Source organism: Theropithecus gelada, chromosome 13, assembly GCF_003255815.1.
Source record: "Theropithecus gelada isolate Dixy chromosome 13, Tgel_1.0, whole genome shotgun sequence".
NCBI lineage: Eukaryota > Metazoa > Chordata > Mammalia > Primates > Cercopithecidae > Theropithecus > Theropithecus gelada.
Window position 1 is genome coordinate 1,561,195 of NC_037681.1, and position 72,089 is coordinate 1,633,283.

General features: G+C 42.2%; 2 protein-coding genes and 1 non-coding gene across 4 annotated transcripts in view; 1 reads left to right on the forward strand and 2 right to left on the reverse strand.

Annotated features, from left to right (window-relative positions):
- Positions 1 to 7,369: 7,369 nt before the first annotated feature.
- LOC112605500 lies at positions 7,370 to 7,470 on the reverse strand. Its single transcript, XR_003115485.1, has one exon. It is a non-coding gene; the product is annotated as a small nucleolar RNA U13 (small nucleolar RNA).
- A 17,113-nt stretch (positions 7,471 to 24,583) lies between these two features.
- KRCC1 (lysine rich coiled-coil 1) lies at positions 24,584 to 52,118 on the reverse strand. The gene is made up of 4 exons (XM_025354947.1): positions 51,943 to 52,118; positions 34,465 to 34,570; positions 31,569 to 31,727; positions 24,584 to 25,962 (listed from the first exon to the last, which is right to left on the reverse strand). Exon 4 carries the CDS (start codon positions 25,938 to 25,940, stop codon positions 25,161 to 25,163), a length of 780 nt encoding a protein of 259 aa, XP_025210732.1. The 5' UTR covers positions 25,941 to 25,962; positions 31,569 to 31,727; positions 34,465 to 34,570; positions 51,943 to 52,118; the 3' UTR covers positions 24,584 to 25,160.
- A 12,149-nt stretch (positions 52,119 to 64,267) lies between these two features.
- Positions 64,268 to 72,089, forward strand: part of SMYD1 (SET and MYND domain containing 1) — a 44,923-nt gene continuing 37,101 nt past the window's right edge. For both annotated transcript variants that reach the window (XM_025354265.1, XM_025354266.1), the window contains exon 1: positions 64,268 to 64,489. In XM_025354265.1, the coding sequence (XP_025210050.1) occupies positions 64,353 to 64,489 (137 nt within the window). In that variant the 5' untranslated portion in view covers positions 64,268 to 64,352. The remainder of the gene's footprint in view (positions 64,490 to 72,089) is intronic.

The window sequence follows — 72,089 nt, forward strand, 5'->3', positions numbered from 1 at the left end:
TGCTATGATTTTTTTGTGTGTCCTAAAGATGAGACTCCAAATTCTAGGGGAGATTATATTATGTAATATGCTGTAAGTACTACATAGTCACTGATGTTGAAAATATTTTTGACATAGACTGAAAATGATGAAATATAATGGACTAAGAAAATGAGCCTTAAAACACTGTGCAAATTTGAGGATCTATAACTATATAATAAATATAACACATATAGATAGGCATAAGACATATCAGTGGTTACCCCAGGTTTAGGGGGAATTTAGATAATTTTAGTCTTAATTGTTCTGAATTTTTGCCAAAAATACTATCACTTGTGTGATAAAAAAAAACAGAAAATTAAGTTGTTTCAAGGAAATAGACAATCAACTAATCTAAAATCATTCATAAATTCTACAAAAACAGAACAAGCTAGTCCTGTGCTTATTATATGCCAAGAAAGAAATAATAGAGAGATAATTAAATTAAACATATTCCCAGGTCACTCACATTCTATCTATTTTAAATCTAATAGCTGGTGAAAAAACAGAGGAAGATGCTATTCTTTTTTTTTTTTTAAACAAATGAAGAAACTGAGTCACAGAGAGTTTGGGTTGCTTACTTAAGGTCACACACAGCTGAAAAGTACAGGCAGGATTTAAAACCAGGGAGCGAGGGTTCAGAGCCTGCTGGCTCAGTCATACTCTGTAGCCCAGAATGCTTTTCATCTCTGAGATTTGTACCAACCTTATAGGTGTTTTGGGGACTAAGACAGTGATTACAACTGAAGGACTGGGGATAGCGCTGGGGATGCAGCAAGTGGCCAGTGACTGGTAGCTATTAATATTCTCATTAAGATGCAGGAATGAGGACCAGCAGTATTAAATGTTTTACTAGCAGTCTATTCTGAGAACTTGCCTCCATTTTATTTTACTAATTTTTTTTTTTTTTTGAGTCAGGGTCACTCAGGCTGGAGTGCAATGGCACGATCATGGCTCACTGAAGCCTCGAACTCCTGGGAGACACCCGCTGCTCCACACCTCACAGCCAGCACGATCAACAGGTCCTGCCAACTGCTGTTTACAAAACTTGTCCAGAATCTGACCAATTCTACCTAAACTGCTCTTGCCTGGGCCAGGGTGCCACATGTCCCCTGGATCAGGGGCAGTCACCCTTCTCTGGTCTTCCAGCATCTATTCAATGAGCCTATTTCCAAACCAGCTGCCAGGATAACCATTTTAATGTGATGTCATCCTGGCTATCTCAAAACCATTAGAGAGCTCAAAATCCTCTGCTCAAAACCATCAGTGGGCCGGGCGCAGTGGCTCATGCCTGTTATCTTAGCATTTTGGGAGGCCAAGGTGGGTGGATCACCTGAGGTCAGGAGTTCAAGACCAGCCTGGCCAACATGGTGAAACCCCATCTCTACTAAAAATACAAAAATTAGCCAGGCATGATGGCAGGCGCCTGTAATCCCAGCTACTCAGGAGGCTGAGGCAGAAGAATCGCTTGAACCCAGGAGGTAGAGGCGACAGAACGAGACTCCGTCCCAAAACAAACAACAACAACAACAACAAATCCATTAGAGAGCTCCTCCATCTCTCCCTCAGAAGGAAGCTGATTCCCACGGTGCCTACAAGGCCTGACACTGTGGGTCACTCCCCGTCCTGAGGCCTCCAGTTTCTCTGTGACTACCTACCGTCCTCCTGCTCCTCCTCTTCAGTCACACTCCTCTCCCAGCTGGAAGGCAGCAGAGAGGCACACCCTGGCCTCAGGTCCTCCCTGTCCCTAACTCTGCAAAGCTCTTTACCTCTGCACGCACACCGGAAGCCCCCTTGCCTCCCTGGTCTTAGCTGGAAATGTCAACTTCTCAGAGTTTTGACGACCCTCCCCATGGGACACCCTCTGCCCCTTCCCTGCTTGATTTTCCTCCATGACATCACCATTCCCTAATAGAGTGCTTTAAGATACTGAGATACCTTGGGGAATTTGAGACAGGGTCTTGCGCTGTTGCTCAGGCCGGAGTGCAGTGGCACAATCACAGCTCACTGCAGCCTCCTGGGCTGAAGTAATTGATTACTCAATTACTCCCACCTCAGCCACCTGACTATTTGGGACTACAGGCACACGTGACTACGCCCAGTTCATTTTTTGTATTTTTAGTAGAGATGGGGTTTTGCTGTGTTGCCCAGGCTGGTCTGGATCTGCTGGACTCAAGCAATCCATACATCTTGGCTTCCCAAAGTGCTGGGATTACAGGCGTGAGCCACTGCTCCCAGCTGAGATGTCAAGATGCTGGTTCTCTTGGCTGGGTGGAGTGGCTCACGCCTGAAATACTGGCACTTTGGGAGGCCGAGGTGGGAGGATCACTGGAGGTCGGAGTTCAAGACCAGCTTGGCCAACATGGTGAAACCTCATCTCTACTAAAATACAAAAATTAGCTGGGCATGGTGGTGTGCCTGTAGTCCCAGCCACTTGGGAGGCTCAGGCAGGAGAATCGCTTGAACCTGGGAGGCGGAGGTTGCAGTGAGCCAAAATGGCGACACTACACTCCAACCTGGGCAACAGGAGACTCCGTCTCAAAGGAAAAAAAGACCCTGATTCTCATTCTGCATTTCTACCGAGCTCCCTAGCAATGCTGATACTGCTCATACCCAGACTACACTTTGAGTAGCAAGAACCTCACAATTTAACGTTTACATTTGGTCTTTTTTTTTTTTTTTTTTTTGAGACAGAGTCTCACTCTGTCACCAAGCTGGAGTGCAGTGGCGCCATCTTGGCTCACTGCAAGCTCCGCCTCCCGGGCTCAAGCGATTCTCCTGCCTCAGCCTCCCAAGTAGCTGGCACTACAGGCGCCCGCCACCACGCCTGGCTAATTTTTTGTGTTTTTAGTAGAGACGGGGTTTCACCGTGTTAGCCAGGATGGTCTCGATCTCCTGACCTCACGATCCACACACCTCGGCCTCCCAAAGTGCTGGGATTTACAGGCGTGAGTCACCGCGCCCGGCCATTTTACATTTGGTCTGTTTTCTATCTTACTACACTTGGATGTAAGCTCCTCATGGGTAGAGATTCCTTGACTGCTGTTTCCTCAACATGTCAAATTGTGCTTAACGTAGATGCTTAATAAATACTCGCTGAGTGAATACATGAGTGAAGAAACGCCGTGACCTCTCCCAACATGTTCGGGTCCACTAAGAACCCCAGAGTCCTACCCACTTCAGCTGTGCTTCCCACACAGCCTCCTCTCATTTGCCCCTCAGCCGTCTTCCTTAACAACTAGCCATCCAAACGTCGCCAAACGTCTGGTTCACCTCTTACCTGGAATCACTGCCATGCATTAGTTTACTGAGAGAAATTTCCACAAAACAGATGGAACCCTCACCTCCTTTAGACTACAGTCGTTGGGGTCTTGTAAGTAGAGGTCCTGGGGGCCTCACAGAGTGCAGAGGCCCACCTGCTTAGAACTCAGAAGCAAGTTAGGAGCCCTAGCACGGCGAGGGTAGCTTTACTCTGAGCTCCAGGAGAATTCCAGCTTGCTGCTGCTCGCCCGTCCAAGAAAGCAGGAAGCCACACCCCCTCCTTCGCCCCCGCCTCTTTGGTTTCAGGCCTCCTCATCCCATAGCTCCACTCCCAGGAGAAACAAATTCAATTACAGACACTAAAGTGATTTAGGAACGCCCAAGTTTATCGCCTTGGAACCAATCAGCCTATAATCTAATCAGTATTATTAAATCCTGTCTGAAGAGTTTATCTTGAAAAAAATTTAATGAAACACTATTACTTTGTGAAATATAGCATACATGCAGAAATGTGCACGAAACAAAAATCTACAGCCCAATGGTTTATCACTAAGACAAAGTCCATCCAAACACCATTCAGGTCAGCAAACAGAACCGAGCCACGTGCCAGATGCGTCTCCTTTCCCTCCTAACCTTAACTGTCCCTTTGTCCCGCACTAGCCTGTGTTTTTTGGGGGGAATCTCATCGTTGCTTTTCTGGATAGTTTATTACTTACACGCAAGTCTCGAAATGCTATAGTTTTGCCTGTTTTTTGGAATGTACTTTATGTAAATACGCTTGTACACTGCACTTCTTCGTACAGTGTATTTCTGAATTTTACCACATGTTCATTTTCATAGCTGTATGGTATTCCATTATTGAAAAAAGTATATATATTTCATAGAATATATATGTGTGCATTATATATGTATGGGTGTGTATATAGATAGAGGGATATTAACAGATTATTGATCTGTTCTAGGCCATTGTGATTGTCCCCAGTCCAGGCCATTTTAAACAACACTGTCATGAATATTCTTGTATATACTTCCTGATATACATAAACTTGCATTACTACAGAGTGTTTACCTAGAAGTGGGATTTCTGGTATATTCAGCTTTACCAGACATAGTAATACCAAAGGTTTTTCTAAAGGGGTTAATACCAATTTTTTTTTTTGAGACGGAATTTCACTCTTGTTGCCCAGGCTGGAGTGCAGTGGTGTGATCTTGGTTCCCTGTGGCCTCCGCCTCCCGGGTTCAAGCAATTCTCCTGACTCAGCCTCCTGAGTAGCTGGGATTACAGGTGCCCACCGCCATGCCTGGCTTATTTTTTGTAATTTTTTTTTTTTTGAGATGGAGTCTTGCTGTGTTGCCCAGGCTGGAGTACAGTGGCGTGATCTCGGCTCACTGCAACCTCTGCCTCCCAGGTTAAACCGATTCTTCTGCCTCAGCCTCCTGAGTAGCTGGGACTACAGGCGACTGCCACCACACCCGGCTAATTTTTGTATTTTTAGTAGAGATAGGGTTTCACCATGTTGGCCAGGCTGGTCTCGATCTCCTGACCTCGTGATCCGCCTGCCTCGGCCTCCCAAAGTGCTGGGATTACAGGCATGAGCCACGGCACCCAGCCAGTTATTACCAATTCACATCCTTCCCCCAGGAGTGTTTGGGGGCTTCACATTCTTTCCAACACTTGGAATTGTCAAACCTTGAATTCTGTATCTAACTGTGATTTTAATCAACATTTCCTGTTTACAATGGTACTGAGTATCTTCTTTATGTCTATCGGCCAGTGTTTTTCTCTTTTGGGCCATGGGGGTCCAGGTCTCTAGAACATTCTTCTGTTGGGTCGTTTGCATTTTACTTATCTATCTTCTAAGAATGAGCCCTCTGCTGGCTCTGTGTGTTGTGGAGTCTCCCACTGTTTGTCTTGTATTTTCATTCCCTGGGTGGTGGTATCTTTTGGTGGACACTCTTAATTTTAATGTTGTCCAGCATAGGAATCAAACTTAACAGGGATAATGGTTTTTGTTGTTGTTGTTGTTGTTGTTGTTGTTTTAGAGACAGAGTCTCCCTCTGTCGCCCAGGCTGGAGTGTGCGGTGGTGCTATCTCGCCTCACTGCAAGCTCTGCCTCCCGAGTGGGACAGTGCTTTTTAATGTCATGTTTAAGATATAATAATCCTAGACCAGGATTTCTCTACCTGGCACTGATGACATTTTGGGTCAGATAATTCTTTGTTGAGAGGGGCTGTCCTGTGCATTATAGGATGTTTAGCAGCATCCCTGGCCTCCACCCACTACATAACAGTAGCAACTCCCTTCCAACCTAGTTGTAACGACCAAAAATGTCTTCAGACATTGCCAGAAGTCCCCATGTTTCAGAAACATTGCCATAGATCATAAACATATTCTCGTATGATGCCTTATGAAAGCTTCATAGTGGGCCAGTGTGGTGGCTCACGCCTCTAATCCCAGCACTTTGGGAGGCCGAGGTGGGTGGATCACTTGAGGTCAGGAGTTCAAGACCAGCCTGGCCAGCATGGCTAAGCCCTGTCTCTACTAAAAATACAAAAAGTTAGCTGGGCATGGTGGCGCATGCCTGTAGTCCCAGCTACTCAGAAGGCCGAGGCAGGAGAATCGCTTGAGCCCAGGAGACGGAGGTTGCATTGAGACGAGATCATGCCACTGCAGGCCAGCCTGGATGACAGAGCGAGACTCCAACTCAAAAAAAAAAAAAAAAAGCTTCATGGTGGCTGGGTGAGGTGGCTCCCACCTGTAATCCTAACACTTTGGCAGGCTGAGGAGGGTGGATTGCTTGAGGCCAGGAGTTCCAGACCAGCCTTGCCAACATGGCAAAACCCTGTTGTTTCTACTAAAAATATAAAAATTAGCTGAGCATGATAGTGCGCACCGGTGATTCCAGCTACATGGGAGGCTGAGGCAGGAGAATCGCTTGAACCCAGGAGGCAGAGGTTGCAGTGAGCTGAGATTGTACCACTGAACTCCAGCCTGGGTGACAGAGCAAGACTCTGTCTCAAAATAAATAAATAATAAATAAATAAATAATAAAAGCTTCATAGATATATAATTCAACTGGAATTGACTTTTGTGCAAGCCGTGAGGCAGGCATCCTACTTCATTTGTTTGAAGATATGGTGGGGGGAACGCAAAGGGTTTGTGTTTTTTTCTGTTCTCTCACTCAACAATCAACACAGAAGACTTCTGTGACCAAATGTATGGGGTTCCCCCCACACACCAAGCGAACAGTCAATTCTGCAGCTGACACCAGCAGGTGTGCTCTCATCTAATTCAGTTCTCACACGCTCAACCTGGAGATGGCATCAGGTCCCACAGGTTGAGGACTCAGTCCCCAAGACTGCCCCTGCCCCCAACTTTGGAGGCCAGTTGCAAGTCCCAGCCTGTTTCACTTGTGCTTCTGATCAACCAGCTATGAATTAGAGTTCCCGGGACCTCCTCCTTAGGTTCAGTTAATTTGCTTGAGTGGCTCACAGAACTCGGGGAAACACTTACTTATGGTTGCTAGTTTATTATAGAGCATATTAGAAAGGATACCAAAGAACACTAGATGAAAAGATGCAGAGGGTGAGATATGGGGGAAGGGGGCGGAGCTTTCTGGTCCTCCCCAAGCTCCTCCCAGGTGTTCCACCCTCCAGGAACCGCCATGTGTTCAGCTGTCCACAAGCTCATCTGAACCCTGTCCTTTTGGGTTTTTATGGAGGCTTCACTACATAGGCATGATTGATTAAACCACTGGCCATTGATCAACTTAGCCTTCAGCCCCTCTCCCCTCCCTGGAGGTTGGGGGGCAGAGCCAAAAATCCCACCCTTCTAATCCTTCCTTTGTCTTTCTAGTAACCAGCCCCCTTCTGAAGCTACCTAGTGGCTGCCAGCCATCAGTCAACTCATTAGCACACAAAAATATATCACTTTGGAGAGTCTAAGGATTTTAGGAGTTGTATGCCAGGAAATGGGAAGAAGACCAAATGTGTATCTCACAATATCACAAACCATACTTTTCCAACGCCATTTATTGAAGTTTATCTTCCACACTGCTCTGAAGTTCTTTGTTATTTTATTTTTTTCTCACGTCAGACTGGTAACAGGCAGACCTTACCAGGTTTGAGAAAGGCACATCCCACACATGAGTGTGAAAACCCAGTCATCATGCTTATGAACTGCAAACAGATCTGCCTTTGTTATTCAACAAAATGTCCATTTGTTCATGGTTCTGCTTCTGGTTTCCGTACTCTGTCACATCTTTGCACCAGTACTCCTCTGTCTTCATTACTTAGTTTCATGAGAAGTCTTTATATTTGCTAGAGTAAGTCATCTCCCTATTCCTGTCTTTCCATATTCAAGTATGTGTTGATTTATCTTGGCATTTTGTTTATATATAAACTTTAAATCTGGCTCATCAATTTCTGTAAACACTTGCAGTTTTGCTTGGGGCTACACTGAATCTGTAGGTTAATTTGAGGAGAACTGACATCTTTCCAGCATTAGAACTTTCAGTATATGAACATGGCTTATGCCTCCATTTATATGAGCATTCTTTATTCTTTCATGTTCCCAGATGATGGACTTTGTTCACCAAACTCCTCCTAGAATCCTGAAAGGCCACACGTTTTAAGCCCTAGGCCCAATGTCACATATAATGCCTGTGCAATTCATGGGTTTATTTATGTCAGATGTAATTTCATTTTTTACATTTTTATTTATTTATTTTTTTGGGGGGACAGGGTCTCACTCTTACCCAGGCTGTAGAGCAGTAGCGTGATCATGACTTCCCAGGCTCCATTGATCCTCCCACCTCAGCCTCCTCAGTAGCTGGGACCACAGGAGTGTGCCACAGGCATTCACACATGCACAGGTGTATGCAGTAGAGACAGGCTTTCACCATGTTGCCCAGGCTGGTCTCGAAACTCCTGAGCTCAAGTGATCCTCCTGCCTTGGCTTCCCAATGTACTAGGATTACAGGTATGAGCCATGGCACCCAGGCAGGCGTAATTTCAAGTACTGAAGAAGCTTACAAAGATAAGGACTTTATTAAAAGAATATTTGCAGGCTGGGTGCAGTGGCTCACTCCTGTAATTCCAGCACTTTGGGAAGCCCAAGGTGGGCGGATCACCTGAGATCAGGAGTTTGAGACCAGCCTGGAAACATGGCGAAATCCCGTCTCAACTAAAAATACAAAAATTAGCCAGGCGTGGTGGCGCGCGCCTGTAATCCCAGCTACTTGAGAGACTAAGGCAAGTGATTCGTTTGCATCTGGGAGGTGGAGGTTGCAGTGAGCCGAGATCATGCCACTGCACTCCAGCCTGGGCGACAGAGTGAGACTCTGTCTCAAAAAAAAAAAAAATAAAAAAAAAGAAAAAAAAAAAAAAAGGCCGGGCGCGGTGGCTCACATCTGTAATTCCAGCACTTTGGGAGGCCGAGGTGGGCAGATCACGAGGTCAGGAGATCCAGACCATGCTGACTGACACGGTGAAATTCCGTCTCTACTAAAAATGCAAAAAAATTAGCTGGGCGTGGTGGCGGGCGCCTGTAGTCTCAGCTACTCGGGAGGCTGAGGCAGGAGAATGGCGTGAACCTGGGAGGTGGAGCTTGCAATGAGCCGAGATCCTGTCACTGGACTCCAGCCTGGGCGACAGAGCAAGACTCCGTCTCAAAATAAATAAATAAATAAATAAATAAATAAATAAATAAATATTGCAATGTGAAGAAATTTGTGAGAAAGGAAGATAAAGTGGGAGAAGAAACAAAATGGAGGCCCCTGCAAGTCCAGGCTGTGTAGCTGCCCCGTCTGGGTGAGAGATTATTGTCACCATTTAGCAGGCAGGCACAGATTTCACCTTTGGGCAGCCCTGAACGTCAGGCTCAGCACCATGAAATTTCACACTTTATTGTGGGCTCCCATTGTTGCGCTCTGATTATTTGATTCAGCTAACATGGTACTGGCACATTTCATCTTCAAATAACCCTTGCTGAGGCAAATTTTTTTTTTAAATTCCATTTTAAGATGAAAAGTAAGGTTAAAGAGGTTAGGTGATCTGCCCTTAGCCACGTATAGAAGTTAGCATGTTCAAGTCCATCTTCTGATTCCAAGGCCAATGCCTGCCCTCCTTCCATTCTACCTCCCCACAGTGTGTGGGATTTCTGCTCTTGCTGTTTTATAAGCTCTGGACACTTGAAAGATATCTAATATACAGAAAGCAGATGCTAGTTATTATCAGACAAGCTGAAGTGAAAGCACGAAAGGGCTCAGGAATCACTTCTTTTCTTTCTTTTTGTTTTTTTTCCCTTTTTTGAGATGAAGTCTCACTCTGTAGCCCAGGCTGGGCTACAGTGGTGCAATCTCGGCTCATTGCAACCTCTGCCTCCAGGGTTCAAGCGATTCTCCTGCCTCAGCCTCTCGAGTAGCTAGGACTACAGGCATGCATCACCATGCCCCGCTAATTTTTGTATTTTCAGTAGAGACATGATTTCACCATGTTGGCCAGGCTAGTCTTGAACTCCTGATCTCAGGTGATGCAGCCGCCTCTGTCTCCCAAAGTGCTGGCATTACAGGCCTGAGCCACTGAGCTGGGCCAGGAATCACTTCATGATGGCATTACCAAGGGCTGTAGATGCTGAAATTTATCAGAAAGGGATATTCTTGTTTCTGTGATGGACAAGCGCTGCCCCACCCAGACTCCTTAAGGCTCTTCCAGCCCTGAAATAAACCGTGGTGTGGAGCATTTATATGCTAAAGAGATCACATTCTTGCTTACTTTATCCATTATTTCCATGGCTCTCTCTTGTCCCTAAGCTGCTCCTGTGTCTACGGTTTCACCCTGGAGGGCCAAAAGTTCCAACAGGCAAGTAAAGCTCATGCTTGCTTAGCCCACAAAGGGGGAACAAGTACTGCATACTTCGCATTTCAACATCTCTTTTGGGGGTACCAGGGTATACAACTCCCTTGTCCTGGTTTTATTATTTATTTATTTTTGAGACAAGGTCTGCCTCTATCACCCAGGCTGGAGTTCAGTGGAGCTATAATGGCTCACTGCAGCCTTGACCTCCCTAGGCTCAAGTGATCCTCCTACCTCAGCCTCCCAAATAGCTGGGACGACAGGCATACATCATACCTGGCTAAGTTTTTGTATTTCTTTCTAGAGACAGGGTTTTGCCACTGTCCAGGCTGGTTTCGAACTCCTGGGCTCAAGTGATCTATCCACCTCAGCCTCCCAAAATGCTAGGATTACAGGCTTGAGCCACCATGCCTGTCCTGTCCTGGTTTATAACAGATGAGGTGAGGCTGCTATGCAGCTTTTATTTTGAAAAAGAACTATGCAGTTAGATTTCCCTGACTGTTCTTTCCTCAAAGAGCAACTCATTTCTCCATCTTCCTTTAATCTTGTCATAATGTATCCAAGCATGATATAAGCCCACCTGCACCAACAGTAGAAGAAAGACGCAAAAACACCACACCTTTACCAATCAATGGCTGTGTCCTCATCCTCAAGCCCTCAGGAGTAAATAAGTTTTGCAAATGAAATTTTATTTTACCTATAGAAAGACTAAAGATTTTTCATCAAAAATGCAATTTATTGCTTCTACCCAAGATCAAGGGTAATATCTGTGCTTATTATGTAATACCTGACACATCCACTAGCTGAGAACAAAATAATAAGTGGGTTTTAGGAGCAGAAGATAGTGTAATCTTGCTTCATCCACTAGGTGTGCGGGTTCAACAATGCAGTCACAACCAGAACAACGGTGCTCCAGATAACTGATGACTCCAGTACGGCTCTGGCCCTCATGCTCTCAGTTTTAATACGAAACTTGCCTTTTTACCTTTTATTTTTTATTTTTTTTACTTTTATTTTTTGAGGCGGAGTCTCCCTTTGTCGCCCTGGCTGGAGTGCAGTGGTGGATCTCTGCTCAGTGCAACCTCTGCTTCCAGGGTTCAAGTGATTCTCCTGCCTCAGCCTCCGGTTTAACTGTGATTACAGGCGTGCACCACCACGCCCCTGCTAATTGTTGTATTTTCAGTAGAGACAGGGTTTCAACATGTTGGCCAGGCTGGTCTCGAATTCCTGACCTCAGGGTATCTGCCCACCTCTGCCTCCCAAAGTGCTGGCATTACAGGCGTGAGCCACTGCACCTGGACTTTCCTTATTTATTTTTTTGAGACAAGGTCTCTCTGTCACCCAGGCTGGAGTGCAGTGGCTCGATCTCAGCTCACTGAAATCTCCGCCTCCCAGGTTCAAGCAATTCTCCCACCTCAGCCTCCCGAGTAGCTGGGATTACAGGCGCCCGCCACCAAACCCAGCTAATTTTTGTATTTTTAGTACAGATGGGGTTTCACCATGTTGGCTAGGCTGCTATTTTTATTTTTTTATTGAGACAGAGTCTCACTCTGTTGCCCAGGCTAGAGTGCAGTCGCGGGATCTTGGATCACTGCAACCTCCACACCCCGCCCACCCCCCCGGGTTCAAATGATTCGTCTTTGCTGAGATTAGAAGCGCCCACCACCACGCCCAGCTAATTTTTGTATTTTTAGTAGAGACAGGGTTTCACCACGTTGGCCAGGCTGGTCTCAAACGCCTGACCTCAGGCGATCCTCCCAACTTGGCCTCCCAAAGTGCTGGGATTACAGGCGTGAGCCACCATGCTCGGCCTCCTTTTTATCTTTATTTGTTATTTTTTGAGACAGGGTCTTGCTCTCTCATCCAGGCTGGAGTGCAGTGGCACAATCATGGCTCCTTGACCTCTTGAGTTCATGCAACAATCCTCCCACCTCAGCTTCTTAGGTAGCTGGGACTAAAGGCATGAGCCACCACACCCAGCTAATTAAAAACTTCTTCTTTTTTTTTTTTTTGTAGAGTGCTAGGTGCAGTGGCTCATACCTGTAATCCCAGCACTTTGGGGTTGGGTGCGAGGATCGCTTGATCCCTGAGCCCAGATCCCAGGAGTTTGAGACTAGCCTGGGTAACGCGGGGGAAACACCCCTACAAAAAACAAAAACAAAAACAAAAAAACCATATATACATATGAAAACAAAAAACTTCACACTTGCCCATTGTTATGGCACGCGCCTGCTATTCCAGGGGCTGATGTGGATGAACCCAGGAGTCCAAGGATGCATTGAGTGAGCCAGAATCGTGCTGTCTCAGAAAACTCAGTCTTGCCATATTTGCTCACGCTGATCTTGAACTCCCGGGCTCAAACAATCTTCCTTCAAAAGAGCTGGGATTGCTGTGCCTCAGCCACCTCATCTTGGAAAATTTAATCGAAACGGTAGACCTATGTCTTCTAAATTGCTAGCATGCCTGTCTTTTCTTTCTAGCCATACTGTTATAAAGTCATACGCAACCACAAAAACTCGACGTTAATGAAGGCACGAACAACTCTGTCTTCATTAGTATTTATGAGATGAAGCGCACTATCGTTCCTGGAAATACTACCATACCAGGTCTATGAGTGCAAAAGATAGAGCAAGCTCCCATTACCAACTCCTACTTCCAAAAAATGTCTTTAATATTTACCAGAACAGATACAAATACTAAATTAATAAGAACACACACTACCGCTCTTTCTAGTCAAAACACCCAAAAACGACAGGAGGGGTATGGCCCCTCCCAGGTCCTCCCTTCTTGCACTCACCTTAAGGTCACGGTGAGAAACCTCACCTTCCGTAAACATTTCACTCGTTTTCTGATGTAAACATTACATACCCTCTTTTGAGACATTTTGTCTGCTTGACTTATTGACTTTCGATCTTTGTCGCCCATTTCCTTGGTCGCGAGGGCCGTTCATTTGCATGTCCCGCCCTCCCTGCGCCCAGGGGGCGTGGCCACCAAGGGGCCCGGTCCTGCACAGCGCCCCGAGGAAGCTGGTTTGGAAGCTCTGGAGCGACCCCACTGCCGGGTAAAGGACAATATTTGCCCAGAACGGAAGGGAATTTGGGATGAAGTTGCCGTAAGAGTGTGGGACGAAACTGTTTCGGGCAGAGCAGTCGGAACTCACCTGAGGAAAGCATGGGGGCAGGAGTCACTAATATGAATGAGTGGCACGGACAGGGCGGCCTTGCAGCGCCCTCGATGTTGGAAGGGAAGATCGTGCAGCGCCATGGGGACCAGGGCGGCGGGCCGCAGCTGGGGTGGGGGTGAACGCCGGTCAGGGTGCCTTGGAGCGGATTCTGTCCTCGGGAGCTGCGGTTCTTACTCCTCTGCCGTCACCGGCGGGCGACCTTAGGCAGGGAGTGAAATGCAACGGGAGCCCTGGAGGGAGGGTGAAACCGCGCGTGCAGGAGGAACCTACTATTGGCGAGTTCAGGCCCCGCAGCTGCGGAGGTGGGGGACCACTGTGTGGCGGCCTGCTGAGCGGCTGCGTGCTCCGCGGTTGGAGGGGGGAACCTCCAGCCCACCTCCGTTTTTCAACCTAGAAACCGCTAGTTACCCCCTTTCTTATGCGACCAAGACAGTAATAACTTTCACGGCCCTCCGGGTCTGCGCCCATTCTCCTCTGAGGATTCGCTCATCCACCGGGAGGCCTGTTTTCCTCACCTGTTGTCCCTCTGGCAGACCCTAGGCCTCTTGGAGTCCAGCCACCATGTATCTGCCCGCTGTTTCTGAGGTGACAGCATGCTGGCAGCCCTCGCTCTGGGCGCCTCCTTGGCCTGGGCGCCCACTCTGGCCGCGCTTGAGGAGCCCTGCAGTCCGCCACGGCACTGTGGGAGCCCCTCTCTGGGCTGGCCGAGGCCGGAGCCAGCTCCCTCTGCTTGCCGGGAGGTGTGAAGGGAGAGGCGCGGGCGGGAACGGGGGCTGTGGCGCTCACAGGCCAGCGCGAGTTCCGGCGGGCGCGGGCTCGGCGGGCCCAGCACTCGGAGCGGCCTGCCGGCGCCGCAGGCCCAGGGCAGTGAGGAGCTTAGCCCCTGGCCCAGCAGCTGCAGAGGGTGCGCCGGGTCCCCCAGCAGTGCCGGCCTGCCGGCGCTGCGCTGGAGTTCTTGCCGGGCCTCAGCTGCCTCCCCGCAGGGCAGGGCTCGGGACCTGCAACCGGCCATGCCCGCACCCCCCACCCCGAGGTGGGCTCCCGCGGGGAGCCTCCCCGACGAGCACCGCCCCCTGCTCCGCGGCACTCCGTCCCATCAAACGCCCAGGGGCTGAGGAGTGTGGGTGCAACCCGCAGAACCGGCAGGCAGCTCCGCTCAAGGCTCCCGTGCGGAATCCACTAGGTGAAGCCAGTTGGGCTCCTCAGTCTAGTGGGGGACTTGGAGAACTTTTATGTCTAGCCAAGGGATCATAAATGCACCAATCAGCACTCTGTGTCTAGCTCAGGGTTTGTAAATACACCAATCAGCACTCTGTGTCTAGCTCAGGGTTTGTAAATACACCCATTGTTACTCTGTATCTAGCTAACCTAGTGGGGACTTGGAGAACTTTTTTGTCTAGCACTCTGTGTCTAGCTGGAGGATTGTAAATGCACCAATCAGCACTCTGTGTCTAGCTCAGGGATTGTAAATGCACCAATCAGCTCTCTGTCAAAATGGACCAATCAGCTCTCTGTAAAATAGACCAATCAGCTCTATGTAAAATGGACCAATCAACAGGATGTGGGTGGGGGCCGGATAAGGAAATAAAAGCAGGCTGCCAGCGCCAATCAGCGGTTTTCTGAAGGGTGGGAGCGTTGTTGTTTTGCTCTTTGCAATAAATCTGGCTGCTGCTCGCTGTTTGGACCCAGGCCACCTTTATGAGCTGTAACACTCACTGCAAAGGTCGGTAGCTTTACACTTGAAACCAGCAAGACCATGAACCCACCGGGAAGAATGAACAACTCCAGATGTACTACCATTAAGAGCTGTAACATTAGCTGGGAAGGTCTGCAGCTTCACTCCTGAAGCCAGAGAGACCGTGAATCCACCAGAAAGAAAAAACTGGACACATCTGAAGGAAGAAACTTTGGACTACCATCTTCAAGAACTGTAACACTCACAGGGAAGGTCCGCAGCCTCATTCTTGAAGTCAGTTAGACCAAGAACCCACCAATTCCGGACACAGTTCCCACCCACCACACTGTCTCCCTAGTTCTATCCCAGCTCTTTAAACAGTTGGAGTTCAAACCTCAGACCATGACAGCACATGAGCCTGAACTCCAGTATGGCCCTGGATGGATAAGTTCCTTAATCTCGCTGAGCCTCGGCTTTCTTGAAGCAGCCGTAACATTGTTATTAGTAGCCTCCTGGCCCCAGTACACCGACATACATATATGTGGATATCCTGTGAGGGGTCGTTTCTTGTCCGCAGAGGTCCATACTTTGTTCCTGAGTCACTGATGCATTTCTGCATCCAGCATGTTTAAGGGAGACAGTGTGGGGAGGGCAGGGAAGAGCCTAGCGGGTCCGTTAGTGATTAGGGCTGTGATGGGGGTGTTACTGGAAAAGGGTCCCTATCCAGACCCCAAGAGAGGGTTCTTGGACCTCTTGGAAGAAGGAATTTGGGGCAAGTCCATAAAGTGAAAGGAAGTTTATTAAGAAAGTAAAGGAATAAAAGAATGGTTACTCCATAGGCAGAGCAGCAGCATGAGCTACTGGACTGACTATTTACAATTTTTCTTGATCCTCTGCTAAACAAAGGGTGGATTATTCATGGGTTTTCTGGGAAAGGGGTGGGTAATTCCTGGAACTGAGGGTTCCTACCCTTTTTAGACCCTATAGGGTAACTTCCTGATGTTGCCATGGCATTTGTAAACTGTCATGGCACTGGCAGGAGTGTCATTTAGCATGGGAATGCATTATAATTACCATATAGTGAGCAGTGAGGATGACCAGAGGTCACCTTCATCACACTCTTGGTTTTGGCTGGCTCCTTTACTGCATCCTGTTTTATCAGCAAGGTCTTTGTGACCTGTGTCTTGTGCAGACTTTCTATCTCATCCTGATTTAGAATGTCTAAGCTAGTGGGAATGCAGCCCCGCAGGTCTCAGCCTTATTTTACCCAGCCCCTATTCAAGATGGAATTGCTGTGGTTCGATTGCCTCTCACAGGGGCAGTGCACAGTCACATCTTGGTCTCTGCTGCATCATCCTTCCAGATCTTTCAGATGTTTGCCCTCTGGCATTCTAGGATAGGAAGACTGCTTCCAAAGTGATGCAGGATTTTTCTCGGACACTTTTCCAACTGCAGACTTCTGGCCTTCGATGCTCCAGCCCATGCCTAGCTCTGCCCCAGGCAGGAGGTGCCCTACCCACTTGGGCTTGCACTCTGGTGGGGTTCCTGCAGCCACCAAGACTACATGCTCAACCCCAGTAGGAGGGGGTGTGTGAGCAAGTGAGTGCCTCATCTTGCCAGCCATTCCAAGTGCCCTTTGGGGCTTGCAGCTGGATCAGGCCTGTTGGAAGCGACTCCCAGGGTGAACCCTGACATCCAGATGAAGTGAACTTGGTGGTGCCCAAACAGGAAAGCACTGACTCTGAAGCCTCAGAGGGGGTGTTACAGCCATGCTAACAGTTTTTAGTCCCACCGTCAGCAGCCTGACAAACAGGGGCATGTTAACAACGAATGGGGGGGTGTGTTAACACCTCTGTCAGTCCTGTTGTCTGCTCCTGCTGGAGGCTCCCTGGCTGGCCTGGCCCTGCACTGCTTCTCGTGGCAAGTGGCTGCTACTGGTCGCAGACAGTGGGGGAGGTGTGGAGGGCTATGGTGTTACTGCCTTCTTCGTACCCTTTGCTGACAATGATAGGGTGAAAAGGGTGGAGAAGACTTTTCTGAAGCGATGAAACAGCTCTCAGTGGAGAGGGGATGCGAAAGGTAGTCCCTGGCCTGAAGTCGGGTGGTCTCTTTCTCAGTGTGGCTGAGTCTGGGGTTTTTATGGGCTCAGAAGTGGGGACTGCATGCTGATTGGTTTATGAGTATGCAAAAAAGGCTAAAACAAAGGCACCATTCGAAGGTGGCATGACAGTGTAGAAAACCAATTAGGGAAGGGGAGATATATGTAAAGTAAGTGAAGGGTTGGGATCAGTCAGAGGAAAGTACACCAACAGGAAGAGAGGTTCTCAGTTCAGTCCGTGGATTTATCCAAGACTTGTAGCTTAGCTTTCAGACTTTTAAACTGCCTTTGGTTTGAAAGTTGGGTTTCACTGGGGACATGCTGCTATCTGCCTAGGTGTTTGTCTGCCTCCTACCACTATTAAAATTACTAAATCAGTGCATCTAGCCTGAGGGCATCTAGCCTGAGGGGTCCCCTAGTCTGGCCAGCAGAGGTTTTTGTTTTTTCTTTTGTTTTAATTAAAATTTTAATTAAAAGGGACTAGTATAGAGGGTTTTTAAAAAATTACCATATGTGTTGAGTATTTATGCTATGCCAAGCACTTCCCATATATTTTCTCATTTAATCCTCAGAATAGCAAGGGTGATTGCCTTATCTCCATCCTATAGATGAGAAAGCTGAGACCCAGAGAAATTAAGAAACTCACGAGGTCATGTTGTATGTAAGTTAGTTTTTGCTGTGTCATAAACCACCCAACTGTTTATGATTTCAAACAGGTAATACTTGTTTCTTAACAACTGGATGGGGGCTGGATGGCCAAGGGGCCTCATATTTTAGGGACAGGAAGAGCTCATCATCAGCTGGGTGTTGGGGATGTGACCACAAGTCTCATTATTCAGGAGAGTTTGAACATAGGGGTTGAGTTCCAAAAGCAGCATAAGGGCAGCAACACAAGAACTTTCTATGTCTCACTTATGTCATATTTGCTATTCTCCCATTGGCCAAAGCAGGTCACAAGGGCATGGCCAATATGGAAGGGGACAACCAAAAGGGGTGGACACAGGGAGTGAGAATTGCTGCCACAGGGAAAAATCTGGCAGGTGTCACCTTAAGTAACCAAAATGAACATCATCAGTAATAGGACAAATTGCAATCGTGTGCCTCCTGATAGTCTAGCAAGAAGAACACAGCATCACTTCTATGATGTTCCTGCCAATAATACGTAATTGGAATCTAATCCTAAAGCAACAAATTCAAATTAAGGAAAATTCTACAAAATAATTGGCCTGTAATAGAAGTGTAAAAGTCATGAAAGTTAAGGAAAGACTAAAGAACTGTTCCAGACTGAAGATGAAAGAGACATGAGAAATAAGTGCAGTGGTGTTCTGAACTGGATCCTGACTTGGCAAAACTTGAATAGGAACTTTTTGCTGGATGGTAGAAATATATTAATGTTGATTTTCTGATTTTGCTAGCTATATTACAATTTTAAGAAGACACACAGTATTTAGGGGGGTTATAAGGAGTCAGGTCAGGAACTTTCAAGTCATTTAGTAAAATAAAAGTTCTTTGTACTTTAATTCTAAGACTTCTATAAATTTGAGGTTATTTTTAAAATACTTAAAAAAACTCCTTTAAAGTCTCTTAAAATGCTGTCCTATTAATAATAGATTTTTAAATTTGTTTTTATTTTTAGCAAGGTTTTGTGTGCCCATAGTTTGAAGTAATTGTTTTTATTTATTAAAACATTGTTTAATGTCACTCCATTCAGAGGTAATGAACTGTTAGTTTGTTGTTGTTGTTGTTGTTTGAGACAGAGTCTTGCTCTGTCACCCAGGCTGGAGTGCAATGGTGCAATCTCAGCTCACTGCAACCTCTGCCTCCTGGGTTCAAGCAATTCTCCTGCCTCAACCTCCTGAGTAGCTGGGATTATAGGCACCCGCCACCATGCCCAGCTAATTTTTGTATTTTTAGTAGAGACAGGGTTTCACCATGTTAGTCAGGCTGGTCTGGAACCCCTGACCTCAGGTGATCCATCTGCCTTGGCCTCCCAAAGTGCTGGGATTACAGGTGTGAGCCACTTTGCCTGACCTGAAGTGTTAGTTTTATGTCTTTTTTTTTTTTTTTTAAAGACCAGTAGTTCCCTTATCTCCACTTTCCCCCTTTCCTGCACCTCAGAGGCAACTACTTTTAGCTGATTACTTTGACAGGTATGACCTTATTTCCACATAATTGCTTATGTCATAATTTTTTTATTTTTGAGATAGGGTCTTGCTGTGTTGCCCAGGAGGGAGTGCAGTGGTGCTCTTGTAGCTCACCACAACCTTGAACTCCTGGGCTCAAATGATCCTCTGGCCTCAGTCTCCTGAGTAGCTGGGACTACAGGTACATGCCACCATGCCTGGCTAATTTATTTTTGCAGAGACAAGGTCTCACTGTGTTGCTTGGGCTGATCTCTAACTCCTAGGCTCAAGTGATCCTCCCGCCTCGGCCTCCCGAAGTGTTGGAATACAGGTGTTAAATCAAGTTTAGCCTAAAGCTGCCTCCTCACATATATAAGTGTGGCCTAAAGGTTTGTCTGTATATCATGACAAGTGGAGTAACAGACTACACTTGTGCCAATCACTGAGTTTTGGCCAAATGTAGCCAACTGTTCAAACCATGTTCAGATAAGGCAAATGCCAAGCTGTAGCCAAATTCAGCTGTCTCTGTACCTCACTTCCATTTTCTGTCCATAAACCTTCCACTGCGTGACTGCGCTGGAGTGTCCGAGCCTACTCTGGCTGGGAAGGCTACCCGATTCTTGAACTGTTTATTGCTCAATTAAACTCCTTTAAATTTAATTTGGCTGAAGTCCTTCCTTCCTGCCTCCCTCCCTCCCTCCTTCCTTCCTTTTTTTTTTTTTTTAAGATGGAGTCTTGCTCTGTTTCCCAGACGGGAGTGCAATGGCACGATCCTGGCTCACTGCAAGCTCTGCCTCCCGGGCTCATGCCATTCTCCTGCCTCAGCCTCCCCAGTAGCTGGGACTACAGGCGCCCACCACCACGCTTGGCTAATTTTTTTGTATTTTTAGTAGAGAGGGGGTTTCACCGTGTAGCCAGGATGGTCTTGATCTCCTGACCTCATGATCTGCCCGCCTTGGCCTCCCAAAGTGCTGAGATTACAGGCGTGAGCCACTGCGCCTGGCCTGAAGTTTTTCTTTTATCACAGGTGTGAATCATTGTACCTGGCTGTCCTACATTTTTAAAAACTATCATGCAAGTCATAGTGACTTCCTCAAGACTGTCATTATCACATACTTGTAGTGTGCCCTTGCTCAATTTTTATGGTTTTAATTTAAAAATTGGAAAAAGGATCTGCCTGCTCTACTAAGTGTAGTTCAGTTGTGTGTGCTAACTACTGAACCATGGCATCTATTTTGAAACCATTTTGAAGAAATCACAGTACTTGGGTATCTTACTGAATATTCTTAGGTAGTTGGCTCCTGAACAATGTGGGGTTAGAGGCTCTGAACCCTGTGCAGTAGAAAAGCCAAGTATAACTTGTGACTCTCCCAAAACTTTACTAATGGCCTGCTGTTGACTGGAAGACTTACCATATCATAAACAGTGGATTAACACCTATTTTGCATGTTACATCTAGTGCATGCTGTATTCTTACAATAAAGTAAGCTAGAGAACAAAATGTTACTAAAAATCATAAGGAAGAGAACATAGATTTACTATTAAGTAGAAGTGGATCATCATAAAGATCTTCATCCTCAACATTAGTTGAGTAGGCTCAGGAGGAGAAGAGGAGGGGTTGGTCTTGCTGTCTTTTTTTTTTGAGATGGAGTTTAGCTCTAGTGGCCCAGGCTGGAGTGCAATGGTGTGATCTCAGCTCACTGCAACCTCTGCCTCCTGGGTTCAAATGATTCTCCTGCCTCGGCCTCCCAAGTAGCTGGAATAACATGCATCACCATGCCCGGCTAATTTTGTATTTTTAGTAGAGACAGGGTTTCTCCATGTTGATCAGGCTGGTCTCGAACTCCCGACCTCAGGTGATCCGTCGGCCTTGAACTCCCAAAGTGCTGAGATTACAGGCGTGAGCCCCACCACACCTGGCCTTGGTCTTGCTGTCTTAAGTGTGGCAGAGGCAAGAGAAAATCTGCGTATAAGTGGACCTGTGCAGTTCAAGGCCATGTTGTTCAAGGGTCAACGGTAGTTTTGAACTTCCCCCAACCATTAGACTCAACATAACCTGTGAAAAAGAATTTTGTCAACTCTAAAAATGCTGATAATTCAGCTGACCTTGTTTGTAATACCTGTCAATAAAGACTATACTATCTTGGGGTTTTCAGAGAAGAAGGTATCTTTTAGGACTGATAATTCACAGCCTACTTGTGCTCTACTTTGGTTCTTTTTTGACCAGTAGACCAGACATGTTAAAAACAGGCAGTAAAACTGCACAAAATAATCTTACTCTGTCAATGCCATGGAAGAACAGTTAATTTGGGGATCTACTTAGTCACTCTAAGACTAGTCACATAGTCAGTTATAAATCTACCTAATAATATAGTTTTTTAGCCTATATTATTTTGTCCCAACCAAAAAAAAAAAAGTTATATTCCTTACCTATAGACAAAGATATCACTAAGTGTATTTCCTTATTGTTAGGATTAAGTCATCAAGGAACGGGAATGTCTACTTTTTCTGTTCTTGGTGATTTTGATACAGCTGCGATGACTGGAGGAACACCAGGATCTTTGGTCTCGTGCTGACAGGATTGACATGGACACACATGGATTGGTTTTAAGAAGCAAAAAGTTTAATAGGCTGGAAAGAAGGAAAGAAGAAAACAGCTCCCCTGTACAGAGATAAAGGGAGGGGGGATTCGAACAAAGAGAAAACCCTGTGTGCCACAGAAAAGGGGCTGCTTATATTGGGATGCTGGAGGAGGCGGTGTCTGGTTTCCATAGGGCCCAGGGGATTGGTTTGACAGGTATGTCATTCATGTAGCCCGTGAAAAAACTGGCCCTCCCATCCTAGCCTTTTAACATGCAAATACAGGGTGTCTAGCCGTTCTACACACGTGGGGATATGTTGGGGCAAGGGAGAAGGCTCAGGGAATCGCCATGTTTGGGTGGACCCAGTTTCTAATGGCCGGGATTTGTATAGCAAAGCTTGGCAGCCCTGCTCTAAGAGCAGGGGCTTTCCTGCTAGATAAGACGTTTCTGGAACAGCTTTAAAAGAAACAAAAACTTCCCAAGGATCCCCTTTTCCTCTCTAGCTGCCTAAAATAATTTCTTAATAACTCCTATAACAATTGATGTTGGGTTCTAATGGTCGCCTCTTCCCCTTCTAGGCTACCGTCTAAGATGATTTTGTTTTGTTTTGTTTTGTTTTGTTTTTTGAGATGGAGTTTTACTCTTTTTACCCCAGGCTGGAATGCAATGGTATGATCTTGGCTCACTGCAACCTACACCTCCCAGGTTCAAACGACTCTCCTGCTTCAGCCTCCCGAGTAGCTGGGATTATAGGCGCACACCACCACACCTGGCTAATTTTGTATTTTTAGTAGAGACAAGGTTTCGCCATGTCGGCCAGGCTGGTCTCAAACTCCTGACCTCTGATGGCCTCTCAAAGTGCTGGCATTACAGGCATTAGCCACCGTGCCTGGCCTGTGTGTTTGAAATTTATTATGGGAACTGGCTCATGTGAAATGATTATGGAGGCTGAGAAGACCCACAATCTGCCATCTGTAAGATGCATAACTAGGAAAGCCTGTGGTTTAATTCAGTCAGTGTGAAGGCCTGGGAACTTGGGGGTTAGGGTGGGATTAGGTTAGGGTGTAAGTTCTAGCTGAATGTGAAACCCTGAGAACCAGGAGCACCAATGTCCAAGGAAAGGAGAAGATGGATGTCTCAACAAAAAAAGAGTAGGCAAATTTGCCCTTTTTCCTCCTTTTTATTCTGCTTGGGGCCTCAACAGATTGGATGATCACATTGGGAAGGCCATCTGCTTTACTAATTCACCAATTCAAATGTTATTAATCTCTTCTGGAAACACCTTCACAGACACACCCAGAAACAATGTTTACCAGATACTCAGACATCCCTTAGCCCAGTCAAGGTGACACACACAATTAAAAATCACAGATGATTAAAAAAATAACAGATGGGAAGAGTTAAGAGTATAGGCATGCTAATAAAAGTTTAAGTAATAATGATTTTATCCAGTGTTTATTTTTTCAGGCTAAAAGTTGTATTTTAGAATACAAAATGGGAAGGGCAGTTAACTTTTGTTTGTGAATTTCCATCTCCCTACCATGGTAAAAATAATTTTAGCAAAACAACTTTAATGTTAATATTATAATAGACATGTAAGCACAACATTGCAGAATACAAAGAGAATTTTTTTCTGTTTTCTTTTTTTAAGTGGGGCTTGGGAATTTTCATTTCACAGTCTCCTTGTTATCCAAGGCATTTTTAGAGGCCAGTCTTTCTAGTCATATTTGATAATGACGAAGATGAACTAATTGACTTCCTCAAAGTCACATAACAACTTCATGGCATAGCTGAGACTAGACTCCTGGGATTCAGATTCTCAGGCCATCAGTCTCTCTACAACAAAACAGTGATGCTTAAATACTTTAGATGCGTATCACAAAAAAGGGGATTATTAGAATGAAAACACTGATTAGGACAAGATAATTTAATGGCATTTTATTTCCGATAAACCCTTCTCTCTTCAGTTTTAACTATTTGAAAAAATTGTAGGCATGTCAGAGGCATGTAAACTAGAGTAACTCCATCTTGAATAGCAGCTGGGTAAAATGAGGCTGAAACCTATTGGGCTGTATTCCCAGATGGTTAAGGCACTGTAAGCCACAGGATGACATAGGAGGTCAGCACAAAATACAGATCATAAAAACCTTGCTGATAAAACAGGTTGCAGAAAAGAAGCTGGACAAAACCCACCAAAACCAAGATGGCCACCGAGAGTGACCACTGGTCGTCCTCACTGCTAAACTCCCACGAGGGCCATGCCAGTTTACAAATGCCATGGCAACGTCAGAAATTACCCTATATGGCCTAAAAGGGGGATGCGTATCAAGAAATTACCATAAAAAATGGGCAACCAGCAGCCCTCTGGGCTGCTCTGTCTGTGGAATAGCCATTCTTCTATTCCTTTACTTTCCTAATAAACTTGCTTTCACTTTATTGTATGGGCTTGCCTTGAATTCTTTCTTGTGTGATATCCAAGAACCCTCTCTTGGGGTCTAGATTCAGACCTCTTTCCTGTAACATCGTTCTGGCGACCAGTGAAGGGACTATAGTGAGGAAACCCCCGACCCAAAAGCTAACTTTGGGTAAGTGGTGGGGTCCTGTAATACTCAGTCATAGATTTCCACCTTAAAAACCAGGTTCACATGTGAGTAAGCAAGGAACTTTTACAACTTTAAAGTGTGACCTACCCAAAAGATCTTGCCTCTTAAGTATGAACTGCCAAGTTATTCTCTCCTCCTCCCAAAAGAAAAATCATTGTTAAATAGACTGACACACAACAACATGTAGAAATTAGAATACTTTATTATAAATATTTCCAGAATATAAACTGATTTTGTATCAAGATTATTTGAAACTTTAGAAACTTTATGTAACCTAAGATTATAATGTATTTCATTTTCCACTTTCCAGCCTAGAAAATACACTGCAAGTTAGATCTAATACAGGAGAAAAAAATTGCTTCATAGAGAAAAACCAATGAACATAAAATACCCAACTCAAAACTGTAACAAACCCAATCAAGAAACAGATTGTGCAAAGTCCATTAATCCTCCAATTTAAAATAAATAACCTCCCAAGAGAAAATAATTCTACCATCAAAGCAATTTGATGAATAAAAGCAGAGTCACTTTCATTAAAGGAAATTACACTATATGTCAAAAAAATGTAATAATGCTTTTAGAAAATGAGGAAAAGTAATTTCTGTGTTGGAGAGCAAGCATGCTAAACACTTTCTGTTCACTTGGCCTTTGTTAGAAGTTAACCTATTCACATAAGAAAAGTGGTATGAACATGGACATCATAAAACCAAGCTCTCACCTATTTTTTCAACTTAACTTTGGAAGAACCAACTTTGAAAGCTTCAAAATCCAAGAATAGACTGGTCCCAAAGCATTTCCTCCTCTGTCCTTTCTTGGCCTTGTTCCTTTTTCTTTTTTGTACGCTTACGTTCCTCTTTCTTAGAGACTACATCTCGGCTTTTTTTCTCCTTTCGATTCTTAAGCTTTTCTGTACTGACATGTACGGTTTCTATTTCCACCTCTGTATTCTTTCTTTGGATGCTCTTGTGTTTGTCTAAATCAATTTCCTCACAACTTTTTTTTCTCTTATGCTTGGACCGCTCCTCCTCTGATTTTTCTCTGCCTTCCTCTGGGCACCTTTTCCTCTTCTGATGTATCTGTCTGTCACTGGCTTGATGAGTACTGATACTGTTATCTGAGGAGAAGTGCTTGTAAACTCTAGATTCTACACCATGTGAGCCACAAATATATTCTTGCTGATTAAAGTTCAGGGGTACTGGTTTTTCTGAGAAACAGTCCCTGGTGAACTGACAGTAGCTCAGAGAGTCTAGTCTCAATCTGCTGTCATGGGCTGGTAACCACTGAGGCAACGGATTTTCTACTGTTTGTGAAATATTGCATGATCTTGGGTAGGTCTGGATGGTTTCAGATGGGAGTCTCTGGTCAAACATTCTATATGTGGGTCTGGAATTAACCTCTCCTTTGTACCCACAGGTTTCCAAATAGTCCCCTCTCATCTTTCTGAAACAAGTCTTTGGCTCTAAGCCTCTGGCTTTCTGTACTTTAATATAATCTTCAAGTTCATCTTGAAAAGAGTCATATGTCTTCTTTGAATGCTTCATTAGGTTGACAAAATGGGATTTTCTGCAAAGAAGGGAGAAAATTCTTACCAGATTATCTTGTCCAGAGCATTTCCTTTGCTTTTTTTTTTTTTCCCCGAGATGGAGTCTCGCTCTGTCGCCCAGACTGGAGTGCAGTGGGGGTGCTCTTGGGTCACTGCAACCTCTGCCTCCTGGGTTCAAGCGATTCTCCTGCCTCAGACTCCCGAGTAGCTGGGATTACAGGCGCATGCCACCATGTCCAGCTAATTTTTGTATTTTTAGTAGACACAGGGTTTCACCATGTTGACCAGGCTGGTCTCAAAGTCCTGGCCTCAAGCGATCCACCCACCTCGGCCTCCCAAACTGCTAGGATTACAGGCATGAGCCACTGTACCCGGCCTCCTTTGCTCTTGGTAAGAGCTTTGAAAAACAAAGCAGCTCAAACAAATTACAACTTAGTTCAGCATAAAAGTTGAGTATCTTGACATTATATGCCAAAGGGTAGCATCAGGATGGTCAGATACCTCCCAGGTCATGTACCAGTAACTTTAACCTTCTTAGAAGTGAGAGGAAAAGGGCAGAAGGGAACTGATACACATGTTGCTGTCATAGGGACAAAATGTGAGACAAGCAGGGATGTGTAGATAGGAACCACACAACCATGGTGGGTGTCTTGGTATTAATGTTCAAATAATTTCTGAAGTTCTCATGAATTGGTTTCCTATATATTAGGTTTCTAAGACAAGTAAAAGAACCACAGATATAGAATTTGATTTTTAAAATCTTCAGTTTACTCAAGATAAAATAAACATACTCACCTGGCGAGAGTACTGTAAGACTTAACAATAAAAGGATGTTTATAAAATGGATTGGGAATGCTGAAAATTGGAAATTCAGTTATACGATGAAAACTACTTTTAGGTATCAGGTATGAGGGAAGATGAAGGAACAGAGTTCTGTATCTTCTGTGTAGGCTTGGATTTCATTCCACTACTTCTGATTGGTGAAAAAAGCATTCTAGAATGTCTTCTGGTTTGTTCTCTCTTAAAGTACTGGTGAGAGGCATAAGGGAAGAAACAGGGTGAAAACTGAAAGGGGATAGGGCTGATGTGGAGAAAAGTTTCAGAAGAAACTTACAGTAGATACACCGTTTTTGTTTGCTTGATTCTTTTTTTGGGGGAGGGGCAGGACTGTTCCTGATTCTTTCCTTTCCTCACCTCAAATCCTGAATAAATACAAATACAGCAGAAAATGTACTTACCATGAAATTATAATGCCATATATGTGTGTGTGTGTGTGTGTGTGTGTGTATATATATATATATATATATTTTTTTTTTTTTGAGACGGAGTCTTGCCCTATCGCCCTGGCTGGAGTTCAATGGCACAATCTCGTCTCACTGCAACCTCTACCTCTGGGGTTCGAGTGATTCTCTTGCCTCAGCCTCCTGAGTAGCTGGGACTACAGGTGCGCACCACCATGCCTGGCTAATTTTTGTATTTTTAGTAGAGATGGGGTTTCACTATGTTGGCCAGGCTGGTCTCCAACTCCTGACCTCAGGTGATCTGCCTGCCTCGGCCTCCCAAAGTGCTGGGATTACAGGTGGGAGCCACTGTGTCCCACCTGCCGTTTATATTTTTGGTGATACAGTTTATCTCAAAAAATTAGGAGGGTGTATATCCCATATAGAACTGAATATTTCTTCAGCTCTCAGAAACAAGGCTTGTTTCTGCTAAAGGGAAGAAATGTTCAATTCTACATGGGATATACTCCCTCCTAATTTTTTGAGGCTAATGATCAGCCAGTTTTTCAAATTTGGAAATTTGAGGTTAAAAAGAAAATCTAAATGAAGCCTAGTTTGTCAACTTAGAAAACATAGTTCCTGTTCAACTTAAATAGTATAAAAATTCTGACTAGAAAACTAATAAAAAATAATGTAACAAATACTTGCTTAAATATGGGCAAACTATTTTAACCTATGCTTCAGAAAAGAATATATGCAAATAGCCAATAAGCACAAGAACAGATGTTTAAAAGCACTGATCAGCAAGTAAATATGAATTAAAACCACATGAGATACCACTATGCACTTACTAGAAATGACTAAAATGAAAAAGACTGACAATACCAGTGCTGATAAGGATCTGGAACTCTCATACATTGTTGATAGGAATGTAAAATGGTATAACCACTTGAAAAACAGTTTGGCAATTTCTTAAGAAGTTAAACATACATTTACCATATGAATGCAGTTAGTCTATTTCTAGGTATTTACTTAAAGGAAAAGGAGATACAGTCATGCACTGCATAACAATGTTTTGGTCAACAATGGACTAAATGAATATATGATGGTGGTCCCATAAAATTATAGTGGAGCTGAAAAATTCACAATAATGTGAATAATGCACAATGCATTATTCATGTGTTTGTAGTGACGCTGGTATAAACAAATCTACTATACTGCCATATAAAAGTATAGCATATACTATGTACAGTACATAAGATTTGATAACTATATTACTAGTTTATGATTTATTTACTATACTATATTTTAAATTGTTATTTTAGAGTATATTCTTTCTCCTTATTGGAAAAAAGTTAACTGTAAAACAGCCTCAAGTAGGTCCTTCAGAGGGTATTCCAGAAGATGGCACCATAGGAGATGACAGCTCCATGCATGTTACTGCCCCTGAAGACCCTCCAGTGGCACAAGATGTGGAGGTAGAAGACAGTGATGATGATCCTGACCCCTGTGTAGGCTTAGGCCAATGTGTGTGTTTGTGTCTTAGCTTTTCATAAAAAAGTTTACCAAGTGAAAAAAATATATATAGGGCCAGGTGTGGTGGTCCATGCCTGTAATCCCAGAACTTTGGGAGGCCAAGTGGGTGGATCAAGTCCACTCCGGACTTGAAGTCAGGAGTTCGAGACCAGCCTGGTCAATATTGTGAAACCCCGACTCTACTAAAAATACAAAAATTAGCTGGGCATGGTGGCACATGCCTGTAATCCCAGCTCCTGGGGAGGCTAAGGCTGGAGAATCGCCTGAATCTAGGAGGCAGAGGTTGCAGTGAGCTGAGATCGTGCCTCTGCACTCCAGCCTGGGCAACAGCATGAGACTCCATCTCAAAAAAATAAAAAAATTAAAAATTTAAGAATAAGAAAAGGCTAGGATAAAGATATAAAGAAATAAAATATTTTTGTGCAGCTGGACAATGTGTTTTAACCTAAGTGTGATTACAAAAGAGTCAAAAAGTTAAAAAAAATTAAAAGTTTATAAAGTGAAAAAATTACAGTAAGCTAGGGTTAATTTATTACTAAAACAAGAAAAATATTTAAAAAATAAATTTAGTGGGCTGGGTATGGTGGCTCACGCCTGTAATCCCAGCACTTTGGGAGGCTGAAGTAGGCAGATCACCTCAGGTTAGGAGTTTGAGACCAGCCTGGCCAACATGGTGAAACCCCATCTCTAGTAATAATACAAAAATTAGCTGGGTGTGGTGTGGGCACCTGTAATCCCAGCTACTTGGGAGGCTGAGGCAGGAGAATTGCTTGAACCTGGGAGGCAGAGGGTGCAGTGAGCCGAGATCGCGCCACTGCACTGTAGCCTGGGTGACAGAGCGAGACTTTGTCTCTAAATAAATAAATAAATAAATAAATAATTTAGTGTAGCCTAAGTGTACAGTATTTATAGTCTACAGCAGTGTACAGTAGTATCTTACGCCTTCCCATTAACTCACCACTCACTGACTCAGAACAACTTGCAGTCCTGCAAGCTCCTTCATTCATGGTAAATGCCCCATATCGGTGTACTATTTTTTTTAATCTTTCATATCATATTTTTACTGTTTCTTTTTGTTTAGATAGGTTTAGATACACAAACACTTACTGTTGTGCTACAACTGCCTACAGTACTCAGTATAGTAACATGCTGTACAGATTTGTAGCCTAGGAGCAACAGGCTATATCATATAGCCTAGGTGTATAGTAAGTTATACCATCACTCTATGATGTTTGCACAATGAGAAAATCATGACACATTTCTCAGAATGTATCCTGGTCGTTAAGTGACACATGACTGTGTGCCTATACAAAGACCTGCACATGAATGTTCATATAGTTTTATTTGTGATAGCCCCTGAAAGAAACTCAAATGTCAATCAACAGGGGAATGGATTAAATCAAACAGTGGTATAACGATACAATGAAATACTATCAGTCATAAAAAGGAATAAACTATATTGATACACATGACGTGAGTGAATCTCAAAATAATGAAAATAATTATAATTCTTTTTTACTATTCAAAACAGTGACACACTAGGCATAGTGGCTCATGCCTCTAATCCCAGCACTTTGGGAGGCTGAAGTGGCAGAATTGCTTGAGTCCAGAAGTTCAAGACCAACCTGGCCAACACAGGGAGAACCCATTTCTAAAAATAAATAAATTAAATAAATAAATAAATAAATAAAAAGTAATAGAAGGCTGACAAAAGAGTACATACGATATGATTCCATTTATATAAAACTCTAGAAAATGGAAACTCTAACAGTGGTTGCTTGGGGAGAGGTGGGAAGAAAAGACTCTAAAGGGGCGTTTTTTGGGGGATGATGGATATGTCCATTACCTTGATTGTGGTGATCATTTCATGGCTATATACATGTGCCAAAACCTACCAAATTGTATACCTTAAATACATACAGTTTACTGTATGCTAACTATGCCTCAATAATGCTGTTTTTAAAAAGTCACTAATGGCCAGGCGCAGTGGCTCAGGCCTGTAATCCCAGCACTTTGGGAGGCTGACGCAGGCAGATCACCTGAGGTCAGGAGTTCGAGACCAGCCTGGCCAACATGGTGAAACCCCCATCTCTACTAAAAATACAAAAAATTAGCTGGGTGTGGTGGCACATGACTATAGTCCCGGCTACTCAGGAGCCTGAGGCAAGAGAATTGCTTGAACCCGGGAGGTGGAGGTTGCAGTGAGCCGAGATCGTGCCATTGTACTCCAGCCTGGGTGACAGAGAGAGACTCTCTCAAAAAAAAAAAAAGTCACTAATGAGATTTAAAAGATGTTGATAATTGTTGAAACTGGATGATGGATACATGAGGGTTTATTATACAATTTTCTCTATTTTTGAGTATATTTGAAAATTTTTGGTAATAAAAAGATTTTACTTTACATCTACTAGGAGGGCTATAGTCAAAAAAAGATAATAGAAAGTGTTAGCAAGAATGTGGAAAAATTGGAAACTTCATTCATTGTTTGTGGAAATGTAAAATGGTGCACCTACTTTGGAAAATAACTTAGCAGCAGTTTCATCAATTCCACTTAGCGATTCCACCCATATACAGCCAAAAGAATGAAAACTTATGTCTATGCAAGAAGTTGTACACAAATGTTCACAACAGCACTATTCATCACAACTAAAAAGTAGAAATAATCAACCCAATGCCCATCAACCGATAAACGGATAAACAAAATGTGGTATATTCATATAATATTTTTTAGCAGTAAAAAGGAATGAAGTACTGATATATGGTACAACACGAATGAAGCTTAAAGACATTATGCTATGTGAAAGAAGCCAGTTCCAAAGGACCACAGATGGCACAGAGATGAACAAAGAGGTGAATGGAACCTTACTTACCCTTATCAGGCTGAGAATTTGGTGGAGAAATCTGATCATATTCACTCAGTTTTTCAGCATGAACTTTCAAAGAGTGAGACTATACAATAACTGGTGAGCTAAAAACCATGATTCAGAAACTAAAAATCCATTTTTGTCCAATTCTCCACTCTCATTCATCTGAAACCAAACACAATCTTGTTACAAAGATTAAATAATTCAAAGTTTATAATTACATCAACATAGACCAATCATCTGAAAATTCACAAAATTTATCTTCATTTTATTAATTTGCTTCTTATAAATCTGAAAATAAAGCCTAACTTTTAAAAATGTTTAAACATACTTTATTTTTATAACAATATTTTTATATAGTTTTATTTTTAATTGACAAGTAATAATTGTATATATTTATATATATGATAGTTCAGTACCTATATATAATGTGGAATAATCAAATTTGGTGAATTAGCATAGCCATTACTTCAAATGTTTATCATTTCTTTGCAATGTGAACACTTAATCTCTTACAGCTACTTTAAAAAATATTAAAATAATAAATACATTTTGAACATACATGAACTATAGTCACCTTCTTGTGCAACAGAACACCAGAACTTATTCTCCTATCTAACTGTAACTTTGTACCCCTTGACAAATGTCTTTCCTTTCTCTGTCCTCTCCCTCACCCTACCACCCAGCCTCTGGTAACCACCATTCTACTCTCTACTTCCCTAAGTTTTTAGATTCCACGTACAAGTGAGATCATACGGTATTTGTCTCTCTGTGCTTGTAAAGCCCTAATTTTTTGAGCATTTTTTTATACCCTGGAAAAATAAATAACATTTGTTTATTTAAGAAGAAATTACTCCAAATTTATTCTACCCTAGGTATATACCCCAAAGAACTATAAATTGAAAAATAGCACTTAAGAGTTTTAATATATTTGGTCTGAACTAAAAGTTTACGAATAGAGTTTCGCTTACTTTCAAATCAAAGTATGAGCTTCCGTAGATAATCCTATGATTAGAATTATTTCTAACATAAAGTTTTATGTTTCTGTTTGTGACAGAGACTACCAGTTGTCTCCCAATATATTTTTTACTTCTTCCTTAGTAACAAACCTTAGGAAATGTGTCTAGCTAAAAGACTACATGTTCTGGCCATTGTTAAAGCAACATGTAGTCATGTGAATAAATTCTGGTCAATAAGAAGAAAGCTGAAGTGCTGTGTAGGATTCTAGGAGGGATCCTCCCTCCTGCTGCTGAAATGAGGATGCCATGGTTAGAAATGAAACAGTCATCAAAGAACGTGAGGAAATAAGTCAGGGCCTTAGAATAAAAAGACAGAAAATGTCTAGGTCCTCTCTGATGATCATGGAACTATCCTAACAGCCTTGTACTGCCTAACTCCACACTTTTAAATGAGGCAAGGAGTAAACTGTTATGGGTTCAAGCCATAACAGAAAATAATCTCTGAATATATTTAAAGCCAACCATGTAAGAGTAACTAAAATGTAAATGTACGGAAAAGGACACTAACATTTTCAGAACACAATTATGAATGATGTGTATTTTCTGTATTTTTCTACATTGAATATTACTTTATAATCCTTTGAAAGTTATTTTTAAAATTTCAATGAAACACAAGTTATCACAGAGCCCTTTGACTATTTCTTAGACCTCTGGGCTCTAAAGACTGAGCCTAAAATATACTAGACTAGAATATAGTAGATTAAGAATTAGGGCAAGACAGAGATTGCCACTTCCATTTTTCAGGTTGAAGAAACATACTTAGAGAGGTCAAAGTTATTTGCTCAGCAATTAATGGTGGAGTCAAGGTTTGAATCCAAGTTCTCCCAATCCAAGGCTAAGACATGACTGTAATTATGGTACTTTAATCTCAACCACCACATATGAAATAAAATGCAGTTTCTGACATGATTATCAACGGGGAAAACTAGATGAGTTCTCTAAAAAAGCACAGCAGGCCTATGTTTCATTTCAGTAAATGTATCTACTACTTTTGGTATCCCAGATACCACAGATTAAAGAGATCTAGGAAAAATAAATAACATTTGTTTATTTAAGAAAGAAAAGAAAAAAAGAAAGAAAGAAAGAAAGAAAGAAAGAAAGAAAGAAAGAAAGAAAGAAAGAAAGAAAGAAAGAGAGCTTCAGAGTTAGAAATGAGCTCCAGAGTAGCTCATCCAAGTCTCAGAGTGTGAGAAGAGTAGAATGGGAAAAGACTATTGTAATGTAGTATACAAAAGACTATTCTTTCTCCAGGATACTATTATACAGCAAAGATGATACAAGTGAGTAGCTATACCATATAAAAGGAAAGAACACTGGACAGGGAATCAGATCTCATTTATTGGCTTAGTCATGCCCATAACTAGCTAAAAACAATCACCACTCCTCCTGATCTCAGTTTCTTCTATAAACTAAGGAAGTACGATCATTAGACATTTTACCTTCCAATGCTAGCATTCTAAAATCCTGTGCCTTGAAAACAAGGTAAAGTCAAGGGTAAGACTGCTGCATATTGTGTTGTAACCTTTGATTACTGTAAAGGAAGAATCTGGGGATCTACAATATCTCTTGACATATTAATATTTTCCTGCTCAAGCTTCATAATATCTTCCTTATATTTACCACAAGAACTGATACAGTGGCTTTCTGCATAAGGTAGAAGACAGAATGGAGAGAAGAAAAGAAAATGAGCTTCAGAGTTAGAAAGATCTGAGTTTAAATCCTAATTCCCCAAATATAAGTCAGGAAGTTATTTCCCTTCTCTGAGTCAGTCATCAAAAGGACAATACTTTCCTTGTATGGATTAAATAAGATGACATATATGAAGTTTACCCACTACATTTAAAAAGTGACATTAGGACATATTCCTTCTATTTTCAACCTACCTCATAATGCAAAATCCTTTGTTATTTGAACTGTAACACTACTCCACAGACATCTTTTATAAAAGGTATCTGTAAAGGTTCAGTCTTTGTTCATTCAGTGTGGTATCTATCAATAAAAGAGAGGTAAGACAGAAGATTGTATTAAATCGTTAAAGTAATATTTTTAATTTTCAACTACTATATTTCATATACCATCTCAAATCTTAATTTTCTGAGTGCTTGCAAAGCTACAGTAATAAATTTTTGCTCATTAGGATAAAAATTTTAATGTGAATATTTTGTAAGACTCTAATATTTAATATGCTAACATATTTTTTAGTCTACAAAATACCATTCTGAAGGAAAAGTTACTGGGGCACCAGTATTGAAAGTCTGGGCTAAGAAATCCAGTCTTGGCATTTTATGTTTTAAAGCTAACAATCTCAAGAAATGCAGTCAATTTTAAGATAGCTAATGATTCCAGATACATCACCAATGTCATCTGAGAATCACATGGGGGAACCACAAACCATCTTTTTTTTTTTTTTTTGAAACAGGGTCTGGCTCTGTCACCCAGGCCAGAGCGTGATTCTCCTATCTCAGCTTCCTGAGTAGCTGGGAGTACAGGTGCATGCCACTGTGTCTGGCTAATTCTTTTTATTTTTTGTAGAGATGGGGTTTCACCATGTTGCCCAGGCTGGTCTCCAACTCCTGAGCTCCGGTGATCCAACCCACCTTGGCCTCCCAAAGTTCTGGGATTACGGGCATGAGCCACTGAGCCCGGCCAACAAACTATCTTAACCTTGGCCTCCCAAAGTTCTGGGATTACAGGCATGAGCCACTGAGCCCGGCCAACAAACTATCTTAACCTGTGGTAGACAACCTTCTTCCACGGCTAGTACAAACACAACCACACTAATTTCACTAAATAGAGCTCAGACAAGCCCTTCAAAGCTACAGTCATATTCACATATTAGCTTCTACAACTTTTGCTAAAAGTGTTTCTCACTTAATAAATAATCTACGCCAAATTACTACATTTACACTTGGGGTCTGTACTTCAATCTAAAGTTCCTAACAGCTAACATTTATTTTATAGAAGTTTACCAGTTTATACATAGGGTGCCAATCATGTAACATCAAAATTGGACTTTCTACCTGGTAGTTTAAATGGATGAGTTAGAATCATATGTAATGTCATGGAGAAATGCCCATGATGTATTAACGGGAAAAACAATGTATAGAACTCTATCAATCAATTGTTCAATCATAAAATCCAATTTTAGTATAAACAACCCAACATATACAACCCCAACTTAAATATATACGTGTCTATTTACTATAAGGAAGGAATAATGCAATTGGCCTCCAATCCATTCACTTCCTTTCCTGGAGAAGAGGGAAAAAGAGAAGGATGGTTGACAACCGGACCTCAAGTAAAAAGCCTAATGATATTTGCTTGGAGGAAGAGATCTTACCACTAAAATGCTCTTAGCAAGATGTCCCTGGCTAAAGATTACCTGTAGTAAATAAACCCAGACTCTATGAGGCATCTCTCTCTGAAGAATGCCACATAAGGTACACAACTCTCTAGGGTATAACATGGAGATGAGTCACAATTTAAACACCCCACTGTGTGAAGTGATCTTGTGAATCTTACTTAGAAACCTTACCTATTTATTCTGGGCCAGAGATACAAGTCCAAAGTGGGAAAACATGGTGTATTGGTCTGTTCTTACATGTTACAAAGATATACCAAAGACTGGGTAATTTATAAAGGAAAGAGATTTAATTGACTCACAGTTTTGCATGGCTGGGGAGGCCTTAGGAAACTTACAGTCATGGTGGAAGGTGAAAGGGAAGCAAGCCACTTCCTTTCAAGGTGGTAGGAAGGAGAAGTGCTGAGTGAAGCGAGAAAAGCCCCTTATAAAACCATCAGATCTCGGGAGAACTCACTATCATGATAACAACATGGGGGAAACTGCCCCCAATTCAATTACCTCCACCTGGTCTCTTCTTGACATGTGGGGATTATGGGGATTACAATTCAGTATGAGATCTGGGTGGGGACACAAAGCCTAACCACATCACATGGTCTGAGGAGCCACCTTTCATGTATTAGACACTATGCTTCGGTTGAGTCTTTTGACTGCCTGTATCCTTGAAATAATTAGTAAACCTGATGAGTCTGATTTGACAATCTGATCTTGTGTGTTAACTCAGTATCCACAGAAAAAAATCTGAAAAGATATATGCTAAATTTAATGGGGTTTGGGAAATGCGAAATTGGGTCAGAAAATCAGTAGGGGCAAACATTTAACATATTGCTCTTTGTACATATCTATATTAATTTGTGCAAAAAACATATATGACTCTCTACTTCTAAAAACTCCATAAATATTTAAGTTATACTGGGTATCTTCAAACTAATCTTAATATTAGTGCCAATGTATGGATTAAAAAGATTTCCTTAAAAATATTATGTGCTCAAGATAATTATAAATCAGAAACATTTTAGAAAGGACTTGAAGAGTATTAAAAATGTATCTCAGGCTGGGTGTCATGGCTCATGCCTGTAATCCCAGCACTTTGGGAGGCAGAGGCGGGCAGATCACTTGAGCCCAGGAGTTTGAGACCAGCCTGGCCAACATGGCAAAACCCTGTCTCTACTAAAAATACAAAAAATTAGCTGGGCGTGTTGGCACATGCCTGTAATCCCAGCTATTTGGGAGGCTGAAGTATGAGAATCTCTTGAACCCAGGAGGTGGAAGTTGCAGTGAGCCAAGATTACGCCACTGAGTTCCAGCCTGGGCGACAAAGTGAGACTGCCTCAAAAAAAAAAAAAAAATTCTATTATATATAATATCTAAATTATTTCTTAGTTGTTTTAAAATAAAGGACTTACTTACATTTGACTCTAAGGTCAACAAGGTAAACAGGTTAATACAAAGGTTTTCAGAACTCCCTTTGATTCAGAATTAATGTACAAAAACTGACATGGTGATGTGATGGTGACTTTTCCATTAAAAATCTTGGTTTGGCATAGTGCTTCGTACCTGTAGTACCAACACTTTGGGAGGCTGAGTTGGGAGGATTGCTTGAGGCCAGGAGTTTGAGACCAGCCTAGGCAACACATTGAGACCTCCAGCTCTACAAAAATAAATCTTTAATAAGAACAGGTAAATACTGTCTTTCGGTGATGACCAAATCAGTATACATGGAAAGTTTACTGAGTAATTATTTAGAAGCTCAAGATATCTGAAAATAGAACAATAATTTCCTTCCTGGTTCAACCCTTAATACCAACCAGGCATTTCTAAAAGGCAATGTTGTAAGCTGAGGTAAGAAACTTGGGGTTACCTTTAACTCCTTTGCCAACTATGCTCTCATTTTTTATCTGTTAAATAGCAAAATATTCTGAAGCTCAAAATCTCAGCCATTTTTGTCCTGAGTCATGTCTGTTCTAGCTTTATAATATTTTCAAAGCTGTTCTTTCATTTTTCAATTCCTATAACATTATTTAGTTCAAGTTCTCCATGCTTTTGGACTTTACTAAACTTTATCACTATTTATTGAGTTTGTCTTCAAGGTACTCTGGTGAGTACTGTGGGAAAGCACAGGAAAAAAGAGATGAACCTTACTTATCGAATGCCTACTGTACGCCAAATAACAGATTATTATTTCAGTTTTTTACTTCTGCAAGAATTTCTCATAAAGCTCTGGATATTGGGATTTAAAGGAATTAAAATATGTTGCCACATGTGCTATTTGATAAAGGCAGATATTAAACCTTGGTTTATCTCACACCCTTTCCCTTACATACACATAGCTGTTCCACACTATTGGGAGTAAGTGAACAAGACAATTGTTAATATTGAGGACTTCATAATTTTGTAAAAACTGATAGGCAAAGAACTATGATGCAAGACAAAAATGTGTAAAGTGCTGTAAGACATAAGAAGGTATAATGTGTTCTTGGTGAGGGGTTTGTGGAGAAGAATGGATTTTGAATGAACCCTTAAAGAGATGGGTAAAATTTAGGGAAAAAAAAAAAAAAAAACAAGTAAAGAAAGGGTATTCTGGAGGACAGAAGAGCATTAGAAAAGGCACTTCTGCTTTAGCTAAAACAAGACATGCATAAAGGTAGTGAAAGACAGTGCTAAAGGTGGAATGACGCTAAATCATAATATGCCTTATTTGGACATTTGGATTTAATTCTGCAGTCAATAGGGGAAGAAAAAGAGACTCAACATGGGGATATTGTTAGGAAGCTGTTGCAGGCAAGAGATTATTGGGCTGCACCAAAAGAGTAGCAGAGCTAACAGAAAGGAAGGGAAGAATATGAGAGATATTCTAAAGCTGGAATCAAAGGAATTTGTGATAGCTGGGAAGAGCAGAGAGAAGAGAGTGGGGGCAGAGACAATTCTAAGTAAGGCCTTGATCCTGGGTAAAGTTATCTTTGACAGAGAAAGTAAGGAAGAGGAAAAAGAGTTGTTACTGTTGTTATCCCCCAGAAGGAGGGAAGTAGGGAGTGGAACGAATAAGCATTAAGCATTCAAAAAGCAGTGAATTTGATTTTGGAACAAACCCAGATTCTATCAAATGTCTAGTATCTTTCACATCTCTCCTTTCCTGTTGCATTCTTCTATGTGTTTAATTCCTCTATGTGAAGTTGGGTTTAAACAACTTGCAGATGTTTTATGTACCCTGAAATTCCTTACAAATTAAAATGGTTGGGCCCCTGAACTAATTGTGTACGTATCAAACTTCAGTACACGTGATGGGTAACAGGAACCACTAGAGGAAAGAAAGGTCGGTAGTGAACTCTAGGCATTTGTAGAAATCTTTCCTCAGAAAATTTTGACATCACCTCTCTTTCACTTGCATAATGATTACTATATATTTACTCATTACAAAGGTTGCAGCATTATATAGTTTGAAGAACACAGACGGTGATTGTTGTGGAATAAAGTGAAATTATCTCTTCCTCTAACCTGGACATTGTTTTCATCCTTACCATTTTATTTTAGCATTAGTTATTTTTTAAATAGTCATCATATTACTGGTTTCTAATGACCTTTACAATTGTTAAAATCTTGGAGGTAGCATCTCTCTCCCCCGATATTGGCTATCTTCTCCCATGTGATAGGAATGCTGACTGAATTATTTTTCTAAATGCAGGAATTAATACTTCATCTTGTTATGGGGTTTAGACCATTATTCCTTTTTTTTTTTTTCCAGACGGAGTCTCACTCTGTCTCCCAGGCTGGAGTGCAGTGGCGCAATCTTGGCTCCCTGCAAGCTCTGCTTCGCAGGATCACGCCATTCTCCTGCCTCAGCCTCCTGAGTAGCTAGGACTACAGGCGCCCGCCACCACGCCCGGCTAATTTTTTGTATTTTTAGTAGAGATGGGGTTTCACTGTGTTAGCCAGGATGGTCTCGATCTCCTGACCTTGTGATCCACCTGCCTTGGCATCTCAAAGTCCTGGGATTACAGGCGTGAGCCACCGCGCCCAACCTAGACCACTATTCCTAAATGAAGTTTCTTTCTTTTCCTTTGTTTATTTTCTTTCTCTCCCCACCCCTGCCCCGCTTCTCCTTCTTTCTTTAAAAAGTCAGAGCCCCCCAGGCTGGAGTGCAGAGGCATGAGCATAGCTCACTGCAGCCTTAACTCCGGGGCTCAAGTGATCCTCTCGCCTCAGCCACCAGAATAGCTAGGCATGTGCTAGCATGCCCAGCTAATTTTAAATAATATTTTGTAGAAACGGGAATCTCATTATGTTGCCCAGGCTGGTCTTGATCGCCTGGCCTCAAGCGATCCTCCTCCATTGGTCCATTGGTCTCCCCAAGTGCTGAGATTACAGTTGTGAGCCACTGCAGCCACCTGAGAATTTTTAAAAATTCAAATGATCTTAATCTTGGTATTTGCTATGGCTCCCACACATACTTTTTATATGCATTCAGTCTATGACTTCATTCACATTACTGGTGAAAACTTTAAGCAGGACAAGGGCAAGATAATACCTATGGCATGCTACAAAGAATCTACTCTCTTCTTGCATCTAGGATGTATCTATTTATTAGCAATCTGTGGGTTTAATTAGAAAGATATTAAGAATTTGATATCATCTGAGTTTATTTCAAAATCAAATTTAGCATCTTTTTGAACACTATACTTCTCCACTCTACTCGCTACTACTCTCCTTCTTATGGGTCTGATCTATTTGTACCACACTGAAGTCTTATTTTTCCATTTTGTTGATATTTGAAAGATACAGGAAATGCCCTTCTAAAATTGTAACCATCCTTTCTACAGCAATGGTTCTCAATCTCAATTATTTTGACCAAAACAATCTATAGGCAGATAGGAGTAAACTCTTGTAGTCAGGAGGTCTAGGGATTACAGCTTAAAGAGATCAACCACACACACAGCAGAAGTATTTCAAGTTTCATGGTTTACTTTAACAACTCATGAACTTCTTGAACTCTAGTCTTAAAACTTCCATTTGATATAAAAAGTCATTATTTAATCTCTGAATAAATTATGCCAATTAAACTTCAAGTATCTTTCTGGCACAATCTTGTATCTCAGAAACCTCAGGGAATCTCATTATGCTCACTAAAGAAATATGGTCCTGCAACGTTCTTTTGATTTACCAGTAATCTTTCATGAAAGAAACGAGGCATGGCATGACTTGTTTTCAATAAATCCATACTGCCTTTTAATGTTTATTTCAAAGTATCACATTCACAAGCCACCTATTAATAATCTGTTCTGTAACACTTTTACAGCATTGCCCTTATGATGTATCAGGTACTGTTCTAAGCACTTATACATAGTAACTTTTTTTTTTTTTGAGACGAAGTTTCCCTCTTGTTGCCTAGGCTGGAGTGCAATGGTGCCATCTTGGCTCACTGCAACCTCCGCCTCCTGGGTTCAAGCGATTCTCCTGCCTCAGCCTCCCAAATAGCTGGGATTACAGGCATGTGCCAGCACGCCCAGATAATTTTGTTTTTTTGTATTTAAGTAGAGATGGGGCTTCTCCATGTTGGTCAGGCTGCTCTCGAACTCCCGACCTCAGGTGATCGACCTGCCTCAGTCTCCCAAAGTACTGGGATTACAGGCGTGAGCCACCATGCCTGGCCTCACGGCAACTAATTTTATCCTCGTAAGAACTCTATGGGCTCAGTACAATTACTTTCTATATTTTATAGAAGAGGAAACTGAGGCACAGAAAGGTTAAGAAACATATCCATGGTTGCAGTTAGTAAATGACAAGGCAGTCTGGTTCCATAATCTGTTACTGACTGTTGTGGCATGCTGCCTTTCTAACTGATGTAAAACTTTTCAGTCTACATTCTGGAATCCATTTCTTCTTAAAAAGCTGAAACATTTTCTGATCTCCAGGTTTTACATATCTCTCCATTAAAAAAATGAAAACCGGCTGGGCACACTGGCTAATGCCTGCAGTCTCAGCACTTTAGAGGACAACGTTGGGGGGATCACTTGAGTCCAGGAGTTTGAGACCAGCCTGGGCAATGTACCAAGACCCTGTCTCCACAAAAGAAAACAAAACAAAAAAAAAATAAAATCAAGCCACAGAGTATAGGATATTCTCAACTAACATATCAGACAAGGGACTTACATCTGGAAGATATAAAGACTTTTTATGACTCAATTATAAGACAAACTCAATTTAAAAAGGGCAAAAGGTCTGAACAGATACTTCAGAAAAGAATATATACTAATGACTAAGTAAATATGAATTAAACCACAATGAAGGGTCTGCTTTTAACTTGGACTAACATAACTTCTTCATGCAATAAACTGAAAAGAGCCATGCTGTCTAGTTAAAAAAAAAAAAAAGAAAAAAGAAAAAAAATGAGATACCACCACACTCTCACTAGAACAATTAAAATTAAAGGACTAAGAGTACCAAGTGTTGCTAAAGATGTTAAATGACTAGAACTTCCATACATTGCTGGCTAAAATGTAAAATGGTACAACCATTTTACAAAGGAGTTTGATAATTTTTTTTTTTTTTTTTTGAGATGGAGTAGCACTCTTGCTCATGCTAGAGTGCAGTGGCATGATCATAGCTCACTGCAGCCTTGGCCTCCTGTGCTCAAGTGATCCTTCTATCTCAACCTCCTGAGTAGCTGGACTATGGGTTCATGGCATCATGACTGGATAATTTTTTTTTTTTTTTTGTAGAGATGAGGTTTTGTCACGTTGCCCAGGCTGGTCTTTAACTCCTGGGCTCAAGCAATCTGGCCATCTTGGCCTCCCAAAGTGCTGGGTTTACAGGTGTGAGCCACCGTAAAAAATTATCAGCCACCTGGCTTAATTTTTTATAAAGTTAAATACATAGCTACCATATGACCTAGCCATTCTGCTCCTGTGTATCTGACATGAAAACATATCCATGCAGATTTGTATATGAATGTTCACAGCAGCTTTATTTGTAACAGCCAAAACCTGAAACAACTCTAATGTCCATCCACAGCTGAACAGATAAGCAAAATACAATTATTCAGACATAAAAAGGAACAAAACAGCAACACATACAACATGGATGAATCTCAAAACCATCATGCTGAGTGAAAGACAGACATGAAAGAGTATCTACTATATGATTCTATTTATAAAATGTTCTAGAAATGCAAACTTATCTCTAGTAATAGCAGCAGATCAATGGTTGCCCAGGGATAGAGGTAGAGGGTGGAATGGATTGTAAAGGGGCATAAGTACTTTTGAAGTTGATGGAAATGTTTGGCATGTTGCTTATGATAGTGGTTTCATGGGAGCATACACCTGTCACAAATTCATTGAATTGTACTTTTTTTTTTTTTTTTGAGACACTGTCTCACTCTGTCCCTCAGGCCGGAGTATAGTGGTGCAATCTTGGCTCACTGCAACCTCCGCCTCCTGGATTCAATTTTTGTGCCTAAGCCTCCCAAGTAGCTGGGATTACAGGCATGAACCACATACCTGACTAATTTTTGTATTTTTAGTAGAGAGAGGGTTTCACCATGTTGGCCAGGCTGTCTCAAACTCCTGACTTCAGATGACCCACCCACCTCGGCTTCCCAAAGTGCCAGGATTACAGGTGTGAGCCATCGTGCCCGGCCTGAATTGTACACTTTATATATGTGGAGTTTATTATAAGTAAAATATACCTCAATAAAATAACTAAAGGAGTTTACACTTTTTTTTGAATAAGAAATAATTATACATTAAAATGATTTTGAAATGTTGGCTTTGTTTCCAGAAAGATCATCCACCCGACAAAGGCTACGTCACCTCAGGCATTACTAAGAACTAATGCCTGTCATACTGTTACTTAGCTCCATTGCTCCTTTGAGTCAAATAGATATAGGAACACTGGAGTCAGTTCTGCCACTTATGAAGTTATGTAACCCTGGTCAAGCTTCTCAACCTCTCTGCCTTAGGTTCCTCACCTCTAAAATAGGGATATAACATATACCTCAAAAAGCTGTTGTGGTCCTTACAGAAATTAATACATGCAAAGCACTTAGAAGAGTGCAGGGAACAAGGTAAGTGTGGTATGGATGAAGTATTTGTATTATTGTTCAGGATTTTGTCTATTTAAGTAACATAGTGAGATGTTCTCCCAATAAATTAATCTAGTAACTACAGAAAGACAAATAAGGTTATCCATAAACAGTGCAGAAGTATCTGAAAGAAGTACCTAATTCTTTGTATTTCAAGTTAATTGATGTTTTAGAGGGACTGTGTTTATGGAAGTTGAAGGATGGACATGATCCTTATTCTAATTGCTCTGATTTTGAACCAACTTTTTGTTTGTTTTTTTGACACATGGTCTCATTCTGTCACCCAGGTTGGAGTGCAGTGGTACAATCTCGACTCACAGCAGCCTCAACCTCCCAGGCTCAATTGATCCTCCTGCCTCAGCCTCCCCAGTAGCTGGGACTACAGGTATCTGCCACCACGCCCAACTTATTTTGTATTTTTTTGGCAGACATGAGGTCTTGCTTTATTGCCCAGGTTGGTCTCGAACCTCTGGGCTGAAGGAATCCACCTGCCTCAGCCTCCCAAAGCAGTGGGACTATGGGTGTGAGCCACCATGCCCAGCCAGGTCTTTATTTCAGTAAAAATATGTAAAACCACTGTGAAAGTTAAAGTAACAAAAACTGCACATCAACTACTGTATTAAATATGAAACACATAATATGAATTACTCATAATTCAAAACTGTCTAAAAAGAGCTTCATATCTTAAATACAAGGAACTGTTCTACTTTTCTTAATTTGATATACCAATCTGTTTCATTCTACCTACCTTTGAGAAACAGCAAAACCTGAATTTAACTTTTTAAACATCTTTCTCACAAAACGCAACTTGATGCTGAATTATTTATTTATTTATTTAAAGAGACAAGGCCTTGCTATTTTGCCTAGGCTGGTCTCAAACTCCTGGGCTCAAGCGATCCTTCTGCCTCGGCCTCCCAAGTGCTGGGATTACAGGCATGAGCCACTGCGCCCTGCCTAATTTAACTCTTGCACCATATGAAATGTTTTTCAGACATCTCATGTTTGACGAATAAATCAATTGAATTTGAACAAAAAATGTAATAAAAATTTCCATGCCTCACAGCATGACCTGCTGTGATATGGCATTTAATCATAACAGCTTAATAGGTTTGTGTTTTTTTGAGACAGGGTCTCACTGTCTCCCAGGCTAGAGTGTAGTGTCATGATCTCGGCTCACTGCAGCCTCTGCCTCCCAGGCTCAAGTGATCGTCCTACTTCAGCCTCCCGGGTAGCTGGGACAACAGGCACACACCACCATGCCTAGCTAATTGTATTTTTAGTAGAGCCGGGGTTTTACCATGTTGCCTAGGCTGGTATCAAACTCATAAGCTCAAGTAATCTGCCGCCTTGGCCTCCCAAAGTGCTGGGATTACAGGTGTGAGCCACCATGTCTGGCCAGCATAATAGATTTTTAAATGGTTATTAAATATCTTTAATCTTTGAGGAAAAAATTTTATGAGCAAAATTAGGATGTTAATTTGGTTATATTTTAGGTGTCAGTAGCTTACTTCTTCTTCCCCTCTAATAAATACACCGTGGCTCCATACTTTTCAATCTAACTCACTAACATATATTAGGAGACATTTTATATCTTTCCATTATTTGCACCTTCTTTCTGTCAGCAATGTTATTTTCAGCGTATTTTTTTATTTTTTATTTTTTTTGAGATGGAGTTTCATTCTTGTTACCCAGGCTGGGGTGCAGTGGCAGGATCTCAGCTCACTGCAACCTCTACCTCCTGCGTTCAAGTAATTCTCTTGCCTCAGCCTCCCGAGTAGCTGGGATTACAGGCGTGCACTACCATGGCTGGCTAATTTTGTATTTTTAGTAGAGACAGGGTTTCACCATGATGGTCAGGCTAGTCTTGAACTCTTGACCTCAAGTGGTCCACCTGCCTTGGCCTCCCAAAGTGCTGGGATTACAGGTGTATTGGGCCCGGCCTCAATGTATTTTATTAAAGTTATCTAAAAGTATCTTATGTTTTATGACAAGGTCTATGAATGCAGTTTTGTTTTTTGATATAACAGTAAATAGTATTTTTTTAAAATCTGTTTCTAATAGCTTTTTGCTAGCATTTAGAAATACTATTGATTATATATACGGAACTTGTATTTTACTCTCCTGCTGAACTCACTATTCTCATTGCCTTTTCCTAGATTCTATGGGGCTTAGTCAATATTTTCACTTATTGACACCTAATAAAGGCAGCAAGTCTGAAACTAACAAATAATCATTGATGTTTCTCCAGGCACACTCTCTCATCATTCTTCCCAGCTGCCAACTTCAGATTTACATTAACATAATGTGCTCTGGTGTGCCTGTAACAAACATGTCATGTGCAGAGCACATATTTATGCAAAACAATGTACTACTCCTGGTATCTTAGGAGTCTGACTAATCCATATTTAAAACTGCATTTTCTCCAATTGCTCTTTATTTTTCTCCCTAATTTCATTAATAAATGTTACTATTGAACCCTTTAAAAGGGCTGGCCTAATTCATCTGTATACCCTTAGTACCAAGTATAATATCTGGCACATAACAGGAGCTTAAAAATGTTTTCTGAATAAACTTAAGGGTTATTAGCTAGATTTTCTTTATGTCATTTAACTTGAGTCTCTGCTTAATATCATGGAAACAAAGGAAAATATTTTTAGGCAATTGCTATGTAAATGAGTTAATTACTCAATAAGTAGCCAGAAATGTCCTTCACTCCAAAACCAAGTCAGTTTTTTTTTTTTTTCTTAAAAACAGGTAGAGCTGGGCACAGTGGCTCATACCTATAATCCCAGCACTTTGGGAGGCTTAAGTAGGCGGACCACTTGAGGTCAAGAGTCCAAGACCAGCCCAGCCGACATGGTGAAACCCCGTCTCTACTAGCAAACACAAAAATTAGCTGGGCATGGTGGTGCATGCCTGTAATCCCAGCTACTTGGGAGGCTGAGGCAAAAGAATCACTTGAACCAGGGAGGGAGAGGTTGCAGTGAGCTGAGATTGTACCACTGCACTCTAGCCTGGATGACAGACTCCATCTCAAAATAATAATAATAATAATAATAATAATAATAAAAACAGGTAGATAACCAAGAATTTTTGTTTGTTACAGTTTTTACTATGATTGCTCAGGAATATTATTTAGTGAAACTTTTTTTAACTGTCAAAAATATTTGAGAAACTTCACCAAATAAATTACAAAGTGTCCTGGAAAATCTTGACACCACAATAATACATTGTCTGTGTATTTCTTTTAGCTATGGAAACATGGTGCTTCTTTGAGTTTTTGTGATTAAATTTTCCATTTCCTATTTGTAACCTTATGCCTTCTATATCTTCCTTACTTGGTTTTTTTTTTTTTTTTTTTTTGAGAAAGGGTCTTGCTCTGTCACCCGGGCTTAAGTATAGTGGTGTGATCACAGCTCACTGCAGCCTCAACCTCCTGGGCTCAAGCAGTCCTCCTACCTCAGCCTCCCAAGTAGCTGGGACTACAAGCATGCGCTGCCATGCCTGGCTAATTTTTACTTTTTTTTTTTTTTTTTGTAGACAGGGTCTCACTCTTTTGCCCAAGCTGGTTTCAAACTCCTGGGCTCGAGCAATCCTCTGGCCTTGACCTCTCAGTGTTGGGATCACAGTCGTAAACCACCATGCCCAACCTTTGCCAATTTTTAATCCTTACTGATATTTGCTCTTTAAAAGACCAATACAGAGGAGTTCCTTATAAGGGTGCAATAGGTATAGGTGAAAATGGATTAGCAGATGCTCTTCAAATCAGTTTTAGTGGTCCTATCAGAATTTTGAAAGTGAGAGTAGAATTTTAATAACTGGAAACATGACAATTCTTTGATACCTTTGGAGGAATCTGCTAACAAAGTCTTAAAAAAATTATAGCTAAGTGCAAACAACCTTTTTTTCCAACTTGGCAATTATTTAAAACTCTTATAAATACCTAAAATAAAAAATATATTGAGTCCTAGCCATGTTTTAGATAGTGTGACATATGAAATATTTGCCAATTGTTAAGTGGCAGTAACTGAAATTTTAATGAAGGATATTTACCGGAAGTAAAGTGACAATAGGTAATTTTTTAGGTAACAATTATATTCTGTTTTTTCAAATTCTAGTGAATAGTCTCAACCTTAACAGAGATTACTCTGAATGTCGTCTGACATTACTTTTTGAATATCAGCCCTTATGGGTCAAAGTTTCATATGCTTTATGAATTACAATTTTAGTACCAGCCATGTCAAGTCATGGAAAGAATACCAACACAGATGTGTTTATTCAATTCACAATTTTAAAGCTGTAAAAGACCTGAGTTTGGCTGGTGCAGGGTTCTTCAACCTTGACACTACTGGTATTATGAGTAGGATAATCCATTGTTGTGTGTGTGGGAACTGTCTTGTGCATTTTAGGATATTTGTGACATCTCTGGCCTATGCCAAGGAGATGCTGGTAGCACCTATACTCTTGCTTACCATGTTCCTTGTGGGTTTAGAAGATAATCCCAAATGTTGAAATCCCAAAATACCAAAATCCCAGTCACAAGATAGTTGCATCATGTTAGCCCAGCTTTCATGGACTATTTCTGTACAATTGCCCATAATCTATTCCTGTAATACGTTTTCTCATTTGCCATTTTTTTTTCCAGTATCTTAAATTGTCAGACTTAAAAAAATAATAATTCAGCATGCTGTGTATTTCATCTTTGCATCATGTCCAATACTAATTTGTCTTATGCATTTTTTGCAAATCTGACTTCATGAAAGTACATTATCAAAACACTGACTTTGTGTGTAAGCACTGTGCATGTACCTAAAAACGTTGAAACTTCCTCAACAAATGAAGAGATGAGAGATGTCTTTTGCATATCTGCATTTGTGAAAGATAAAAATTTCTTCAGGTTTCAGCTCTTTGGGCAACTGCATAAGTGAACAGTGACCCACTATAGGTTTTGATCTATCTCATCAAAAGACTTTCACAGTATTTCAGATGACCAGTTATTAAGCTAGGTGCACACGACTACCAACCATTGTGACATGCTTTTATACATTTCCCTTTTTGATCTACTTCTTTATGAATACAGCTCATCTGCTCATAACTGTTATATGCATGTGACTGTTAGTATACTTGTTTGCAAAATGTTACCATTGCGTTTTATTGTGTCAAATGACCTATGAAGTGTTCTGTCATGTTTTTGTTTCTTAAATAAATCCCCCTTTAAAAATGTAAACAAACATATTTTAAAGAACTAAAAAAAGTACTTTTCCCAGATGTATTATTTTCAATATTTTGGCCTTTTGTGATTGTGATTTTGGGGACTTAAACTTTAGGGATTTTCATCTTTTGGGATTTCAACATTCAGGATTGTGTCTTTTGGAATTATGATTGGCTCTTCTCCCTCTCTGCTCAGTGATGACAACCTAAAATGTCTCCACATTATCAGATGTCTTCTGGGGGGGGGGGTACGATCATCCCTAGATGAGAGTCACTGGGCTAGTCCAATTCCCCCACCCACAGATGACAAAACTCAAATCCAGGAAGTAGGACTTACTCAGGGTCATTTAGCTGTAGGAGAAACTAGCACTAGAACCTATAACTAGTCAGACTCCTATTCCAGTATTCTCATTTTACCACCTTGAGGTGGAACAGAAAGGCTACTGCTAGTATTGTGTGAACTGACATCTTTTAAAGTCTTTTGCACATATTTGAAGTAATTGCAAAATCAAAAACAAAAACACATGCTGAGTCTGGCAAAAAGCTTTTTCCATGAGAAGCTGTTTCCAAATCTTCCTGTGGTCTGGCCATGTGAGCCAAATTGAATTGTAGTCTTTAAAGTGCTCAGGCTTATTTATTAGTGAGAGGCAGGAAATTTGTTATAAAAGCAAAATAATCCAGGCTGACTGAAGACACTAAATCTAGTCCTCCAAAACTGCCTTTACTAAGAGAACTTAATAGTCTCAACATTTGGTTGCAATGACTAATCCCTATTTTTAGTGAACAGAAAAAGTGCTTACAAAAATGTTTTAAGAAATTTGCAGTATTTTACTCCTCTGCTAGTTCTCCAAAGTCAATTGACACAAAGTCAATTGTGTAAAATATTATGGGATAACACGCAAAATGTATCATGAAAAAGGATAAAGAAGAAATCAGTATTTTTATGGGGTTACAGGTGTCTCTCCTGGAAAAAGGAATCTAAATTATTCTACAATATTCTGGCTCCCATCATCTTTCACTCTGAAGACAAACAGCAACGTAAGGCAACACAGCAAATACTAAAAAAATTGATACTGAACATGGCTAAATGTTTCACTTATGTCTTCTGCAGTGGGATCAAGCACTATCAACTAAAATAATTCCCAAAACTGCTTTAAGCCTTATCTCATGGTTTGCAACCAGCAGGCTGTTTGTAGACATATAGAACTATTATAGTAAGAACTCAAACGTCTCTCAGATTAAGATGGATAAGAAATAGCCTTTTGTGTTAGGGGCAATGTGTTGGAGAACTGCAAAAACTCTCCCCATCCTTGGAGAGTTGACCAAAATTTAACATGGCCTCGAGAAGCCTAAGGCCACATCCATGAGGGCAATCCAGCCCTCTTTTGAGTTCCTGTTGGAAAAGCCAGGCTGCCAAAAAAATTTTACTGTTTGTTCTAACCAACACCTAATAACAGCTCCCTGACTTCCCTTTTAAAAAGCATTTACTAAAAAGGGCTCACAACTACGAATCCTCCTCCGTTCCTTTGAGATGTGTTTGTACCTCTTACAATTCAGGAGTGTCTTCCATAAGGACCTGGAAGTCAATGCTCTGAAATGTAACCAGGAAGGACTGGGCCTGACTCCCGGTCTCTGTGGGAGGATCCTATTTTATCTTAGATAATTCCAAGATAGGAGACAGAGCTGGCCTACTTGCGTTTATGCAGTGACCAGCCCTTTGTAATTTTTCACCTCCCTGACTCTACTTGAGCCCTCTCTTCCCACTCCCTACTTTTCCCTTTAAAATTCGCAGTCATCTCGGTGAAAATAGGAATGGAGCTCAGCCTTTCCCCCGTCAGTAGTTGCGGAATAAAATCCTTTTTCAGCGCTTTAATGTCCAGCTTCCTGTATCTCTGACATTGGTAGGTACATATTAAAACTCAGCTGGGCGCGATAGCTCGCGCCCATAGTCCCAGCTACTCCGGAGGCTGAGGCAGAAGGATCCCTTGAGCCCAGGAGTTGGAGGCTGCAGCGAGCTATGATCGCGCCACTGCACTCCAGCCTGGGCACAGCGAGACCTCCGTCTCTAAATTAGAGGATTAAAAGCACACACACATAAAACCCCAGATCACTATCAAGACGGGCCTATAAATCTTAGAAGCTTGTCTTACAGGGCCATCTCCTCAAAAGCTTAGGAAAACTCTCCAGTGATCCCCCGCTAAACCTCATCCCCTCTTCTCTTCCCCCAAGGGCCCCGCTACTTCCTGCTTTCCCCGATTCCTAAATCCACCTCTCCCTAAGTGTCCTACGTCGAAGTCTCTACTTTCCAGGATGCTGAACTTCACCAAACGGAAGCTTACCCTCTTTCACGTTTGGGCTTTTTTCTACTTATCCCTGTCCCCTCAATTTTCGAGTTTCCTCATCAACCCCACTTCCCTTTCCCTGACGCTCCGGGTCTAGATTTCCTCCTGGCCGCCCCTAGTTTCCCACTCCGACCTCGGCTTCCTCCGCAAGCCGAGCGCCCCTTCCCTCCGCACTTCACTCGGAAGCCCTGGCGCCCCTTTCCGGGAGCGGCGGCCGGTGAGGGGTGCGCGGGACTCGGGCCGCGCCCTAGTCGGCCATTTCGCACACTCGGGGCGCGCCCGGCGGGCTGGGCGCGCGAGGCCTGTCCTGGAGCGCAGGAGTTGAGGGGCTGAAGACCGGGCCGCCCCCGCCGCCGGGGCGGGAACTCACCTTCTCTGAGGCAGGGGCGGGCGTCTACAACTACTGTCCCCCGCCCCGCCAACGCCGCCAGCCAGGGGATAAGCCGCGGTGGAGGTGGCGGAGAGGCAGGAACAACCGCTGCCGCCGCCGCCGCCTCCGCCGCCGAGCAGGCGGGATGGGAGGAGGAGGCGGAGACCCGGCTTCCTGAGGGGAAGTCGCCGCCACTACCGGCTTATGACTGGACAGCGCAGACGCCATGGCGGCGAGGCGCGCTAGTGCGCTTGCGCGGAGAGCCCAGCGCCCAGGAAGCCCCTTGAGCCCCGCCTTGTTGCTTGCTTCGCCCACTGGGCCTGGCAGTTCCCGGCGCGGTTCTAACGTCTTGCTGGCGCGACTGGTTTTGATCCTGTCCCTCTGCCCTCCTTTCGGGGGCAAAGAAAAGTTCGTGGGGCCGCTCGCCTTGGGAGAAGGAGTATAAAGCCAACTGAGTGAAAAAAAAAAAAAAGTCTGAAAATTTACAGTTCCACCCTCAAAGTATCTCAAAAATACATGATCTGTTGCCTTATCAACCCCCAAATATAGGTTCGTGTACCAAATGGGCAGTAAGCCAAACACTGACACATTCAGAGCTTAGGAGCGGGGAAGGTTTATTCCATTTGGCCAAAGTGAGAGAGCGGGAGAAGTCTCTCAGATACTGACATGCCTTTGAACGTAACTGGGGGGCTTTTATGAGTAAGGTAAGAATAAAGAGGGTGGGATCCCCCGTGATCAAAGTGTTTCCTCCCTGGGACTCTAGGTCTCATCTGCCCCATCAGATGATGCCCCATCTGGACCATCAAGGAGGTCTGCGTGACCTAAGAGTCATCGTTGTTTTGTTTGTGATAGGGTCTTGTGCTATGGCCCAGGCTGGAGTGCAGTGGTACCATCACCGCTCACTGCAGCCTCGACCTCCTGGGCTCAAGTGATCCTCTCACCTCAGCCTCCCAAGTAGCTGGGACTGCAGGCAGGCACATACGCCTGGGTGATTTTCGTTCATTTTTATTTATTTATTTATTTATTTATTTATTTATTTATTTATTTTTTTGAGACAGGGTCTCGCTTAGTCGCCCAGGCTGGAGTGCAGTGGCGCGATCTCGGCTCACTGCAAGCTCCGCCTCCTGGGTTTACGCCATTCTCCGGCCTCAGCCTCCCGAGTAGCTGGGACTACAGGCGCCCGCCACCTCGCCCGGCTAATTTTTTGCATTTTTAGTAGAGACGGGGTTTCACCGTGGTAGCCAGGATGGTCTCGATCTCCTGACCTCGTGATCCGCCCGTCTCGGCCTCCCAAAGTGCTGGTTCGTTCATTTTTTATAGAGATTGGGCAGGGGGTGGGGATGGCTCACTATATTGCCCAGGCTGGTCTCGAACTTCTGGGCTCAAGTGATCCACTCACCTCAGCCTCCCAAAGGGCTGGGATTACCAGTGTGAGCCACCGTGCTAGGTCCATTGTTCTTTAAAAGAAAAACAAATTCATCAGTCTTGCCTGCAGCTCTGGGGTTAGGATATGAAGTTAATCAATTCCTAGTCACTACCCCTCTACTGAAATGACTACGTGCAAGCAAGCATGCATGGAGGAAGAAAAGGACAAAGAAAAGGAAAATAAGTAAAACAAAACATTTTATGATCTATACAATAAAGCCTCAGTTATAATCTCTCTTTCCTTTATTATGTCCTAATTACACAGAGTAGATTAAGCACAATCGTTTGTCATGGTACGTTGTCATCACTGGTCCATAAATGACCTTTTTCTCTCTCCCTCTTGCTCTTTCAGTATATACATCTATAATATATATTATACACACAAATATATATGTATGTATATATCTCATCATCTCATCCCGTTTCCCAGAGAAATCACTAACCTAGTTTGTATTCATCATTTCCTTTCTCTATGTATTATCATACATAGGCATGGCTGAAACACATTTAGATTGTTTTTAAACTTTATAAGATTTACACCTTTATGAGTATGCTGGGGGATGTTGTTCATTTCACTTAATATTTTGAATTTCGTCTAAGCTGTTGAAGACAGCTGTAATTTGTTCATTTCACTGCCGGACAGGACTCCACTGATTTTCCTGTTGATGGGCACATCTCCTGGTATACTGTGGAAGAGTTTTTTTGGGGTATTCTCTACTTTCCTGTCACATTGCCGTTGCCTTATTTCAGATTCTCATCATCTCTTGCTAGAAACATGCTAACATCTCCCTCTGACTTCACCTACTCCAGGCTACTCTCCATGTTGCTGCCAAAGGGTTCTATCTAAAAGTCATTACTGGCTCCCCAGTGTCTGTTGGAAAAGGTCCTACTGAGTACTATGAGGCTTCTGTGCACCTCCCTGATCTCATCATCTTTCCACTGCCCTTACATCCCCACCCTGCTATTACCTGTGATTCAGCAACATTAAACCTATACTGATTCCTATAAATACCACACTATTGCAAAACTCAACTCGCAGTACTGTATACACTTCTCCCTCTTTCTGGAATGCCCTCTGCTCCACTTCCTCATGAATTCCTCTTTCCCTCAGAAATAACTACTATTCTAAATTCAGTATTTTTCATTTCCATGTATTTCTTTATAATTTTACTACATATGTATGTACCCCTAAGTAACATGAAATATTGCATTGCATGGTTTAAAACTTTACGTGTTACTATACATACTGTTTATTCCTCTGCAATGTGTTTTATGTGCCCTCTTTTATATTAACTCATGCTGATATGTGAGGTTCTCATTCACTTTCACAGTTCAATAATATTCCATTTTATGAATGTACCACTACTTACCCTTTCTCCTAGACGTTTTTGGTAGACACTGGGTTTGTTTCCTATTTTTGCTCCTCCAGTTGGTGCTGCTTTAACGTTCTTGTGCAGTCTCCTTGTGCACCTGGAGCAGAGTTTCTCCAGGTTTTATACTTTGGAGATGTTTTCCACAAGGAGGCCTCAGATATACTTCTTACTTCTGTGAACCTCCATTTTTTTCATCTCCAAAATGGCCACAATATCCACCTCAAAGGGTGCCATGAAACTTGTGGTAACATAAGCAAAGAACAGTGTCACACATTGGAAGAGATGTTGCTGTTAGAATAGCTTTCAAATGTATATGAAACACTGGGACATAAAACACAGTAGTCTGGTGCCAGAATGGTAAAGAGAAGTATACTACCTATGTATCTGTAGCTCCTGCAATAGTCGCCCAATTAGAGTTGTTGCACATATCATGCTGTTTCTTGGCCTTCATGTCTCTGCACATGCTGCCATGTCCTTGGGTCTGAAGTGATCGCCTTTGGTTCTGAGGTTCCGGTCACCCTCCCTACTTCTCTTGTCTGTCTCTTCTCCAGAGCTTTCCCTGGTTCCTCAGAGCCCTGGATACCCTTCCCCTTAGCCTCCTATCTCTCACCAGCTTTACATGCTCTTCCATAATCTCCTTTAAAGGTCAATGTCTCGAAGACAGGGCTTACATTTTACACATTTTATTTTATTTTATTTTATTTTATTTTATTTTATTTTATTTTATTTTATTTTATTTTATTTTATTTTATGAGACAGAGTGTCGCTCTGTTGCCAGGCTGGAGTTCAGTGGCGTGATCTCGGCTCACTGCAACCTCTGACTTCCTGGTTCAAGTAATTGTCCTGCCTCAGCCTCCCAAGTAGCTGGGATTACAGGCACGTACCACCATGCCCAGTTAATTTTTGTATTTTCAGTAGAGACAGGGTTTCACCATGTTGGCCAGGATCGTCTTGATCTCCTGACCTTGTGATCCGCCCGCCTCGGCCTCCCAAAGTCCTGGGATTACAGACATGAGCCACCGTGCCTATTTTACTTTATTTTTTGAGAGAGGGTCTTGCTCTGTCACCCAGGTTGGAGTGCAGGGGTATGATTGTGGCCAACTGCAGCCTCCTCCTGGGTTCAAGTCATCCCCCCACCTCAGCCTCTTGAGTAGCTGGGACTACAGGTGTGCCAGCTAATTTTTATATTTTTTGTAGAGACGGGGCTCTTACTATGTGGACCAGGCTGGTCTCGAACTCCTGGACTAAAGTGATCCTCCTGCCTTGGCATCTCAAAGTGGTAGGATTACAGGTGTGAGCCACCATGCCCAGCCTTACTCATGTTTATACCTGGAGCAGTGAGCACAGTGCCTGATACACAGGCTGATAAATGCATGCGGGATGAATGAATCTAGGACTTCTTGGGAGGAAAGGATTGCACAACTAAGGATTTCTTGGAGCCAGAGGGAGAAAGAGGGAAGCAAGCATGCTGTTTAAGTAAGAACACACGAACTAAAGAGTATGAAGTTTGTCAAGGATGTAAGTATGCAGGATATCATGGATAATCAAGGAGGGCACCTGCTCCTGTCACCCTGGAATGTGAGTGCTAGGTGTGCACAAGAACTTCTTCCTTGATCAGGTCCCTCACACAGGATATGAAATGAATGAATGAATCAGTCAGTGAATGTACTTGAAAGCAGTGAGCTTCTCCCCAACTCTAGGCCTATTTAACATTGCCAGGTATTAAGCTATTATTAATCTAAGCATGGGTTGGCAAACATTTTGTGTAAAAGGTCGGATAGTAAATATTTTCAGCTTTGTGGTCCATATGTTGTCTGTTGCAAATATCCAACTCTGCTGTTGCAGTGTGAAAGCAGTCACAGAAAATATGCAAAAAAAAAAAAAAAAAAAAAATCACTGCAGCTGTTTTCTAATACATTTTTCTTTATAGTCATTGAAATCTGAATTTCATGTAATTTTCATGCATCACAAAATAGCTTTTTTTTTTTTTTTTTGAGGTGGGGTCTCGCTCTGTCACCCAGGCTGAGTGCAGTGGCACAATTTCGGCTCACTGCAGCCTTGACCTCTGAGGCTCAAGTGATCTTTCCACATCAGCCTCCCGAGTAGCTGAGACCACAGTCATGCATCAACATGCTTGGATAATTTTGTTTATTTTTTATAGAGATGAGGTCTCACTATGCTGCCCAGGCTGGTCTCAAACTCCTGGGCTCAAGCGATCCTCTTGCCTTGGTCTCCCAAAGTGTTGCTATTACAGGCATGAGCCACGGCACCTGGCCAAAATAGACTTTCGATTTTTTTTTTTTTTTTTTTTTTGAGACGGAGTCTCGCTCTGTCGCCCGGGCTGGAGTGCAGTGGCCGGATCTCAGCTCACTGCAAGCTCCGCCTCCCGGGTTTACGCCATTCTCCTGCCTCAGCCTCCCAAGTAACTGGGACTACAGGCGCCCGCCATCTCGCCCGGCTAGTTTTTTGTATTTTTTAGTAGAGACGGGGTTTCACCGTGTTCGCCAGGATGGTCTCGATCTTCTGACCTCGTGATCCACCCGTCTCGGCCTCCCAAAGTGCTGGGATTACAGGCTTGAGCCACCGCGCCCGGCCTCGATTTTTTTTTTTCCAACCATCAAAGAAGGTACAAACCGTTCTTAGTTTGGAGGTAAAGGAACCTTGACTTTTGGTCTAATTGAACCTTAGCTCTGGGTACAAAAGAGGTCAAATCCAGGGATAAGGGCTGTCCTTTAACTAGTCTTCAGATGTAAAATCTTGCAGCTCCTTTGATTTGTCACTAGATGGTGATCATTGCAGGCATGTGGCTCAGCCAGTGGGTCTTTCAAGGAGATGACTGGAGCTCTTCCAGGTATGACAGATTAACAGCTACAGTATTAATACAGACACACAAGCTATCCCAATGATTCAAGACGTATCACAAACCACATGGATTTGATCACCATCTACACTCCTTCACACTTATTTGTACATATTCCCTGAATTGCAACATACAGGGTAAATGTACTCACTCTCTCAAGGCCTCTGAGGTTATTAGCTTGAAGGCTCAGAACAATAATACAGAGTACAGTTAAAGATTTTGGGGCTGCAAAGTGGCATCTGGGAACAGATCCTACCCACAATGCAATTTAACAAGTGGAGCCCCTTCTTACATTAAGAGGATGCTTGAAGCCATGCCTAGCCCTTTGATGATACACTGATAACTCTCCCAAAACAGCCCCCACTCCTGGCCTCTTCGTGTCCCTTTCTTCTACCCTTGAGCTGTGTGATTAGGGACCCAGCATGACCCTTGCTTCATAAATCCTGCATCAGTTGCCTCTCACGTACTTTAGGGTGAGGGAGTGCTTGGTATCCACAAGAATGTTCTTGGCTTGTGTGTGTGTGTGTGTGTGTTGGGGAGGCGGGAGTTCAGCTGAAATAGAGACAGACAGAGTGACGGCCTGGACATCCTGTTCCACAGTGGTAATTTTTGTCATCCCCTTGTCTGAAATCTCCCAGGTCAGCCTCATTCCTGGACCAGGAGCTCTTTGGCTTGAGCTGTTTCATTCTTCTTCCTTTCTCACTACCCTTCTTTATTCATATACAAAAAAAGAAGGAGCCTGGATGCTTACTAAAATCACTAAAGATGGAAAAAGTTGCCATCTTCCTGGAGTGGAGAAGGGCTCGTCTACAGAAACATGACTGTGAAGGTCTGTGAAGCTCAAGTCTACAATCCTAACCACTATATCACGTTGTCACACAGTTATGTCCGCCCTGTACCCTAGATTGATCTCTTAGGAGATGCAGAATGAATCTAATTATTTCATATTTCAAGAGGTAAGACATCAACAACAGCTCTCATGTGCTTCCTGAATCTTTCCTGAATCTTTTCTTTTTCCCCCCCGAGAGGGAGTTTTGCTCTTTTGTCCAGGCTGGAGTGAAGTGGTGTGATCTCGGCTCACTGCAAGCTCCACCCCCACCGGGTTCAAGTGATACTCCTGCCTCAGTCTCCCTAGTAGCTGGCATTGTAGGTGCCCACCACCATGCCCAGCTAATTTTTGTGTTTTAGTAGAGACAGGGTTTTGCCATGTTGGCCAGGCTGGCCTGGAACTTCTGACCTTGGGTGACCCACCCACTTTGGCCTCCTGAAGTGCTAGGATTATAGGCATGGAAGCCACCATGCCCAGCCTGCTTCCCAAAATCTTTTCTTCTCTGCCCAGTCATCTCCACTAGGGCAATAATGAAGCAGCCTCATTGTCTGGAGTGACATCTGAGGTTTGTTGTCTCACAGCCACGGAGATCAAGAATGTGGGCACACAAAGAGTGAGGTTAACAGCAGAAATTCAACAGGGAAATTAAAGAGAATAGCTCTCTGCTACAGAGAAGGGTCCCAGAAAAATGGGTTGCTGATCCACACTGAAATGAAGAGGGTTTTATAGATGAGCTACTGGGGGGGTGGTGTCTGCTCTACATAGGGTGTGAAAAATGGGTTAGGACCAGGTGTGTCATCTGCACAGGACTTGAATCTCTAACAGCCCCCACCCCAATCTTTTATTATGCAGGTGGGTTCTCTGCCTGAGCTTCTCTATGTGGCCCATGTCTTTTTTACTGTACACATGCTAACAAAAAAGGGAAGGTAGTGCCCCATGTTGGACATGCCTGGTCCCCAGGTAGCCCTTTTCTATTGGCGCAGCTGCTGGCATCCCCTGTGCAAGCTTCCAGCTTCCTTGTCTATGTTTGCAGTTAGGTCTTCCAGGGTGCTCTTTGTTAGAAAAGAAATTATTTCTAGGGCTGCTTTTTGTTAGAAGGGAAGTTCTGCTGAGGACTCTTTTGCCCTCACTATCTGCCTAAATGATTTTTTTTTTTTTTTTTTGAGACAGAGTCTTCCTCTGTCACCCAGGCTGGAGTGCAGTGGCATGATCTTGGCTCGCTACAACCTCCACCTCCCAGGTTCAAGTGATTCTCATGTCTCAGTTTCCCAAGTAGCTGGGATTACAGCTGTGCACTCCCATGCCTGGTTAATTTTTGTATTTTTAGTAGAGACGGGGTTTTACCATGTTGGTCAGGCTGGTCTCGAACTCCTGATCTCAAGTGATCCAACCACCTTGGCCTCCCAAAGTGCTGGGGTTACAGGTGTGAGCCACTGTGCCCTGCCTAAATAATTTTTCTATCTCCTGCATCAATAAGAAATCTTTTCAAAACTCTAGATGTGCTTTTTCTCATGACAAAGACCAGTAGTTCTCAATGGAGGCAAATCTGCTACGTAGAAAGCATTTTAGGAATGTAGGAAGAACTTTTGTTTGTCACAATGATTGTGGGATGCTACAGGCATATTCGTGGCAGCACCAAAGTCATCAAAAAAGGGTTGGATCTCATGGGGGGGAAAAAACAAACCAGGATGGGCTGTAGCAAAGGCAGATGGGCAAAACACTTTTACACAGGATTTATATTGATATGTGGCATACTAGGGCCTTATGCCCTCTTCCCCACCACCAGTCTGGAAACTACCGTCAACATCCTCTGCATCCTTAATCCTGGCCAGAGATGTTAGATCCTCTGAGAAGCAGGGGACAGCCTGGTACAATGGAGACTCTCTGCCCACCCTGCACAACCTCGAATATCTGTATGTGCTTTTCTGGTAGGCAAAAAGCCGGTTTATGATTGTCTGAGTCTGGTAATCCATTTTGTAAGTAATCGTAAAGTAGTTTTTGTAAAGTTTTAATATACACTGAATTTTCCAGCAATGCAACTTCTCGTTAACCAAAGGAAGATCATAGTTTATTTCATTTAGAACTCCCCTAAGAGTCATTCAGCATTTCAGAAAATTATGGTCACAGGCAACAATATGGTATTGTGTCCTCAAAATCAATCTGCATTTTTGCTCTGTCTATCATAGTGATTCCACTTACAGGTACAAACATCTAGCCATTTTATCTCATCTTCTAATATAGTTGTACCCAAGCATATGCATAGTGAGCACATTTACATATTTAATTTACAATAAATAGATATTACTACAAATTAACTTTGATTTTCTTTCACCTTTATTAGGTTAAACTAGTCATTTTTTTTAAGGTATAAGAACGAATAAATTATACTATGTATGAATTTCACTTTAAAGTAAACATAATATTTACTATAATGAGACTAATATAATAAATATTTACTATATTTACTATTGCTGCTGTGACAAAACATGACAAATTTAGTGACTTAAAATAACATAAATTTATTATCTTACAGTTCTGGTGGTCAGAAGCCAGAAATGGACTTTATATAGCCAGAAATGGACTTTACATGACTGAAATCAAGGTCCGCAGGGCTGTGTTCCCTCTGGAGGCTCTAGGGTGAGAATCTGTTCCCTTGCCTTTTCCAGTTTCTTGGTTCATGGCCGCTTCTTCCATCTTTAAAGTCAGCAACATAGCCCCTTCAAATATCTCTTTGACTCTGACCCTGTTGGTTGATTGTTGCTTCTTCTCTGACCCTGGCCCTCCTGCCTTCCTCCTATAAGGATCCTTGTGATTACATTGGTCCTACCAGGATAATCTAGGATAATCTTCTCAAGATCCTTAACTTGATCACATTCACAAAGTTCCTTTTGCCATATAAGGTAACATATTCACAGGTCTAAGCATTAGAATCTGCACATCTTTGGGGCCTGTTATTCTGTCTACCACCCTTTAATAATATAATAGCCATCATTCTGATAAGATTGAGGCCCACAGCTATAATTAGAGCTCTGGGCTTCCTCTCTCTGTGTGGTCTTGGGGCAGGTAAATTTCTTCTTTCACCATGGCTTGGGCTGAACCTGCTCCAAGAGTGCTGAGTCTAGGGAACAAGCTCATCTGAGCCAGGCTGAGCCCCTGGCCACTGAGGGCAGACTAGTTGTTGCAAGACCTTGAGTTGGTAGGTGGATACAGGGTATTCACTGGGAGTCAACCTGGATTGAAAAAACCTTTTTTTTTTTTTTTTTTTTTTGAGATGGAGTCTCGCTCTGTCGCCCAGACCGGAGTGCAGTGGCGTAATCTTGTCTCACTGCAACCTCCGCCTCCTGGGTTCAAGTGATTCTCCTGCCTCAGCCTCCTGAGTAGCTGGGACTACAGGCGTGTGCCACTACGCCCAGCTAATTTTTGTATTTTTAGTAGAGACAGAGTTTCACCGTGTTAGGCTGGATGGTTTTGATCTCTTGATCTCGTGATCTGCCCGCCTTAGCCTCCCAAAGTGCTGGGATTACAGTGAAAAAACCTTTTTAATATTTCCTCTCCTTTCTTCTCCTTTCCTGAAAACACCTTTCCTTTCCCTTCCCTTCCCTTCCCTTCCCTTCCCTTCCCTTCCCTTGCCTCCCTTCCCTTCCCTTCCCTTCCCTTCCCTTCCGTTCCCTTGCCTCCCTTCCCTTCCCTTCCCTTCCCTTCCTTTTTTCCTTTTTTTTTTTTTTTTTTTTCTGAGACAAGATCTTGCTCTGTTACCCAGGCTGGAGTGCAGTGGTATGATCATAGCTCCCTGTAACCTCTGCCTCATGGGCTCAAGTGGTCCTCCTACCTCAGCCTCCTGAGTAGATGGGACTACAGGCATGCGCCCACCACGCCTAGTTTATTTTTTGTATTTTTGGTAGAGATGGGATTTCACCATGTTGCCCAAGCTAGTCTCAACCCCTGGGCTCAAGTGATCCACCCACCTCGGCCTCCCAAAGTGCTGGGATTACAGGCGTGAGCCACTGAGCCCGGCCTTCTTTCCCTTTTTTTAACTCTCTGTTTTGTAGAATTGTTTTTCCCCTTGGGAGCATGCAGTGTTTACTTTTTGAGGCACCTAACTTTACATGTCTTAAGTTCTTTTGCTCTTCAGGGTACATCAGAAGCTGCAGAGACATTCTCTTGCTCTCATGGCTATGTATTCCTACCTAAAAATCAGGATATATAATCAGACAATGAACTTTCAATATGCTTCCAAGAGTTGAAGGTATTTTCAGAGATTCAGTTGGTTGAAGACATGTTAAAATTTCTGGTACATCTTGATAGTTTAGGGAGGACAATGTGACAGAGTAAATAAAATAAAATAGCTATCACTTAATGAGTACTTTATGAAGTGCTCAGTGCTGTGTTATGTCCTTTATACATATTATCTAACCCTCACAATCCAGTGAGGTAGAAATTATCACTCTTGTTTCACAGGTTCCGTCTCAAGTGGTAGTAGCAGGCTCAGAATTCAAACCCAGATTCATCTGACTCCGAAACCATACACTCAGAAAGATCCAGGAAATGCCCCCGCCCACTGCACCCCCGGGAAGTAGATGTATCCCAGGAACTAAAAATCTTACATGGAAGTCAAGCCAGAGCTCCAGATCTGCAAGTGTCTTTCTTTTAAACCTCAGTGAGAGCTGCCTGATAGCCAAGAACAGTGGCATTTAGTTCCATGGGGATTTTAGATTCGTCTTTCCAGCGTCCTCACTTCTGAGTAAGAAGAAGGGCAGAGCACGTTGGTATTTTCCTGGCAGCAGACACATGTTAAAGGAAATTTGATAGAAAGATAGAGATGGGGGTTGCTATTTTTAAAGCCTGCCTTCTCTGTATCCAGCCTGCCTCCAGCATACCAGCATCACCAGCAGTGCTAAGAACAGCTGTGGAGTAGGGGTGCTGTGGGAGACCTAGGTGACACTGAAGAGGAAAAATGCCCCCTTGGAGCCTAAATAGTACTGTTACGTATATGCCAAGGGCTCAGTTTAGCTTCTTCTTTTTTTTTTTTTTTTTGAGATGGAGTCTCACTCTGTCGCCCAGGCTGGGGTGCAATGGCGCAATCTCGGCTCACTGCAACCTCTGCCTCCTGGGTTCAAGCAATTCTCCTGCCTCAGCCTCCCAAGTAGCTGGGATTACAGGCACCTGCTACCACGCCCAGCTAATTTTTGTATATTTAGTAGAAACGGGGTTTCACCATGTTGGTCAGGCTGGTCTTGAACTCCTGACCTCAGGTGATCCACCTGCCTCAGGCTCCCAAGGTGGGGATTACAGGCATGAGCAACCATGCCCAGCCCTCAGTTTAGCTTCTGCTGCTTCCTGAAAACAGTCCACCCTTGGGAGAGAGACTGAAAAGGGTGGGGCGAGGGGCCCACCTCACTTGAGAAAGTGCAAGCCTGACAGCTGAAGGGTCCCAGAGCAGCAAATATCACCTTGTTTCTCTTGGACTACTCCAGTTGTCTGCTTTTGATTGACAGAGGCATCTGGCTGCTAAAAATACCCTCCTGACCAAATGCTCCCTACTCCAACTAAAGCCGAACAGGATTGTTGCAGTTCAGAACTTAGCATATACAGAGCTTCCGCTTGCAATGGAACCTCTCAAAACTTTTCAGGTCCTATCCCAGAACCATATTAAGCCATGGTCATTTTCTCTTCTGTTAGCTTTGCTGGGTGATGAATGAAACCCTTCCCAGTTCACTTGTTCTTGTGCCTGTCCCATTCCCACCTCCAGAAAAAGTAGCAGAGGGGGAGGTGAGGGCCCAGTGGCTGAGAGCGGGCAGGGAAGGGGAGGTGGCTTGTCCATTTATAGTCTTGCTCTTTGGGATGCTGAAGGTGCTGAAATAGCAATGACAAGAGACTTGGCTCAGTGTTAAATATCTGCTGCGCTGGCCTGACAGACTCTGAGATGACAATAGGGAGAATGGAGAATGTGGAGGTCTTCACTGCTGAGGGCAAAGGCAGGGGTCTGAAGGCCACCAAGGAGTTCTGGGCTGCAGATGTCATCTTTGCTGAGCGGGCTTATTCCGCAGTGGTTTTTGACAGGTATGAAATGTGGGGAGTTGCCTTCTCTCCTGTTGGTTTGGCTGGTGCCAAACTCTAAAATACTTTGCTCTCAAAAATCATCAGGGGAAGGGATAAAATTCATGTGCTCTTTTTTGAACAAAATGACACTTCTGAGAGCTAATTTTTCTGGCATAAATTTTTCTGCAAGGGGTCGTTGCCAGTGTGATTTGCTGTGGCTCCTAGAAGGATGGTGAAGGTGAGCAAAGGCTTCAGGGGCACTTTCTCCCAACATTGGGCAACTTGGCTGAGAGGGTGTGCTGGGAGTGGAAAGGTGGGTGTGGTGCTGTGGGAAACAATTTCCGACAGAAAGCTCTATATTTTTAGCTTTTTTTTTTATTATAAATATATTACCAGATAAAGTAATTGCTGAGACTTAAAAAAATAATAAACTGTTTGTATATTAATAATTATGAATAACACAGGAATCCACTTATCCTTGAAAAATCAAAGTATCATCCAATCCCAGTCCCCTCTGTCTTTCCTCAGATATTACCTTTGCTATTATTTCATTGTATTTCCTTCTAGAATGTTCCTGTGCTATTACATGTATATATCAGCATTTATCAAAATGGATGGCTGTAGTTTGCTTTTCTTTCTTTCTTTTTTTTTACATAAATGGTGTCATACTTCAGATGTCATTTTAGAACTTGCTCTTTTCCCTAAACAACATGTTTTTGATGTCTATCCTTGCAGGAACTATAAATCTATAGATACTTCTTTTAAATTCCAAAGATCTCTTTCCTTTATAGAGCTATACATATAGATTCATATGCTATATGAATCACCAATCTTAATTTTAAATATTTCATCCTATAAATATATGACATTTTATTCATCCATGTCTCTCACCTATTGAGAGACAATTGGTGGTTTTTAATTTTTCATAAAAAAATGAAAATCCTCGATCGTGTCTACCTGTACATATGTGCAATTGTTCTCTAGGCCATAGGACTAGAAGAGGAATTGCTGGGCCATAGGATGTGATGTTTTCAGTTTTATAGGCTCTTCAGACAGGCTCTGTTAAATGTACATTCCCTCTTCTTCACGACCTTGGCCACCCTAGACTACCAAGCTTTTAAATTAGTAATAAATCTTAATTTTAAACAAACTTACATGGTGATCACATTAAAGTGCCAATATTTTCTGAGATCAAGGTTGGGGTGACCTGCTTGACATCCATGTGGTTTGAGTCTGATAACCCAGGCTTTGTGGTTGGCTGGCTGCACTGACCACCCTGGGAAAGGGCACTGCTTCTCAGAGATAACTTTATTAGTATTCACATTCTCTTGTCTTCCTGCCCACTAAGACCTTCAGGGAAAAGGGTGTGAACTGGGGAATATGGCTTACCACCACCCGAGGAATATATGGGGCTGAGGTGACTTTTTCAGGGGGAGCTTGTCTTATTTCATTAATTGTGTGTGTGTGTGTATGTGTGTGTGTCAGGGGAGGGTTGAGTACAGTTAGGGAACCAGCTGAATTCAGAGTGAAAACACAACCCAGAAACACAAGGACTGTCAACACTAATCCTGGTGCTGCCAGTGAGTTACTGCCTGGCCTTGTGAAGAACATCTCCATTTGCTGCCTCCAATTCCCCAAAGTCAATCTAGCCAATCAGTTCCATTTCAAGAAGATTAAAGTTGAATGGTCTTTCATTCCATTTTAATAGCAAGGCATTGTCATTTTAGAAAATTTAGAAAGGTAAGATATCACACAATGATAACCACTCTTAACATGTTGAGTATCTATTTTTGGTTTGTTTTAAAACATAGGTTTCATTTGGCTGTAATATACTCATTATACAAGCCATTATGCTTTTTCATTTAATAATTTTGACGTCTTCTGTGCTATTATACACTCTTCAGAGACAGTACTTGAGAGCTACATGTTCTTCTATTACCTGCTAATGACTGACCATTTGGATTGTTTCCATGTTTTTGTTATTATAAATAATTTGTCATTCATTTGAAGTAACAACTATAAAAACACTTCATGTACATTGAGGATAAATACTACATAAAATCATATATTTTTTTACAGTAGTAATAAAAGTGGGATAAATGGTATAAATGACCTTTAAAATGATTGAAAAAAAAATCTAAAAGAGATCGTTTTTTTCAAAAAATGCTTTACCCAAACTTGTCACTGCACACATGAGGGAGCTATGCTTTCTTTGGTTATACCAGAGACAGTCCAAAGAGGCATTAAAGGAAAGTTTTATGCATTTTAGGCTCCTGGTGAGGCTCAGCCACCGTAGATGAGAAACTTGATTGCAGAGGTGGAACTCAGTCACCCACAAAAGTCACTGTATAAAACTGGCTTATTCTAATCCATGTTGTGGCAAGACAGGCTTTCCTAGTCTTCCACAGAAATGTGGAGAAAGATTATATTTTTAATTGAACACTGCATTAAATGAAAATTAATTCTTTCAAACTGTGTATTATATATTCTAACATATATATTATCTATTATATTGTATATATTCTAACATATATTATACAAAGCATAGCAATAGATCAACACCAAACCAACTTAACTAGAATATTCCAATATGTTACATCTTCTCTATCCTGTCCCATGCCTGCTCCAAAGGTAATTATCCTAGGTTTTGTGTTGTATATTCTACTGCCTTTTAAATAATAGTTTTGGCCGGGTGTGGTGGCTCATGCCTGTAATCCCACACTTTGGGAGACCCAGGCAGGCAGATCACCTGAAGTCAGGAGTTCAAGACTAGGCTCACCAATATGGTGAAACCCTGTCTCTACAAAAATAGAAAAATTAGCCGGGCATGATGGCAGGTGCCTGTAATCCCAGCTACTCAGAAGGCTGAGGCGAGAGAGTCGCTTAAACCCAGGAGGCAGAGGTTGCAATGAGCCAAGATCGTGCCACTACACTCCAGCCTGGGTGACAGAGCAAGACTATGTTTCAAAAAAAAAAAAAAAAAATAGTAATAGTTTAATCACAGTCACATATTTCTAAACAATATATAATTAGTTATGTTTTGTTTTTGATCTTTTAAACAAAGGTACAATATTATATGTGGTTTTATGTCCCTTGCTTCTTTCACTCAAATGTTTATTATTCATCTGTATGGTTTTGTGAAACTAATAAAGTGAATAAACTTTGTGTGTGTCTGTGTACCAAATTTATTTTTCCATTCTCCTGTGAATGGTTGCTATGAACATTTTTGTTCCTATCTCTTGGAAAGCAGATACATGAGGTGTGTATCACAGGAGTGTAATTACTAAGCCAGTAATATATGTGTTCTTTGACTTTAAAATATAATGCCATACTGTGAAATGCTGGTTTGTAAACCTGAATTGTGTCTTTGCTAGAATGGGCTTAGTTTAGCATTAGCAGTAACATTCCAGGCCCTTAAATTATGGTCCTTAGTCTGGTTAAGATCTCTTCACCTTTGATGATTAGAAAAACAGGTACTCTTCTTGAAGGTAAGAAAGGGAGAATAAAGCTGGGAAAATTCTTTCAGGCCTAGCTACTATGTAGCACTTGGATTAAGTGCTAGGCATGACTAATCAATCAGGCACACCTTCCTCCTGAATTCCAAATTGGCCTCAGAATCCCTTCCAGCAGGTCCTCCAGGGGGCTACTACCAATCAATGAGAACTAGCATTTGAAAATGAAGTCTATTTGCCATCCCCTTAGGCATTGTGGTTGGGTGCTAGAAGGGAGTGAAGTACCTTTACCAAGGAGTTGCCTTTTTTGGACACATCATTTTATGGTAGTTGAGATACCAGGGGTGATGCATGAGTGGGTAAAATTGCTCTCTGCCCCTTTAACTCTTCACTTTGAGGTTTTCCAGTTCTCAGGAGGACAGTGAGTGGGAGCTCTGTGGTACCTTAGCCCAAGTGATCCTCCTAGCTTCTACATAGCATGCGGCCAACCTGGGAATTCGCAATGCTGATTTTTTTATTGTTGTTAAGGAAGAAAATAATAATTCTCCGCAATCTTATCATTTGGGGGAAAAAAAAAACCCAGCTATTAACATTCTGGTGTATATCCTCCTTGTTTTCTGGTGCAAATACAATGCATATATAATATTTTCTTGATTCTGGTGAGTTATAGGTGGGGTGGGAGTCCTGGAAGAAACACTACATTATTATTGTTATTATTTTTACTTTTTGAGATGAAATCTTGCTCTGTCACCCAGGCTGGAGTGTAGTGGTGAGATCTCGGCTCACTGCAAACTCTGCCACCTGGGCTCAAGTGATTCTTCTGCCTCAGCTTTCTGAGTAGCTGGGACTGAAGGTGCACGCCACCACACCCAGCTAATTTTTGTATTTTTAGTAGAGACAGGGTTTCACCATGTTGCTCAGGCTGGTCTCCAACTCCCGGCATCAAGTGATCTGCCGGTTTTGGCTTCCCAAAGTGCTAGGATCACAGGTGTGAGCTACTGCGCCTGGCAGAAACACTACATTAAATGTATGCTTTGATTGTAAGACACAAAATATCCCTAAATTCTGGATATTAAAATATGAGAAAAGAAGTTTATTTCAGAATGGAGGGAAAATGGGACATACATAATATGCTATATTTATCAATTCCAGAATACATATTTTAACTTCTCTGAAATCATAATGTATCCTAAAATCTATGATTCATTATGGTTTAATTGGTAGATTTTTTTTAATTTCTTAGTAATGAATAAAAATGGTGCATTTAATAATTTCAAGTTCAATGTAATTAAGTTGTATATACTTTTTCTCTCAAAAAAGCTGGATTATTTTGTAACCTGTTTTATTTACTTCGTAAGATGTTGTGAACAACTTTCAAAACCATTAATATCCTTCTACACCATTTTAATGGCTGCATAGTATTCTTTTTGTTGACTAGTATATTAATTTAATTAGATACCATATTTTTTTAATTTTTATTTTAGATTTTGGGGGTACATGTGCAGGTTTGCTACATGGGCATATTGTGGGATGCTGAGGTTTGGGCTTCTAATAATCTGCTTGCCCAAGTAGTGAACATGGTACCCTATAGATAGCTTTTCAACTCTTGCCCCTCTCTCTCCCTCTCCCCTTTTGGAATCTCCAGTGTTTATTGTTCACATTTTTGTGTCCATATGTACCCAATGTTTATCTCTCACTTCAAAATGAAAACGTGTTATTTGGTTTTCTGTTTCTGTATTAATTTGCTTAGGAGAATGGCTTCCAGTTGCACCCATATTGCTGCAAAGGACATGATTTTGTTCTTTTTTTAACGGCTGTGTAGTATTACAGGGTATATATGCACCATGTTTTCTTTATATAATCCAACATTGATAGGCACCTGGGTTGTTTCCATGTCGTTGCTACTGTGGATAGTGCTGTGATAAACATATGAGTGCACGTGTGTTTTTGGTAGAATGATTTATTTTCCTTCAGGTAGATATTCAGTAATGGGATTGCTGGGTCGAATGGTAATTCTAGTTTTAGTTTTTGGGGAACTCTCCAGGCTGCTTTCTACAAGGGCTGAACTAATTCGTAGATGCTTTGTTTTGGATGTCAAGGGTCTGCTCTTTTTCCTAGTAGATCTTCCCATATATCTCTGATTATGTATTAAAGACAAATTCCTACAAGTACAAATTTTGAATTCAAAAGACATTTTTAAGGCTTTTGATATAGATTTCCAAATTACCCCACCAAAGGAGAACATACATTTTTCTACTAGCAGCACAGGAGTTGCCTCCTCATCCCAATACTGGCCAACACAGAAAACTATTTCACTTTTTCATGTTTGTCAATTAAATCTGTTAAAACTTATCTTAGTATTGTTTTAACTTGAATTTTTTATTATTAGAGAAGTGAAAGTTTTTTAACATTTATTCTTTTATGAATTGTTGTTTTCTTTTGATGCCCTCAATTTTTTTTTTTTTTTTTTTTTTTTCCTGTGGCCCCGGCTGGAGTGCAGTGGCGCAATCTTGGCTCACTGCAAGCTCCGCTTCCCGGGTTCACGCCATTCTCCTGCCTCAGCCTCCCGAGTAGCTGGGACTACAAGTGCCTGCACCACGCCAGGCTAATTTTTTTTTTATTTTTTAGTAGAGACGGGCTTTCACCGTGTTAGCCAGGATGGTCCGATCTCCTGACCTCATGATCTGCCTGCCTCGGCTTCCCAAAGTGCTGGGATTACAGGTGTGAGCCACCGCACCCGGCTGATGCCCTCAATTTTTAAGTATATGCATAACTCATTTGTTTATTATTCCTTTATGTCTAGTTCTCCCCTCTGTTACCTAGCTCGATGCACACAACAGATGCTCAATAAATACTTGTGGAAAGAATCAGGGAGGGAAGGAAAGAGAGAGAAAGAGAGAGGGAAAGAACATGGGGTTTCACCATGTTGCCCAGGCTGGTCTCAAACTACTGACCTCAAGAGATTTGCCTGCCTCAGCCTCCGAAAGTGCTCGGATTACAAGCGTGAGCCCCTAGGCACCCAGCCTTTAGTTCCTTTTGCTGCTGTAACAAACTACTGTAACTTCAATGGCTGAAAACAACACAAGTTTATTATCTTATAGTCCTGGAGGTTAGAAGTCTAAAAACAGGCTGATACTTCTGTTTCTTCACTATCTCCATCTTCTTGAAGCTGCCCACATTCCTTGGCTCATGGCCCCCTTCCTGAATCTTTAAAGCCAGCACTGTAACATCTTGTTCCCCTCTGACCTCCTGCCTCCTCTGAAGGACCTTGCAATTACATTAGGCCCACCTAGGTAATTCGGGATACTGTCCTTGTCTCAAGGTCTTTAACTTAATCACACATGCAAAGTTCCTCTGCCATGTAATGTAACCTATTTACAAGTTCTGGGGATGAGGACATTGACAATTTTTTGGGGGCTATTATTTAGTCTACCCCAACCAATAAGAATTTTCTAGATTGATCCAATTCATCACAAAATATGCTAAGAAGGAGCAAGGACAGTTAGTGGATTTTTTTAAGTTCTTTAAATAAAAACTTGAACAGTCTCTAAATTATTCTGGTTACAAAGTTGAAAGTGTTCAGGAGATTATGTATATATAGTGTGTGTATAGGTAAAAAGATAGTGGGGAACATGAGAAAAAGTTGAGTATTTGTAAATAGATTACTGACAACCAGGCTTTTTTTGAAAATGGAACCAGTTATGAGCTTTCTTAGGTGCAGCAGAGCCGGTGGGGTTTAGTCAGTGTAATTCTGTGTGAGCCTGTGGCAATGGCAGGATTAGCCCTGGCAGACACACAAACACACATGTGGCCTTTAATCTGATAACAGCTGGTGGTTGGTTAGTGGGGGAAAAATGATGCTATAAATGGAAATAATTTAATGAAAGGATTAGAGAAATTCTGGAACAATTAGTTCAGAAAATGAGTAAGTGTTAAAGTATTCAAGTGACAGCCTTGAATGTTTGCATTGGATGTTGAGAATAACCACAGTTGATTTAGAATTCTGCTTTTCATTTGGCACTTTCAGCTATAGAGGCATGACATGTCGATATGTTACACAGTCTATTGTGAGTTGTATTGCTAAATATCGCTCAATAATTCTTAAATCCAGAAGTCTGAGAATGATTGCCTTTTAAAGATGGATTAGATCAAATGGCAGGTTGTCCCCA

What these genes read in the sequence shown, in the direction of transcription:
- KRCC1 (XM_025354947.1), bottom strand. Translation starts at nt 25,940, where the DNA reads ATGAAGCATTCAAAGAAGACATATGACTCTTTTCAAGATGAACTTGAA.